The sequence below is a fragment of the Glandiceps talaboti genome, chromosome 7 (genome assembly GCF_964340395.1).
Source record: "Glandiceps talaboti chromosome 7, keGlaTala1.1, whole genome shotgun sequence".
Lineage (NCBI taxonomy): Eukaryota > Metazoa > Hemichordata > Enteropneusta > Spengelidae > Glandiceps > Glandiceps talaboti.
Window position 1 is genome coordinate 19,607,743 of NC_135555.1, and position 52,882 is coordinate 19,660,624.

The window sequence follows — 52,882 nt, forward strand, 5'->3', positions numbered from 1 at the left end:
TTACTTGTCAGGTGTGAAGTGACGAGAGAAGTCACAGTGGGCCTTACAGGTGTAAAACGGCAAGGTTGGCTAACATATTAGGAATAATATTGTGCAGGTGTTTGACCTCGGTTGCGTCGTTGTTACAATCGGACCACGCTTACCAAAGATATCAACCGATTTCTGACGCCATGTAGGGGAATTGGAGCAGATAAATTTTTTCTAACTACCTTCCGAGAACGTGATTGGATATCGATGTTTACATGGTAAATGGAGAGCCGCTATCGGCTGTAACATGTGCTGCTGTTACATAAAGGTCTGGGACAATATGCAAAATAGGTAGTTAGAAAAAATTTATCTGCTCCAATTCCCCTACATGGCGTCAGAAATCGGTTGATATATTTGGTAAGCGTGGTCCGATTGTAACAACGACGCGATTTATCGGAAGATTATTAAATTTGGGAACTAGGAAGGGATGGAAGGTAAAATCTTTGAAATGTTTGCCCAGTACAACGGCCGGTTGAATGTTCATGTTTATGTACGGTAATGGTGGCTGCCTTTCATGTGTCTTCTTTCGCAGTGAGTGAACCTGCGCGATCACAGAAACAAGTGTAATTTTACCCCTTTCATATATAGTTGGCTGACTACGTCAATATTAACGATATTATCGACATTTCATTGTATTCTGATATAAATATTCTGAGACATAACTCGGGAAACAAATGCCTGTGGAGCACCCGTACCTTGCAATGTCCATATACTATATCATGTAAACAGTTAATAGCTACATTCTGAGCGTAACTATGTCAGCACGGCGTCCCACAAGTTTCTGTTCATGAGTCCATTCTGTTACCACATATAAAAACATGGACATGAAAATCTTGTTTGTGATACATATTATCATCTGAAAATCTTCAATGGCTGCATGCTGTTCTTCAAACAGCGCCCCCAGTGGTCAAAATATACAGTATTTTGTCTTTTTTCTAAACGGTGACTAAATTTGCATTTTCTTTCAGTTTCAGAAATGGACAATGAAGAGTTGGTATTTAGTCGATATGAACGAGACTTGAATGAAGCATATCAAGTGTTACTTTACCAAATTGAGAATAATACACTCTCTGACAAAGGTATGTTGTTTTAAAACATAAAATCACTCATTCCATTGTATAATATTGACTTGATAACAAGTTTGTTATTTGCAGATTTTTAATCCAGTATTCTTGGATTTGAATTAAATATAATGAAACTGCTTTTTAGCACAGATGAACTGATTAAGTGGTAATATGGAGGAGGATTGGATATCTATTTTGGATTTTTAATTCTAAAACAATTTTATCATGGTATCCTACTTGCGAAATCAACATGAAATATTATAGACCACATTTGCAAATTATTAATAAATGTGTGATATGTTTGTTATTGAACATACAATAGCAAACCTTTTACACAATTTTGGGGCTTTTTGCTACGGTATTGAGTTCCAAACACTTGTGCAACAGCTCTAAAAATATGAAATTTTATCAAAAATTTATATCTCGAAAACTACTTTGTGATTGGGGCTAACGTTTTATGAGGATGTTTCAAGAGGAGTTATTCTGCTGACATTGTTCAAGATATAGTCACAAATGGCCATAGCAACCATGACTACACCCTTAGCAACAACTATATGTCTACACATTTTGCAAAAATAGCAATATAGTTAGGTTTGCAAGTGACTACACATTCAAAAATATGTATGCTATATGCCTAGTGACAAGATCACCCCTCAAGCAACTGTAAATGTGGATGTGTATTTTATGCTTAGCAACAAGGCCATGCACATAGCAACAGTAAAATAATGGTGCATATTGTGAAGATAACAGATTAATGCAAAAATGAATAAACATTCAAAAGTAGACACACACACACACACACACACACACACATATATATATCTATCTATATATATATATATATATATATATATATATATATATATATATATATGTTGAGGGTAGAAGAAAATCAAGTCGGGTTTTTCGTCTCTACAAGCCTGTTTCGTGAGTAAATCACTCGTCAGGAGATGTCTCCTGACGAGTGATTTACTCACGAAACAGGCTTGTAGAGACGAAAAACCCGACTTGATTTTCTTCTACCCTCAACATATACTCCGCTCTGCGTGCAGACGTATCGAGCACTGTACTACGGACAAATCTTACCACTGACTTCCTATATATATATATATATATATATATATATATATATATATATATATATATATATATATATATATATATATATATATATATATATATATATATATATATATATATATATATACCTACTGTCCTAGCAACAAGACCACACACATAGCAACTGATGGTGTATATGGCAAAACTACCAACAGGACGAGTTAGGCAAGTTGATAAATATTTAATGAAATGACATGTAGTCATCCAGCAACTAAAAAACTGTTCATGCATATCAACACTAAAGTGATGGTGCATAGTGCTCAGATAGCAACAAGGATGAATTGGAATGTGATTATCACAAACTGGACAGTTGTGCTACAGAGCCATTGATACTATTTTTCAGTGAAGGTTTATGTAGAGATCTTTACTTCAATACACAAATGGTTCACAACATTCGGGGTAAATTAAAAAACTGGTTGTTAAGTAGCCAAGAAAAGATAATTGTTTCTGCTCAGTGTGTGCATCATTTAAATACCCTTGTGTCAGTCTTTATTTTTCATGTTTGGCCAGCCCATACAGCCTGCAGATCCATGAGGAAACCCGAAAATAACCCTGCCCAATTCAGTGAAGGCAACTGCAGAGCAAATCATGAACAAGCAAATGACACCTACCCCACACACACTCATGCTAACGTACTAAATAAAAAGACCTAGTAACTTAACTGACATAAATAGTAGACTGAGTGACATGTTTGTTAAAAAAAAATTTTAAAAATCATGTTGTCGTACCATTTTAGACAAACTGTCCTGACCAGCAACAATCCTCTCTCTTTTTTTGCCAAAGCATGCATAATTCTTATGTTTTTACCACATCATTTAGTTTCTGCTATCCATGTGATGTCATGTGTGTGTCTACCAGGGTATTGTTCATATCTGTTATGAGGTTGTCTGAATCATGGTTGTTTGTTACACTTTTGCATTCATATATATCACATTTATGGATGAAATTGGCTAGTGACATATACTATGTTCAGACTACAAACATGAGTTTCACTCTGAGGCGTCACAAAGTACTAAAACTAATAATCTGGATTTGGGAGTCTAGTCACACTGGATTTTTGTACCTGACACAGATCACATACCAAAGTCATCCAATATAATATTAGCATAGCCTTCATTTAGTCCAATCATTTAGCAGCAACCCTGTACTTTAACCCTGGAACCCTCCTTATATAGGAAACTATACACTTACATAATCAAATGGAATTGTGTGTCAGACACAAAAGATAAGTCGACCCTAAACTCGTATTGTACCTGACCTACTAAATCTAACCCTATTCAGAGTGGACATTTACTGTTCTTCTTTACTTTTTTAGGTTCGGTAAGAGTAGAGTCAACTCAGAGTCAACTAAACTGGCTAAATGAGAACCCCGTAATATAGTTTTCAGATGATCACTGCCTTTTTAACAATTTTGATTTACATGTGTGATCTGTGAGTTACTTCACAAACATCTTTATTCCTTGTGTCAACAGATAAATTCATGGTAATAGATTGTCTTTGTCAACATGGACTTGTTACATTGGATGAAGTCATGGTTGAAGAAGACACTGGGGAGCATTGTATAGAGTATAGTACAAGAAGTGACTGTGATGTGTTAGTGATGAATGAGAGCCAGAATTCTCAACAAACTACAATTGCATGTGAAAATAGTGATATTATTAGCAATGAACAGTCTCCGCCAAACTCTGAGGAACATTGTGTAGGGTATGGTGATATAAGAGATGACAACGGAATGCACACAAATGAAAAGTCATTTGTACTTGAAGAGTGTAGTGATAGTTTTGTTCAAAATGGTGATCTGAAAAAGCACATGAGAATCCACACAAATGAAAGACGATTTGCATTTCAGGAGTATGATAAATGTTTTGCTCGATGTTCTGTTTTGGAAAGACACATGAGATCCCATACAAAAGAAAGACCATTTGTATGTAAGGAGTGTAGTAAAAGTGTTACTCAAAGTAGTGATTTGAAAGTACACATGCGAATCCATACAAAGGAAAGACCATTTGTTTGTAAGGAGTGTGGTCAAAGTTTTACTCATAGTGGTCATGTGAAAGTACACATGAGAATCCACACAAATGAAAGACCATTTGTATGTAAGGAATGTGGTAAAAGTTTTCACCAAGTAACTAATCTAAATGTTCACATGAGACGCCATACAAATGATAAATGATATCTGATTTTACTCAAATTTCAAATATGAAATTACACATGAGAATTCATACAAATAAAAAAAAACATTAATATGTAATACCCAATTGGCCAGAGTAGTTTATCAGACGTCATGATTGTACTGTACAGACTTGTCCATATTTTTTGTAATATATGTACCCTATGGAATGCCATGGTATCTAGGTGGAAGTAGTTTGACTAAAATGATATTTGTGGTATTTTAGACCTAACATGGTAAGGTGTCTGCTTACGGAAATGATTGTAATATGTCTGATAAATATTTTATAGTTTCAAAATCTATTTTAGAACGTTGAATAGAGATCAATGAACATAAATATACCCAATATTGAGATGGAAACTTTAAAGTTAGGTGAGTATCGGGAGTGTGACATGCACATCTAGTGTTTGGATGTTAGTTTTCTGGCCTTCAGCTAAGCCAACGACATCCAAACACAGGTATTAATTAATACATTGCCATTTTCAAACAAATTTACACCAGTGGTGGTAGTTGGGGAAATAACCGGTAACTCTAAAATGTTCAATGTTGTGGCAGTGGTGGAACAATATTTTAACAGGGGGAGGGCCATAGCTTAGAGAAAGGAACAGTGAGTGAGGATCACTTTTTAGCACAATGGCGTCGATTGAATTCCACCCCCACCCACCTGTGAAGGCTCATTAAAATCATAAGATATTGAAGTACCAACATACCTCACATTAACTATATAGTAACGGTGGGTTCATGTTTAACAGGAGAAACGGACCCGGGGTTAGTGTGATGGGTCGTTATATTACATACAAGCGTAGAAAACATCAAATACAAAATAAACAAATACAGAGGAGCCTCACACATGTGAGTGTACAATATATACCAGGTCTGTAGTAGGGATCGAAAAGTTTTTATGACGGGGGGGGGGGGGGCAAATCAGAGGGGGGTCACCTTAATTTGGGACTCAAAGAAGGGGGGTCGTCATTTTTACGAAGTGAATAAAGGGGGGAGGTCACCTTGTTTTCAACTAAACAAAATTATGAGCCACGCTCCTGTACTTAAAATGTCCATACATTTAATATCATAACTAGGCCAAAGCCCCTAAGCTTGCACAACTGGGTAGATTCATTTGTGAAGAAGTGTAGGTTGGGGGTGAGAGGAGGTCTTTTATAATGAAATCTGTTTTGTACCCCAATACAAACAATTCTATAAAAGTCTGATTGAAAAATGGTGAAAATATTGTCATGCATGGCACTAATATACATTTATTGTGCATATAAAAGAGCTATTTTTCCTCACTACATACTGGCTTTGTATTCATAGCACTACATAATACTACATACTGATTTGAAATTGATTGTGCTGTGTACAAAAATTTTACCAATTTAGTTAGAAGGGGATGGGAAAGGGGTTCTGAGGCCTTACTAAAAGAATAAGTTTTTTACGTACTGATCTCACCCCTAATGTGTTGATCTATCGTACATGTAGAAACTATTGAACTGTTACTTGGCATAACTATGGTGCAAACTACGTCTTATCAAAGATTACTTTTCTGTGTTTGTGTTTCACTTCTTCTCTGATACCTGTGACCATCACCAAGTTTAATACATGTTACCAGGCTACATGTGAAACCCCCTTTTGTCTTGCTATTGTTTTCCACCATAAACTACCAAGAAAGAAATATATTCCAAGATGAACACAATGTTAATCGGATTCTTGGAGAATATATATTATGTGAATGACTGATAAACAAAGTTATAAACACAGACTTGTTTGATGATGATCTAGTAAAGGGCTTACTGAAGCCAGGAATTCTATAGTACTGACACGGTGCAAAGTTAGGAGGAAAATTAGATATTACATCTCACCTGGTATATCTAGTATCCACATTGAGTGACTGTATACTGCGAGTAAAATTGTGTCAGCAGATCATAATATTACATTTCCTTGGTATTAGAAGGTATTTATTTTCAAGGCTATCATGTTACCAGCAATATACTGGACAACATAGCCAATAGTAAGTGAATTGAATTAGTAATCTAGTTTAGAAACTCCTGTAGTACAGAAAATATTTTTATGACATTTTTTAATTTCTGTTTTGAAACAATGGCATTTATCACATTTCATTATTCAAAACCTTTCAAAAATATTTTGGATAAAATTAGCAGTGTGGTCAATGAATGGGGGGTGGGGTGGCATTTTGAGTCAGTGCCATGATTAAACTGAACAATTATGAACAGGACAAACAAGTGCCTTGAGGAGTGCAAACGTGTACATGTATGGAAAGCCGCAGTTGTGGTAAGTCTAAAGAAAATTATATAATTATTGACTATATGATGTGAACATATCTTTATATGATGTAAACAATTCATTATATGATGCAAGTACATCATTATGTGTGACAGTTATTGACATGGATTTACAAGTATATTAACTCCATTTATAATATTGTACTTGATAATTAGCTGAATTAATCAATATTAATAGTTCAATCAGTCTAAGAGATATCCTATAACTTTTGGTTACTAAACTATAGCTTTATACATGTGAAACAATGGATTTTGGTTAGAAATTTACCAGATACACTTAAAATTACTGAAAATGTAACATGTAAAATTAACGATGCAGTGTGCAGTATTATGCTTTGAGAATAGAGTGTCTTTTGCAAGAACAAAAAGAGTGTTTCTTGTCAACAGATGCTTTATACATGTGAAACAGTGGATTTTGGTTAGAAATTTACCAGATACACTTAAAATTACTGAAAATGTAACATGTAAAATTAACGATGCAGTGTGCAGTATTATGCTTTGAGAATAGAGTGTCTTTTGCAAGAACAAAAAGAGTGTTTCTTGTCAACAGATGGGGGGGGGTCATTGTTTTTTTTTTATTTGTCAGAAGCTGAGAAGGGGATGGATTGTTTTGTGTATGAATTGCAGGGGGGGGGGGTTCAATATTTTCAAATACAACATGAACATGAACTTAAATAAACTTACATATTAACAATCATGTCATAGCCAGTATATAAAGCTGCTGTATAGCCCAGCTTGCTATGGCGTGTGTGGGTCCATGACTCACTCGACAACATAACAGTGCAACCCGGAGCACAATCTACACTATGTACACCCACACAAGTAGGGCTAGCCGTTGTAAAGCCAGGAAACACTGTTGATCTGAACATTACTTGTAAATAATAAGAACCCTAGGTTGTGACACAAGAACTATTTATTGCTATGTTTTACCATAGATGTGTCCATTTATACCTCCATAGTTTTACCACGAGGAACAGGACGAATAGTTAATTTTGTTCTAGCGATTTTCCGGATTTCTAATATTATTTTCTCTATATTTCAAATAATTTTTTGAATATGTCCACCATAACTATAGTTTCCTTTCCGACAAAGAGATAACCATAACATAATTAATTTTTGGTACATTAACTGAACAGATTTCACTATAAGACAATGAGATTAAAGATTATTTTAATATGCATATTGGGGCGGTGAGATGAATAACAAATAACATATAGTCAACGTCATTCCCACTTTAATGTTTACAACCATTGTAGTGTGTACATCAGTGAAACGGTTCCTTGCACACGTTCTCAATATTTGCATATGAACTACCCGGGGTCAGGAGTTTGAATACATAATAGACCCAGACCCTGGAGTTGGTCTGAGGTACGGCATTCACTGCAGTCAGTGTTGATTGTATCTGTCTGCACAAGCCGTGTATGCAATATGATGTGTATGCGCCATTTAGTTTCAATTGAAAACATGCAATGTGCTTTGTTAATGCCGTTTTGGTAAAGATCATTTCATAACTTGACGACGGCTATTTTTTTCAATATTATCATGGCGTTCGGAGTGTCACCCCCAGACAGGAAAACAAGTGAAAATGGGCCATCTGAGGACGCAGGAGGTGAGTGAACAGTTTGTTTTGACCAAGTTAGCGGTAAATGGCGAATTATTGATGTTTCATCCTACACCTTTCACGGGAAAAACGTATAGCACTTATAGTCTTTTAAGGTGCATTGTATTTTACAATTGAAATTTTTTAGTGAAAACACACTCTACATGCGCAGAGGTCTGTTTATTCATCTTCGCGCAAGACTTGTTGCTCTGTACCTGAGACTGTACATAACACCTGCAGCTGCAAAAAGCATCAGCAGCCACAAACACAAATGGCATCTTTTTGCAATCGGCTTCACAAGTATTAACAATTCAGCGGGCTGGAACTGTCTCGGTTGCTTTACCACTTTAGAGGGAATGTCTAAATTTATTGTATATGTTCAGGAAGGCTATCAATTTCCTCCATTTTTATACAGTCGATCGATACTACGACAATCTAAAAAGTCAATTTACCGTTGTTTACTCATGTACCTCCATGATTCACATTTATCAATGGGGATCAAAAATACAATCATTCGATCATTGAGCGCGTTTGAAAATTGATATTTTTTTATGATGTTAAGTGCGTGTACCCTGGCCTAGTCTAGTTACTGACGACCGTATTCCGATTTTACACTACACTAGTGTAAAAATCGAAACACGGTCGTCAGGAACTAGACGAACCCTAATATTTACTTACACCACATACATGTAAGCTTAGCCTTCTAGAAACGAATTTCGCTTTATGATTCTTATTCTTTACAACAATACTAAACTCATCGTTGCGTAGTAACCGCCATTATGCAAACCACATTCTATTCTATTGCGTAGCATATATCTGGAACGGTTTGCATAACACAAAGTGGTACAGGGTTTCTAATAGAATTGCCATACACTCAGATCACAGGGCAATCAGTCTTAGTTCGTTATGTTAACGAAAACAAACAATGAATAAATAAATAAATAAACAAATAAATAAATACTGACAAGCATTAACAAGAGAGTAATTAAAAATCATTATCAACTACAAGAATTACTATATGTTTTCCTATATGGGAGATGGTCATAAATGGGCGATTACGACCGTCTCCCATATTTCTCTCCAACGGGTTCTGCATCCGTAGTAAAGGAAGACGGAAGTATGTGTAATAAAATCAAACAGTTAGCAAACCCAGCACATTATGACAAAGTGGAAAGTGTACAATACTACTACTAGCAAACCTGGCTTATAGCATGGACAGGAGGAAGTTTGTTTTAAAATAATTTGTGTACTTAAGCCGTTAAATTTGCACTTTCTCTGTGATGTGTATAAATCAATGTAAACAATACTGACAATGAATGATTTGAATGTAAGTTATGATCAATATTATAGTTGCTATTATGCCTTCAGTATTTCAAAGTCAACCTTTTTTATGTCTACGTTTTGAGTAGTAATATTTCAAAGTACCTGTGTGATGAGATGTCCATTGATAAATTCACATTTTCATTTTCAAGGATGCCTTTATTTCGATATGTGTATTAAAGGGGGGGGGCGAGATCAATATTTAAATATTTAAGTACTGTAGGATTTTGTTTCCAATGTTTATTGACGACTATTATAATACGGATACTTGGCCATGACTACTAATTCAGTATATAGCGCCAATGACGTGGTAGCAGAACTGCACAGTTTATAAATTGTTGATCCACCTGCTGATCCATGCTAGGTACAGGTTTTCATTTGTTGAATGATTATCCAGTTGCCTATCAAGCCCTGTTTTTATCTTCGCAATATACGCAATCATGGGTGTGGTCATGTTGCTAGGCATACTTGCTTTCATTTTTTTTAATTAGCACAACTGAACTGATAAGGTTCGGTAGTGCGATAGGCATGGTAAAGTGTCTCTTTGTGTGTAAACAACTTAAAGTAAAAGACTGCTGCATTGATTGCTTTGATATTCGGTGGTCATGTTACTTCTGGCGTCTAGTTGAAATATTGTTAAAATGAAAATGATTGCATCAGCGATGTGGGTTTTGGGTAAAACAATGTGATTTTTGGTCAAAAAATTATATCTCAAAAAGTACTTGACCAATGAAACAAACTTGGTGAGATGTTCCTAGAATTACAGATTTTGCAAATATTTGGACACAAATGGCCCTAGCAACCATGACCACCTCCTTAGCAACAACCAAATCGCAGTATATTTCGGTCAAATATAACATTATCTGGTAGGCAAGTGAGTAAACATTCAAAAAATGTATGCAAATATCCCTAGCAACCATGACCACGCCAATAGCAACAGCCAAATGATCACATTTATTGCAAACATAATATCAGGAATTCATACACAAGTGAACAAAAACATACAAAAATGTATGCAAATATATCTAGCAACATGACTAAGCCCAAAGCAACAGCCAAATGATTACATATATTGCGAAGATAACGGGGATTAATAGACAATTGAATAAACATTCACAAAATGTAGGTAAATATGTCTAGCAACAAGACCACACCATAGCAACAGCCAAATAATCACGTATATTGCAAAGATAACAACATGAATTGAAAGACAAATGAATAATATGCAAATGTGCCTAGCAACAGACCATGCCCATTGCAACAGCCAAATGGTCACATTTATTGCAAAGATAATATCAGGAATTCATAAACAAGTGAACAAAACATTCAAAAATGTGTGCAAATATATCTAGCAACATGACCACGCCCATAGCAACAGCCAAATGACTGCGTATATCGCAAAGATAGCAACATGGTTGGATAGGCAACTGGATAGTCATTCAGCAAATGAACACCTATTGTTAGCATGGACTAGTATATGGATAAACATTTGTAAAAAACTGTACAGTTGTGCTACAACGCCATTGGCTGTATTTTTTACTTTAAGTTGTTTACACACGCGCGCGCACACACACACACACACTCTTGCCATGCCTATAGCACTACTGAACCTATCAGTTGTGCTAAAAACTTGTGTTGCTTCTGAGTAACGTTACTCAAAATTATCATAGTCTCATTTCTAAACACAGTGTGCTCATTATCACTCGGTTTCCTATCAAATTCTTTTCTGTTGGGGTAGCCATGTCAACTTTCTCATACTTTTACTAATTATTGCATGCATCATCAAATTTTGCTTTTAATTTTAAATTTCATAGCAAATGTTTATGATATAATCCGTAACAAATTAGGACACCATTTGTCTTCATTACATTTTGCGTCTATCTATGTGATCTTTTAATGGGTCTGATGACCTTGATGCCAACCAAATCATAATCTAATGTATACTCGTACGATGAATCCACCTTAGTGTATACATTGTCAAATATACTTTTTTGAAGGCAGATTTTTTTCACCCTTGTAAAATTGTATGAACGTTCAAAAGCTACCTTACATTATCCAACATTATATTATAGCATTACCAATTTCAGTGAATTTTGTGACGTCATCGCTGTACATTATTACTGATAATGTACTCCGTTATTGGGCATCGCGGCCCCGAAACGAGCATAACAATACAAGCTTATTTGTTCTGTTTCTTCACACGACTAGGTATTTTTTCGAAATGTATGTTGTTACTTATGATTGTCATTTCCACTGTTTAAAAATACAACGCATTCATGAAACAAATTTGTGTTAACAGCAGTTCATTGAAGTGTATATGTGTGTGTACGTGTACGTACGTGTGTCGCTATGATTAGTATTCAGTTTCCGGGCCGAACATGGCAGACGATGTTCAGCGCTGTGTATATTATACGTTGTTTTGCATTTCTCGGTCTACAAATTCACTGGAATTGGCAAAACTATAAAATAATAACAATAATGTACGCCCTCCCAGTCCATAATGGACTCAAGCAAACCTTGCACTCCATAATGGGCTCGGCTTTCGCCTCGCCCATTATGTCGTTCAAAGTTTGCTTTCGACCATTATGGGCTGGGAGGGCGTACATTATTGTTTAATTATATGGCACGTAGACTTTTTTATCATCACTGTATGTACCAAATATTATCGAATATGAAGCATGCATTTTTAAGATATCGGATAATACTGGAAATCATTAATTATGCATGTGACTCGTTACAACTAGTAGCTACATCAATATGCTTTATGAGGACGTTACACTAGTATCATGAATGTACGTACAACTTGCATATATGGACACTGAAGCTTGCAATCTTCATATATTACTGAATATCATTAATTATGCAAATGACTCATTAAAAATGAAAGCTATATATCAACAAGCTTGATAAAAAATATGTGCTAGTATAAATTCTTTTTCTTATACTTTTTAAACAGATCTTTCTTCTTTTTGTCCCTTGAACAGATACATTAAGATCGTACGATGTAGTGCCAACCAGGTACATATCTGCTATCAGAGAACTTAACCCTAAGTCAATTCGTAGGTTTGGACGGCATCTCCTGAACAGTGAGAGTGATTTACAGGATATTGAGTATGAATGGTCTAACAATTTTCAGGAGTTTAAGTATCAGATAGTACGTCGATGGATTGATATAAATGGAGATAATGCATCGGATTACTGGTATGCAAATACATTGGGACATGTTGGCTTACATAGGGCGGCCGAAAAGTTTTTCGAAGGTATGAACTTTTTCTGTAGATATCCGTGTTAACCTTTACTCAAACCACAGACAAGTCTTACTTGTCTGTGCTCGAGCTTGAACCCTAACGGAGTTTACTTCTATTACAGATAGTTAATGAGTAGTTAGGTGTCATCGTGTTAATCTTTGAAATACGAGTAGAATGATTTGCAAGCGCTCCTTGGATTAACTATTGACATTAAGTATAATAATGTTCGTAGGCGAGGCATACACCATTCTTACTTCGTCAGATGTCAGGCAAAGTGAGAAAGGTCGGAAAAGGTCAAAGTGGAATAAAATTTAAAAAAGTATAACGGTGTAAACAAGAGAGGAAATTGATAGGAGAAATTACCATCGATACAAGAATAATTATAGTGTAAGATAACTAATGGAGGTCTGCTGAAATCATTCTGGGCTTGTTCTGCGTGAGTGAGTGAGTGAGTGAGTGAGTGAGTGAGTGAGTGAGTGAGTGAGTGAGTGAGTGAGTGAGTGAGTGAGCGAGCGAGCGAGTGGGTGGGTGGGTGGGTTGTTGGGTGGGTGGGTGGGAGGTGGGTGAGTGAGTGAGTGAGTGAGGCATTTAATGATTACTACCCTGATATCCCACCAGAGATAGTCACCCTGGATAGGATACCTGTAGACATATGTACGTGTGAGTATATTGGTTGAAGCATACACCACAAATTAATATCGCCGAAAGACTGCGTATGTTCTTCGAGAAAAAATTAGATAGATAAGAAACAGGCTTCTTCAATTCAAGGGTAGCATGAGCGATAAGAAGGAAGTGAATAAGGAGGTTAGACTGGCAATTATTAACAGCATGTCTTTGTTGATCAATTACAAAATTCTAACCAATAACAAAGTCCCTCATAAAAACCTGGGCATGCAATGTGATGAAAGCATTTGATTCTGTTAACCATCTGCTTCTCATACACAAGTTAAAATCCTATGGTATTAGTGGATGCCTTCTCGAATGGTTTCGTTCTTATTTAAATAATCGACAACAGCGTGTTGTCATTGGAGGTACCTCGTCTACATGGCAAAATGTTATATCAGGTGTACCTTAGGGTTCCATCTTGGGTCCGCTCCTTTTTAGTATGTATGTTAACGATTTTCCTGATGTTCTTAAGTCGTCTGAGTGTTTGCTGTATGCAGACGACTCCAAGTTTTTTAAGACAACGGCATCAAAATCGACCGTGTAAACCAAGTCAAAGATCTTGGCGTTGTCCTTTCAACTTATTTAAGCTGGGAGTTGCACATTCAGGACATCGTCAAAAAGGCTTACAGGCTAGTTGGTTTGATAAAGCGTATATACCTGCAAGCATTTCATCACATTGCATGCCCAGGCTTTAACACATACAAATTGAACTTGAGCCCGCTTGCATGGTTCCCCTTGGTGACATGTGTGTACACATACAGTGTGTACTAGTCGGTAGTAGTGTGGTGCTGTTTGTATTTGTAATGACTGGTATGTGGGAAGACTGTTTCTTATCTATTTACTTCTTGGGAAATATAAAATGTGTATGATACACACAATCTTTCAGCGATCCTTCGATATTTCTGCAGTATTTCAGAAGAGCAACAGGACAAGAGCATTAGCGAATGACAAATTATGTGGCCTATATGAGTTAAATGTGTTTGCATTACAATTTCCTTAATACTCTCCTTAATTTTATTCTAGAGAGTGATGTATTTAAACCTTCAAAAGAAACTGAGCTTTCAAAGGCTGGGAAGACAGTGGTTACAGAGTCAGGTGAAGCAGGTATTGGTACTGTACACTCGTTTGGTATCCAACACCACCAAAGAAGTCGATTACACAGTACAGTCACGCAGACATCACGTGATGAACAAGCCGTACATGGTTCCATGGCAACTCAACAGATATCTCTCCGTAACAGGCATATCGTCTCAACTGATGAAATGAAACACACAGACGACAGACAACAACCTAATCCAATACTATTCTTTGTCGCTATACTAGTATTCGTGATCGTAACTTGTATTCCGGTCATCAGCGGCGCAAACAACACGGTTTGTTGTTTAGTATCAGTAACCACTGGAGCAGTGTTGGCAATCTTTGTGTGGGTGAAGTTTCGAATTCCAGCCAATCCTTTTCAAGGTAATATTTTGGGATTTTTGTTAAAAATTAGTATTTGGTATCATATGTATCTGGCAGTAGTAAACGTATTGAATACCACTAGTGTAAATTGAAAGTAGTTAATAATTAGTTCTATACAATTCGATTGCAATATTAATATTATACAGAAATGTATACACTAACTTTGTAACACTTGTCGTAATAGTTAGACACCGGTGTCCATACTTCATTCGAGGAAAATACGAGTGACCTGAGGGGCCTTGTCACTACTAGTTTGAAACTGAGTAGTGTCAAAAACTTGGTATTTATATTTCCTAGCTTTAGCTAATGAAGAATATATTCAGAATAATTGTATCTTTACAATCAGTATTTATGAAAAAAACAACGTTTTTTTAACGGTGATAGTTTGAGTACCGCACAACCGAACCAATGATAACGACACACGTTGTTGTCACATTCTTTGATCTGTCGCATTCAACTTGACTGGTGTGAGGTATAATAAGACTTTATTCCCCAATATTTTTGGAAAATACGAAAAATAGTTTATGAATATTTTTCAGCTGAATGAAGAACAACGGCGGGAATAATAAAGGGCTGGCTTACCTCTTCAAGCATAATTTATGAAAAATCGGAAAATACAATCTAATATGAAACGTTTCGACTTATATTTTGAGCACCGCGGCACCAGTGACGTAGACACATGTTGTCGTGACGTAGAACGACCGGTGTTTATACTATACTTTCTGTCCAAAGACAGTAATTTGCAATTGGTTTGTATATGGACTAATATTAGTGGAATGTTAGCTTTTAGGTATAGACTGACTCTAACTCGTCGCAAATGATGTTCGAAAAATTTGAGAAGTGAAACAGTCGTGGTTATTTATATTTGTTATATTTTAGGATTAACTGTGGCATTGCGTCAACCAAACAATTTGTTCTCTGGTGAGGATCATGAAAGATGTTTGGATACGGTATACAAGAAATACCAAACCTGTGCTAGTAGAAAAGACAAGTTCAGAGGAGTTCTTATTCAGGTAAGTAAATGACAAATCACATTAATATTTTAACATCATGGTGCGAGTAATGTGATATGGTTCGAATGAAAATGTATGTGTGTTATGTGGAAAAGTAGACGAACATAGTCATTATAATGAACACCACTTTATCAAACCAAAAAGGAGCCGTGTTGTTGCTCGGAAATGCAAGTCGGCGCTAACAATGGAAACAAATGAAGGGCTACAAATATATCGAGTACAATTTCTTTCTTTATAACAAGATTACTAAAATCACAAAAGAGCGTCAAAGGATACGTAAACCCTGTAGTCATAAAACAAATGTACATCGAACTACCGATGGTGTAATAACATTTTACTCGCATAGTTTCAACACAAATCAAACTACCTTGAGTGTAGACCACTATAAGAACACTAGATACCAAGAACAATCATAGACTAACTATACGTGATGTTTGCCTTTTTGTATTTGTTATCAGATTCTACATGGACTTGGTGGGTGTGGGAAAACAGAAATCACAACCAATTATGTATACAGGCATTGGAGAGAGTATACCGATGGCGTATTTCTTATCAGCGGCCACTCTAATATGATGATCGACTTTGGACTAAAAAAGATGTTAGAGGTACGCATGTATAGAAAGTTATTTTCAGTCCGTTGATGTTTCCAATGCATTTTCCCTCGCTAAAGATAGTATGACAAGCACTCATACAATACCTTGAGTACACAACGTTGACACTCACGCACCTCAAGACTTAAGCTGTCAGATATAGAGAGGGTTACCATTCTGATAGAATGACATTGTGTTTCTCGAAATAAACTTACGTCATTACGTATTCATCGCCTTTATGCCTGTACAGAACGCCAACACTAAGAATATACCAAAGAATATACCACAAAATAAACACATGTAAACGTCACAACTTACATGACATCACCTTCGTTATCATTATTAGTTTCTATAAGAATTCGCATGACTACAGATTTTGATAATAATTTATAACCTAATTAAAAATATTACAATTTATGACCTAATCAAAATAATATGCTAATCATATGACACATTAACGCTACTCTAGCTGTCACTGGGGTGGTTTTTTTAGATACTAATTTACGACCTATCACATTAAAGCTACACTGGCTGTAACTGGGGTATTATTTTAGATACTAATTTACGACCTATCACATTAAAGCTACACTGGCTGTAACTGGGGTATTATTTTAGATACTAATTTACGACCTATCACATTAAAGCTACACTGGCTGTAACTGGGGTATTATTTTAGATACCAATTTACGACCTAGCACATTAAAGCTACACTGGCTGTAACTGGGGTATTATTTTAGATACTAATTTACGACCTGTCACATTAAAGCTACACTGGCTGTAACTGGGGTATTATTTTAGATACTAATTTACGACCTATCACATTAAAGCTACACTGGCTGTAACTGGGGTATTATGTTAGATACTAATTTAGGACCTATCACATTAAAGCTACACTGGCTGTAACTGGGGTATTATTTTAGATACTAATTTACGACCTATCACATTAAAGGTACACTGGCTGTAACTGGGGTATTATTTTAGATACCAATTTAGGACCTATCACATTAAAGCTACACTGGCTGTAACTGGGGTATTATTTTAGATACTAATTTAGGACCTATCACATTAAAGCTACACTGGCTGTAACTGGGGTATTATTTTAGATACCAATTTAGGACCTATCACATTAAAGCTACACTGACTGTAACTGGGGTATTATTTTAGATACTAATTTACGACCTAGCACATTAAAGCTACACTGGCTGTAACTGGGGTATTATGTTAGATACTAATATACGACCTATCACATTAAAGCTATACTGGCTGTAACTGGGGTATTATTTTAGATACTAATTTACGACCTATCACATTAAAGCTACATTGGCTGTAACTGGGGTATTATTTTAGATACTAATTTACGACCTGTCACATTAAAGCTACACTGGCTGTAACTTGGGCATTATTTTAGATACTAATTTATGACCTATCACATTAAAGCTACACTGGCTGTAACTGGGGTATTATTTTAGATACTAATTTTGACCTATCACATTAAAGCTATACTGGCCTGTTTCTTTTTAGAGTCTTTCTCAGAGACGATGTTTCGACAAATCAAGCAAAATATTCACTGCTTTGGCTGCTGCTTACAGTCATAGTTGCAGACGAGCCAGATCAGATGTGTTTACAATTTGTTGTTCTTTGAAAATGTTGTAAATGTGCATAGATGATGTCATCATGAAGTACTAATCATTGAACCAGTCCCAAGGGACTAGTTCTATGACTTAGTGCCTGCTACGTCATTTATCGTGGAACAACGTGAGAATGGTCCACAACAGGTGATGTTGCATTGACCAATCACGGCCGAGAGTTGAGTACGCAGTGTGTTATAACTGCAACTAGTGCCACTTTAAATTTGAAATAACGCAAGTGTTAAACAATATGTTAAACAATATTACTAGCTATCCATTAATGGTTCTGACCGAGATTACTATTACCAAGTGTTGGCATTATTGTCAATACACTTTTCTAGCTTAGCTTTATTTACTGTTTGCATTATGAATATTCCTTAGATGTAAAAAAAACATCGATGGTTAAAAGCTATGTATCATGTTCTCCTTCTTTGCATAGCAGCGGGTTAACGAACATATTCAACATGATGAAGAAACACCCAGTAATATAAGAAGATTGGCTTGGACATGGCTTCAACGGCATAAGAATTGGCTTGTAGTGATCGATGATGCGGATGAGTTGGATTTGATAAAGGCAGCGTTTCCAAACAAACCACCACTACAACACGGCCATATCCTCATAACATCACGATTGAGTGAAGGATGGAAAACATGGTATCAAAACAGTGACGTAATTGAGGTCAAACACATGTCACGTCGTGACGCTGCATTATATCTTCTCCGGGAGAAAATGATGGCACAGGGTAACGAACCCACAATAAAGAATGCCATTGAAGAACTGGAACACCTCAAAGAGGTTGATCCTGAAGAATACGAGGCCTTAATGTGGCTTGGGGATGTTGGGGCGTTACAAGGACTTCCCCTGGCGCTGCAACAGGCAAGTCGATTCATAGGAAATGAGATAACATTCACACACTATCGCGATCTCTATGAAACAAACCGACTTGAGATATTCAAATATGCCGCTGAATCTGACCCTTTGACTGGTTGGCTGAAGGCGAACAGACTTTATGCTAGTTATGCACCGAGACTTCGAGATGTGGTAGATAATAACACTCTTCGCCTGAAAACAATATCTACAGAAGAACTTCAAGAGAAACCCATCATGATGACTAACGAGGACGTGACATTGTTCCACAAAGCCCAGAGGGACACTGATGCAGATTATTTTGCCTTGATTGTTGACCCCAGTAAAGAAAGTTTCCTGACGACATGGAAAATGAACTTCGACCGCATTTGTGAAGACAGGATAATGAAGGAATTCTTGTTAATATGTGCATGTCTATCATCGCGTATACAAATCTCGTTACTGGCCGAAGGTGCAAGGCACATGTACGGGACCCAATTGCAAGGATTCTTGTGTGAAAAGAAGTTTGACAATGATGACCCAAAAAGTGTTGTTTACACGTCTGGGAAGGTTCTTCATCTGTTTAAGATCCTAAAACAGGTCTCGTTTGCTACCAATGTTGTTGGTGAATCAGAGGAGCACGAAGACCACAACCTTGGCAGATTTGGTGTTTTCTCTCTCCATCATCTCGTACAGCAAGTAATCTTTCTGAAACTTGTCCATTTGAGAGACAAAATCATGAGTGTAAATAGCACGATGAAAATGCTTGCGGCAATGTTTCCAAAAGTTCAACAGGTTGCATCTGACAACTTTGAAGTATTATTTAGTGAACCGATTCAAGATGGACATTCCATCATAGCCTTTCACACGTTAGCGCTGGCCAGACAGATCGAGTCATTGGAGAAAAGTGAAATAGCCGACTTGAGCAGTACACATGCGTTGTTTTCATCTGTTGGTGTTTATCTGCGACGCTTGGGACGAAACAGAGATGCTCGGCGACTATACAAACTCATGGCAAGGCTAAGTAGCTGGAGGAAACCAATTTTAGAGCGTGAATTATCAGAAGGTGGGTGTGTTTGTGTGTGTCTGTGGGTGTGTATGTCTGTCTGTCTGTCTGTCTGTCTGTCTCTGTCTATCTATCTATCTGTATGGAGGGAGGGGAAGGGAGGGATTGTTTATGTATGTGTACATTTATTCACGTTAGAGTTTTAAATATGATGTTTATAATGGTGCGTGTCTAACCTATAAACAACCTCCATAGAATGAACATTATAAGAATAAAAACGTGTATGTGTTTGTGTTTAAGTATTTTGGGTCTGATACGACTATTGGTCAGGTAATATTTGAAACAAACCTTTCTCCCAAATGTGAGGGGCCTGCAATGCAGACAGAGAGGGACCAGTGCAGGTTTGTTGCATAAAATGTGACCCTCCGTTTCTGTCATGCTGAAAGGTATCCCGCTCTAAATTCCCTTTCTATAAAATATGACCCTCCCCAGTTCGAATATTTTAATAACAAACATGGGGTAAAATGTTGTTAGACATAAAAAAGGACACAAGTCAACCAATGGTAAGCAGTTGATCCCACTGCTGCCACCACATTCCTTGTTTCCCCCACCACCACTACTACCATCACAGTGAATTTGTGGGACTCTGCATTAAAACTTGTCTTTGGGTGAGCACTAAAAGGGCAGAACACAGGAAGACTAGATACGCACACCCCTGGTCGAAATTTAACTGGGGTTAAATTCTCTACTCCACAACTTTTAGACGGTGACATTATCCCACAAACACAACTGTTCCCGATTTACTCCTGTGAGATCCTAACACCACAACTGAAAATTGATTCACTGCATGGTTGTCAGCAGCAATTTGATTGATATGTTCTGATATCAAGGTACCTAATCATCACATTATCTCTAACCGATGTGGTAGCATATGGGATGTATAACCGGTGGCAGCAGTGGGATGCCAAAATCACAAAATAATGCAAAGTTAGGCAATACAATAAGTCAAAGCAAAATGTGACCCTTCCCTAATCCAATTTTCTAAATATGACCCCACAAGAACCAAATTGTAAGAGTTACTCCTCCTAACTCCTCTTCCCCCCCTTAATTACTGAAGGCGCCTTAGTGAGAACATATTCGATTTTTTCAATCAAATACAGTTTTCTTTCTGCTACTTTTTCAGAATTGCGGTGTTTAGGGAAAGTGAACTTTGAACTTGGACGTCTTCAGTCGGCAGAGGAAAACTTTAAACAGTGTTTGGAGCTCTACAGGAAACTGTACAACGGGAATCATATTAAAGTAGCATTTGGTGAGTTACAGCGTGTATCCATGACTGTAACCTTATTGTATACAAGGGATAGAATCCGGAGGATCTATGGAATAGGTGGACGTCTGTGTGTCAGTCCGTTCTTCATGCCCGACGTGTTAAAACCCCCAGATTTCTGCCTAACCAGTCAAAAAGACTCCATACGGCATACCATAGTGTGCATCAGTTAACTATGTATGAGCCAAATTTCAAACATTGTAAAATTTAAACCCCAAACACAAACAAACAGACTGTGTGTGATTGCCGTTGAGAACAGACATAGGTGATGGGATAAGCTAAGGATATAGGCTATACAGAATGAAATGTTATAATATTAATACGTATGGATGTGCTTTTCTGTAAATTGCAGCCATGCAGGGAATTGCAAGAGTTCAACAGAACAATAAAGCATACATGGAAAATAAAGAGAAACAAAGAGAAATAGAAAAGTTGTTGAAAGATACACTTCAGAGGAAACGGGAATACTACAAGGCTGACGGTAACTGTGATCACTATAGTGTGGCCCATGGTAAGTACATTTATGGGACTGGTCAGTGTGATCACTATAGTGTGGCCCAGAGTAAGTACATATATGGGACTGGTTAGTGTGATCACTGTGTGTTGTCCATGGTAAGTACATGTATGGGACTGGTTAGTGTGATCGCTATAGTGTAGGCCATGGTAAGTACATGTATATACGGGACGACTAGTTAGTGTAGGCCATGGTGAGTACATGTATGGGACTGTTTAGCGGGGTCACTATATAGTGTGGCCCATGATAAGTATGTGTATGGGACTGGTAAGTGTAATCACTGTAGTGGAATTAGTACATGTATATGACTGGTTAGCGTGATCACTACAGTGTGGCCCATGGTAAGTACATGTAAGGGACTGGTTAGTGTGATCACTATAGTGTATCCCATGGTAAGTACATATATGGGACTGGTTAGTGTGATCACTACAGTGTGGCACATGGTAAGTACATATATGGGACTGGTTAGTGTGATCACTATAGTGTGGCACATGGTAAGTACATATATGGGACTGGTTAGTGTGATCACTACAGTGTGGCCCATGGTAAGTAAATGTGTGGGACTGGTTAGTGTGATCACTACAGTGTGGCCCATGGTAAGTACATATATGGGACTGGTTAGTGTGATCACTATATAGTGTAGCCAATGGTAAGTGCATATATGGGACTGGTTAGTGTGATCACTACAGTGTGGCCCATGGTAAGTACATGTGCGGGACTGGTAAGTGTGATCAGTACAGTGTGGCCCATGGTAAGTACATGTGTGGGACTGGTTAGTGTGATCACTACAGTGTGGCACATGGTAAGTACATATATGGGACTGGTTAGTGTGATCACTACAGTGTGGCACATGGTAAGTATATATATGGGACTCGTTAGTGTGATCACTACAGTGTGGCACATGGTAAGTACATATATGGGACTCGTTAGTGTGATCACTACAGTGTGGCACATGGTAAGTACATATATGGGACTCGTTAGTGTGATCACTACAGTGTGGCACATGGTAAGTACATATATGGGACTGGTTAGTGTGATCACTACAGTGTGGCACATGGTAAGTACATATATGGGACTCGTAAGTGTGATCACTACAGTGTGGCACATGGTAAGTACATATGTGGGACTCGTTAGTGTGATCACTACAGTGTGGCACATGGTAATAAGTACATATATGGGACTCGTTAGTGTGATCACTACAGTGTGGCACATGGTAAGTACATATATGGGACTGGTTAGTGTGATCACTACAGTGTGGCCCATGGTAACTACATATATGGGACTGGTTAGTATGTTCACTACAGTGTGGCCCATGGTAATAAGTACATATATGGGACTGGTTAGTGTGATCACTATAGTGTAGCCCATGGTAGGTACATATATGGGACTGGTTAGTGTGATCATGACAGTGTGGCCCATGGTAAGTACATATATGGGGCTGGTTAGTGTGATCACTACAGTGTGACCCATGGTAAGTACATATATGGGACTGGTTAGTGCGATCACTATAGTGTAGCCCATGGTAAGTACATGTATGGGACTGGTTAGTGTGATCACTATAGCGTAGGCCATGGTAAGTACATGTATATATGGGACGACTAGTTAGTGTAGGCCATGGTGAGTACATGTATGGGACTGTTTAGCGGGGTCACTATATAGTGTGGCCCATGATAAGTACATATATGGGACTGGTTAGTGTGATCACTGTAGTGTAGGCCATAGTACATGTATGGGGTTATTTAGTGTGTGATGACTATAGTGTAAGCCATGGTAAGTATTATTATTATTATTATTATTATTATTATTATTATTATTTATTATTATTATTATTATTATTATTATTATTATTATTATTATTATTATTATTATTATTATTATTATTATTATTATTATTATTATTATTTATTATTATTATTATTATTTAATTCTTAAAGAACGCACTACACATACGTCTCAGTGCATTGTACACAACAAAGTAAAAAAACACACAAAAAAACAACATAATTAATGTTCATGAAACAAAGGGAATTAAAATGCAGTCAATACTGATAAAAAAGAGATCGAGGTAAGAACATATCAAAAATAGTCTAAGAGCAAAAAAAAAAAAGTACATGTATGGGACTGGATGGTGATCACTATAGTGTAGGCCATGGTAAATACATGTATGGGACAACTAGTTAGTGTATGCCATGGTGAGTACATGTATGGGACTGTTTAGTGTGATCACTACAGTGTGTCCCATGGTAAGTACATATATGGGACTCGTAAGTGTGATCACTAAAGTGTGGCCCATGGTAAGTACTTATATGGGACTGGTTAGTGTGATCACTGCAGTGTGGCCCATGGTAAGTACTTATATGGGACTGGTTGGTGCGATCACTACAGTGTGGCCCATGGTAAGTACATATATGGGACTGGTTAGTGTGATCACTACAGTGTGGCCCATGGTAAGTACTTATATGGGACTGGTTAGTGTGATCACTACAGTGTGGCCCATGGTAAGTACTTATATGGGACTGGTTAGTGTGATCACTACAGTGCCCATGGTAAGTACTTATATGGGACTGGTTAGTGTGATCACTACAGTGTAGCCCATGGTAAGTACTTATATGGGACTGGTTAGTGTGATCACTACAGTGTGGCCCATGATAAGTACATGTGTGGGACGGGTTAGTGTGATCATTACAGTGCCCATGGTAAGTATATATATGGGACTGGTTACTGTGATCACTGTAGTGTAGGCCATGGTAAGTACATGTATGGGGTTATTTAGTGTGATGACTATAGTATAGCCCATGGTAGGTACATATGTGGGACTGGTTAGTGTGATCACTACAGTGTGGCACATGGTAATAAGTACATATATGGGACTCGTTAGTGTGATCACTACAGTGTGGCACATGGTAAGTACATATATGGGACTGGTTAGTGTGATCACTACAGTGTGGCACATGGTAAGTACATGTGTGGGACTGGTTAGTGTGATCACTACAGTGTGGCCCATGGTAAGTACATGTGTGGGACTGGTTAATGTGATCACTATATAGTGTAGCCCATGGTAAGAGCATATATGGGACTGGTTAGTGTGATCACTACAGTGTGGCCCATGGTAAGTACATGTGTGGGACTGGTTAGTGTGATCAGTACAGTGTGGCCCATGGTAAGTACATGTGTGGGACTGGTTAGTGTGATCACTACAGTGTGGCCCATGGTAAGTACATATATGGGACTGGTTAGTGTGTTCACTACAGTGTGGCCAATGGTAAGTACTTATATGGGACTGGTTAGTGTGATCACTACAGTGTGGCCCATGGTAATAAGTACATATATGGGACTGGTTAGTGTGATCACTACAGTGTGGCCCATGGTAAGTACTTATATGGGACTGGTTAGTGTGATCGCTACAGTGTGGCCCATGGTAAGTACATGTATGGGACTGGTTAGTGTGATCATGACAGTGTGGCCCATGGTAAGTACATATATGGGGCTGGTTAGTGTGATCACTACAGTGTGGCCCATGGTAAGTACATATATGGGACTGGTTAGTGCGATCACAATAGTGTAGCCCATGGTAAGTACATGTATGGGACTGGTTAGTGTGAACACTATACTGTAGGCCATGGTAAGTACATGTATATACGGGACGACTAGTTAGTGTAGGCCATGGTGAGTACATGTATGGGACTGTTTAGCGGGGTCACTATATAGTGTGGCCCATGATAAGTACATATATGGGACTGGTTAGTGTGATCACTGTAGTGTAGGCCATAGTACATGTATGGGGTTATTTAGTGTGATGACTATAGTGTACGCCATGGTAAGTACATGTATGGGACTGGATGGTGATCACTATAGTGTAGGCCATGGTAAGTACATGTATGGGACAACTAGTTAGTGTATGCCATGGTGAGTACATGTATGGGACTGTTTAGTGTGATCACTACAGTGTGGCCCATGGTAAGTACTTATATGGGACTGGTTGGTGCGATCACTACAGTGTGGCCCATGGTAAGTACATATATGGGACTGGTTAGTGTGATCACTACAGTGTGGCCCATGGTAAGTACTTATATGGGACTGGTTAGTGTGATCACTACAGTGTGGCCCATGATAAGTACATGTGTGGGACGGGTTAGTGTGATCATTACAGTGCCCATGGTAAGTACATATATGGGACTGGTTACTGTGATCACTGTAGTGTAGGCCATGGTAAGTACATGTATGGGGTTATTTAGTGTGATGACTATAGTATAGCCCATGGTAGGTACATGTAAGGGACTGGTTAGTGTGATCACCGTTGTGTAGGCCATGGTAAGTACATGTATGGGGTTATTTAGTGTGATGACTATAGTGTAGGCCATGGTAAGTACATGTACGGGACTGGATGGTGATCACTATAGTGTAGGCCATGGTAAGTACATGTATGGGACAACTAGTTAGTGTATGCCATGGTGAGTACATGTATGGGACTGTTTAGTGTGATCACTACAGTGTGGCCCATGGTTAGTACTTATAATTGGACTGGTTAGTGTGATCACTACAGTGTGGTCCATGGAATGTACATGTATGGGACTGGTTAGTGACGTTTTGTTAAACATTTTATTATTTGTTATGTTAAACACATATGCATTTATTATGTTATGTATATTGCAATTGGTAATTAATATATATATAATTTTCTGCGATTATTAAACGTTGCTTTATCAGTGGTGGACCATTAAAATTGGTTTCACCTTCCGTTTAGGAATGTTATTATTTAGGCTTGAAATGTGTGTGTGTGTGTGTGTGTGTGTGTGTGTGTGTGTGTGTGTGTGATATCACAAAATGACATCATTTTTATTTTCATTATTTCACTTTATTTTTTTCTGGGAAAAAAGCCATAGTACACACAAAAAAAAGAGCATTTTAAAACAAGTAGAATGTCAACTTAAAAACAAATAGACAAATACACACATTAACAAATACAAACATTTAGAAATACTACAAATCTCTATACAATTTAAGAATTCCTAAACTTATAGAGGATTGTATCGGAGTTAAGCACCGCTGCAATCAAACTGTTATTACCATTTCTAATACGTTCTAAAAAATAGTACTCCTGACCAGTTTATTTTTGAATACATGGTTAGATTTTTACCAGTTGTTAATAAATTATTAGTTGTTAGATAATTTAAAGATCACCCACATTTTTCTAGTTTTAATAATATGAAAATGTCATTCTAATTTCAAATAAAATAACATTAGCCACTAAGAAACATGCCGTTACAAACTAACCTTTTGAAGGAAAAGTATTTACATCCCCAGGTGGGATAGGGTTTCTTCTATGAAGATTTTTTTGCTGTAGTAATTTTCTTCATTCCATCTCGTGTAGCCTTGCACCAGCTTGGTCGGTTTTACCAGGATATTGGGGAATATGGCAAGGCATACACATATCTAGAACAAACGTTGGCCATGAGACAGAGGTATTGGAAAAGAAAGTACAACACTAATGTTCACGTGGATATCGCAGTTGCCATGACAAATCTAGCAAGGAACTCCCTGATACAGACAGATAACAGAGACCTTGATAGAGCAGAGAAATTACTCATACAAGCCTGGAACATTAAAGAGAAGGAAATACCAAAAACAAATGATTCGTATCAACTTGGTAAGATTGTATTACTTTCATACTTTAAAAAAACGTTGACGTACTTTAAAGGGCACAAAGCTGAAGTTTGTGAGTGTAATATTTGTTACATTGTCAGAAGGTACTCATAGTTTTTTATTCACTGCTGCATACGTAATCAATACTTCCATGAATGAACTCAAACCTGGTATTAAGATACAACTTATAAACAATCCGATGCGTCATACTTATACGTATAAAATATCGTGCAAATCCCTATCCCTACCGTGCAGTCCTGTTCCAGCATTACCATGTACCAAAAGCCAATGATTCATAAAAGGCATACATCAACGTTAATATTATTTTAAAGTCGTTTAATCAAGGATGTATGTATTAAAGTATCTATACTTGAGTAAAAAATTTAAATCTTAGAGTTTGACGTATTTACTAATACATTTAGTTAGTCTAACTTAAAGTTACTGTATTTAATATGCACAAGACAGATGATAGAATCTCTTTGTTTCCAGTACCATTCCTAATTAGTAGATCTTAATAGGGAACTTGCAATCCAGACTGAGCATGCTCAGACGCAAAGGACTATGGGATTTTCTGTGGTTATCGTAATATCTAATCTGGAGCTACCGATAAAATAAACCTCCCACAATGCTCAGGGTGACTATGAATTGATCATTTATGGTTAAAAACAATGTAACATTATTGTTTACAATACTATTTGATTAGCATATATTATCACATTTCCCATGATGCAACATTATGGCGGGTTTGCAAGTTCCCTATTGCAAGCCCTGTGTTAATGAATCATATATATATAATATATATATATATATATATATATATATATAATATATATATATATATATATATATATATATATATATATATATATATATATATATATATATATATATATATATATATATATATATATATATTGGTGGTTCTGGAACTCTTTCTCGGTTGTAACTCGGAGTTTCACGCATAGTGCGATCATCAGACAACATGCTCTTATTGAGTACTCGATTATAAGTTAATATTCAACTTTTTTTCTTTTTATTAGTGGAAATACGTCATGTTCCTTTAGCTAGCAATGTCTCAGGGTGTTCTTCTCAATCCTTTTACATTTCCAAGTCTTGCTTCATTTTTTTCGTTAGTGTTTTAGAAGTAGTGCGTCAGATATATAATTTTATATAAATTAACTGATACAAATACGTACATAATAATGTTATCTATTACAGGTTTGTATTACTTGGCTACTTTGTATAGAGAGAAGAAGATGAAAGATGAATCACAGAAATACGCCATGATGATTGTATTCAGAGAGCATCAAGAACGATTTGAAGCAATGAAGGGTGAGATGGATTACACAAGGGGTGAGTTTAAAACCTGGGATTATCGTGATTACTGTCATCCGTCTTGTGCTTATTGTACTGGAAATCACAGTTTGGACGTCCTGGAATTGTCGCATAAAATACAGTCAAATGTATAAAGATAAGTTTGAAAACTTGGTACTACAATCCACCTACAGTTAGATAAATTGCATTTTTTGTCATTCATTGAGCTATAAGTGAAAAACTTAATAGTTTAGTGAAAAGCAAGTCACTAGGTTGAATTGGGTGAATGGAAAACACTCTATTCAACGTTTTGGTCTTTCACAGAATTGAAGATCTTCTAATCGTCAATCTGAAATAAAATTACAGAGGAGTTTAAAGTATGTAAAATAAGACAAGTTTAGAAGTGCAAGTGTCTGTCCTCTTGCAGGTCTCTTCGAGGTCATTATAATATTGTTGTGTTTTGCTATGTTTGCCTTTACTTCGAAATAATAAACTTTTCTACGTTTTTCATTCTCAGTTTTCTGGTTGTGAATCACATGACAGCACCATGGAAAATGATCTGGTTGTGAATTTCCAGCACACCGTATCAGGTTGTGAATCACTGCACCACAGAAAACTATCTGGTTGTGAATCACATGACAGCACCACAGAAAATGATCTGGTTGTGAATCACAGCACCACAGAAAATGATCTGTTGTGAATTTCCAGCACACCGTATCAGGTTGTGAATTACAGCACCACAGAAAACTATCTGGTTGTGAATCACAGGACAGCACCACAGAAAAGGATCTGGTTGTGAATCACAGCACCACAGAAAATGATCTGTTGTGAATTTCCAGTACCACGTATCCGCGGTTGTGAATGACACTCGAATTTGTAACTAAAATACTGAATAGGCAGACTACATAAACCAACCTGTGTACATACTTCAATTTTATGAAGATATGGGAGTGAATACTTACGGGGGTTAACGTTGAGAATGCAGCTTTCACTATTTGCAATCAATTTTACTAGACGAGTTCAAGTTGTTGATGTTTTATGTTTGGTTTCGACACACAAGAAATGTTGTATTTAGGTAGGGTTTTTTGGATTGTTTGGTTCAATCTCTAACCAACCAATCATTGACTTTCTTATAGACTCACCACATGGGGCTCAGGCTTGCTTTGGTTGGTTATTTTCACTAAAAACGCCCAAAACAAACGAAACAACATATGAACACTGACAAACATGAACGACAGGGTTAACGCAACAATGTTTTTATACACCAAGAATTACAGTATGTTTCCCTTTACATGAAATAGTCACTATTGTAGAGGTATGTCCACAGTGAGCCTTTTACATGTCTTGTAGGAAAACATATTGTAATTCTTGGTTGCATAGACCATAGACAGTGGTCACACTGATTTGTAATTGCCCTGTCGTTCATGTTTGTCCGTGTTTATATGTTGTTGTTGTTGCTGCTGCTGCTGTTTGTTTGTTTTTGTTTGTTTGTTTGTTCGGCTGTTTGTTTGTTTGTTCGGCTGTTTTTTGTCAGTTTGTTTTGTGTGTTTTTGTAAACATAACTAACTGGGCCCCTGTAGACCTAAAGTGACTGCAGTTGGTTAGTTCACAATTTCTCTCCTAGAGTAATTGTGGCTTATTCACAGTCCCCACGATAGAGTGACGTTAAGTTCACAGTTCCTCTGAAAGAGTGATTTTTGTGCATGAATTTACAAAAAATAATTAAAAGAAATGATTTTTTTTTAAATCGACATACCATTTCAATGGTTACAATATGAGTTTATTACGTTTCCTCACGTAATATATTCTGCACACACGTATTTAAAATGTACTGACAGTATTCTGCTTACCATTAAGCTTACAATTGACACAACTATAAACGAACCGATGAGTTAGCAAGACATAATTTTCATTCATGTAAGAAAATGTCACGAAAATCCTTATTACACAATGAATTGTTCTAACAACGTTATTGTAATGGCAAAGAAGGCATGCACCGGCATTAATACTGGGATAGTTTAATCCACTTTTTTGCAAAACTGAACTGATATGCTAGTACCTTACAATACCTGCCATTACTATCCTATACGAGTACATGCCTACATTCCATTGACTTGTATCACGTCATGTTATTAATTTGATGTCCATAAACATTAGGACATGGGGAAAAGATTGATATTGCACGAAAAGACAAACAGTATAGTTAAAATATACAAAAAACTTTGATCACAAAATAACAAATTTTCAACCCGAATATACGGTCATGATTTCGACAAGGAACGTTATAGATATATACACGTCTGTCTGTCTGTCTGTCCGTCTGTCTGTCTGTCTGATTCATTTCACTGTGTGCTCAAGTACTAGTATACAGAGGGGTAGGACACAGCATCGAATAAACCAATCAATACACTTAAAATCGACCATATGATCCATAAATTTTCTTTCGATTCTCGTTATCACCTGCTGCCCTCTTGTGGTGAGATACTAGGTGTGTGTTCCGCATGTTGCAGGTTATCGTGGCGTTTACGGCACATTACAACATATTGCCGAAACGGCACATTATTTGGGATGAAGCTCCGAAACGTTATGTCTTTTGCAAGGAATAAATAAAAACACAAATGGTAATATCTTGTTTTGAGGGAACAATCAGTTTTTACGGCCGGGGTCACCATTTTTACTAAGTGAATAAGGGGGGGGGGGGGGGGGGGGTCACCTTACTTTCCAAAATTATACGAAATCATTCGCCACGCTGCTGTACTTAAATTTTCATACATTTATTAAACTAAATTAATTGTCTGTCTGCATCTCTCTCTCTCTCTCTCTCTCTCTCTCTCTCTCTCTCTCTCTCTCTTCTCTCTCTCTCTCTCTCTCTCTCTCTCTCTCTCTCTCTCTCTCTCTCTCTCTCTCTCTCTCTCTCTCTGAAGTGGAAGGGGTACTGTATAATTACACATTTAAATATGTGCAGCAGGGGGGCCCTACGAAAATTATTAGCTTCATTTCGGGGGGGGGGTATAATGTTTGAGAACGCGAAGGGGGGAGCTGCGAAAAAAGTTTTTACCAAAATAACCTCCCCATGTCCGCCCCTTGCCGTAAATTCTGACCCAGCCTTAGATTTCGCCCAAGATTTAAACTTATCACTACACTACTACCAATATTATTGATCAGTAAATAATCGACACATTTTCTTTTTATAAGTAAGTAGCATGAATATACGTTTGGGTACTTGATTTTTTAAAAAAATCCCAGTTTCAGCTTTTGCAGGTTTAATCTGCAGGGTGCATGTTCGAGTTTCGCTGATGCCGTTTACCGGTTTTGGTATATTTTTAGTAGTTACAGTAGTTTTACCATACGATTCTTCGGCAAGACTTGAACCATGAATGTGTCCCCGGAAATCAACCCAAGTGTATAATCGGGAATCTTGTAGCATAGATGACGTGACATGAACGTTTTAATCCATTGCAGAGAAGCTGCAATGGATCGTATGCTTCCCATCGTTATGCCTCTATAGGTCCATACCAGGTGTAATAATATTGTAAAACGCTTTGGGTAGTGTTAGAAAGCGCTATAATATACATTAATGCATTATCAACACCAGTCTCAGTCAATAGTGTCAATAGCATTTTGGACATGAATGGAAGATATATATAAGATATGATTTAAAATTGTCTCTGCATTGTTAGGATAACGGTTCAAGGGATTTTAATAAGCTCCTAAAATTGGTTAACTTTCCATGATGCCTCGCCCCAGTTTACAACAGGTCTCATCTCGTAAGCCTTACCATAATATTTTTAAAGCGGTAGAACTGACATTTTCGATGTATATTTCCTAATAAGCATACACTTCAGTGCAACTAAGATTACGCGTACGCTTGCCTCATTTGCGTTCCCCCTTAAGCTATAACACCCTTTGCGAAACATGTTTTACAAAGAAAGGTTGCACGGCTTTCATTGTTTTCCCACCATTTTACACCGTTTTCGCAAAGCTGCAAATGAATTTTACCAAGCCACATATTTTGCCAATTTCAAGAGATGCGCTAAAGTTACTTACTTTTGGGTCGACCACACGATTTCAATCTGTTTCTGCTTGTGGATAATATCGACCACTAATTGACATGTACAGTGCCTAATTACTAGCATTTTAACAATTTTCAGTGAATATATTGTAGTCTGATCGAAAAAGGATATTCCTTTTACAACTAGTTTAATATTTAACATGGTGACATATTCAAAATTGAGCTTTCACGATCGCTCAAGATTTAAACTTGCCACAACACTACCTACAGATAATATTGACGAGATACAATGTCTTTTTTATATAAATAATTGACCATTTTTTAATGAATGTATTTAGATGTTATTCTGAGGTCACGAGTATTTTTCGGCTGAATGAAGAAAAACATTGGGGAATAATATACAATTATCGCCAGTAATATCAAAGAAGTGTTGGGACAAGTAATAGCATTTTTGAACGTTTTGATTCATATTTCAAGCACAGCAGAACCAGTGATGTAGGCACGCATTGTGGTGACATAGAGGCACGTTGTCGTGACGTCGAACGATCACAATATATATGTACTCCACCGTATATATTTTGGGTTGAACCTGGTTCATGCATGGTATAATATATATGGTATGTAAACTTCGCTGTGGTAGATCGTGCGTACATTTCTGACAAACGGGCCACCACTATCACCTGATCTGAACATGCAACCTTCCGCTAATGACCTCTCATGTTTGAACATGTCTGTTGTCTGTGGTTATAGCAGCACCAGCGATGGTATTTTTTTCGCACATTATATTGCAAGTGTTCAGCTATTTGGAGTCGCACCTATAAAAAGCAAATCGTTTGAAATAGGTCTAATGAACAAATACAATTTTAAACAAAAAAGAGTTGAAACTCATGAGATGCACGTAATCTCGCGAGGTAATAAACGTATTTTTATCTATTGCCCGAACCAAATGTTAAACCGTGTGATGTCTTTAGTGGCACTTTTATTATGGAGTCTGAAAACAATATCAACTTCAGCAAGTTAAGTTTGAAAGGGGCGTACACAGGATCGGACTGGGACAAGGTATTTTATACTGAGGCCTAAAAGGTAATTCTTTGGTTCCGATTACCCGACCCCACCTAGCTTTTCACTGCCGACCCTAAACATTGTTTTACGTATTCAAGCAAAAATAAATAAAATCGCAAAACTTGTCTCACGAGAAATAGTAGTGCGGAAACTGACATCAAAATAAAACTTCTTCCAAGAATCTGTAATGACTGTACATTTGATAGGAAGAAGTAAACAACACAGAGACCACTTGGAAAACAATGGAAATATGAACTAGACACTCGCACAGAAACAAAATATATTACAAAATAAAACATCTATGTGCCCACCTATTCTAAAATTGAGTGTAATCGGAAGCACACAATTTTTTGTTTAATTTGTTTGTAGAACTGAAGTGCGCATGTGCTCATGTGCGATGACGCTTGACTTGTGTTCGACCTTGGCGTGGCGTCCCCATTGCAGGGACAGTCACAGATGTGTGAGCGACTCTCTCCCTTATCTCGGGCCCCGTTCAATCACTCTCTAGACTACATCAAGTAAGTAAATCTATAGGTAGGTACTAAACCATCACGTAGAGTAATTGGACAGTGAATATACGGACAAAATTGGTGAAAATGAATGCTCATGACCAATCCGATAAAGAGCACCTTGGAATGTCTATTGTCGTATTGCCATTGTCCTTGTCAGGTACGTCATACATCCTAGCCCTGCTTGCAGACGGTGCACGGGTCTAGGTTACTGACATGACCCGCAACACCTCAAAAAGGAAGGGACGACTTACTCCGTATGCAAGCAGGGCTTTATATATATAATATACACCCATGATCATACTAACTAGATTACTACATGTTATGACGCTCCGTTTACCAACATTCTAAGCGTAATTATAATTTATATCTCAGCACGTCTCTGTTCACAGTTCATGACTCCATTCTGTTACCACATATAAAGACACGGATTTGAAAATCTTGTTTGTGATACACATGCTATTATATATCATCCCACGTGTATCACGTACAATGTATGTAGTCCTGAAAATCTTCCATGGTTGCATGTAGCTCTAGGTGTATATACACGTGTCGAGAGGAAGACGTGTCTAACCTCGTAGCATATATACACCAGTACCCAGAGCAAGGTTGCATATTGCTATTCAAACAGCGTCTCTAGTGGTCAAAATATATAATCTTTTGTCTTTGTACTTAACAGTCACTATTATAATTCCTTTCAGATTCAGAAATGGACAATGAAGATTTGGTATTTAGTCGATATGAACGTAAATTGAATGAAGCATATCAAGTGTTACTTTACCGACTTGAGAATAATACACTCTCTGACAAAGGTATGTTTGTTTTAAAAACATAACATCACTCATTCCATTGTAGAATATTGACTTGATGACAAGTTTGTTGTTTGCTGAGATTTCTAAGCCAGTATTTTGGATTTGAATTAAATGTACTGAAACTGCTTTTTAACGCAGATGAAAAGTTAAAAGTTTAGTATTGCTAAAGGCATGGTGAAATATATTCGTGTATGCATGTAAACGACGTAATGCCAAAACCCACCAGACCAATTGCCTTGCTATTTGGTGAGGAAATTACAAAGGGTGTTGAGATAGAAAATTGTTCAAATGAAATCAGGGTTCACACACTCCTGGAAAATCGTTGTATTTCAAGTCCACCGTGGAAAAATACTCCCTATCACCCCTCCCACCCCACCCCCCATTCATATGATTCAGAACACTCAAACTATTTTCAAAGTCTTTTCCAACACTAGTGAATCAAAATTCTCGCAAACCCACAAGACATTGTTCCATGATATACTTCACCCACAGAACGTGCGTATATACATGGGCACCGCCATGTTATTATTGTTATTTAAACTTTATTTATGGACACATAGACCAGAGAAGAACAAAAACAAGACAGCTTAATTTTTACATGACAGACAAATGCAAACAGACAAATATTACAAACGTATCATTTTAAAAGAAAAAAAATCAACGCAAAATCTTCAGCTAGGGGGCCTGAAACCCACCCAACCATACATAACATGTAACGACACGATGAATCAGAACATTTTGACTGTCAAAAAGACGTAACATAAACCTACATTCCACCTTTCTTCTCAAAACAGAAAGAGCATTAACTGAATTGAAAACAAACATCCTAGATACTCTTGGCAGAAATCGGTAGCCCTATCAGCCTCCGGAACCAGGACGCATTGTTGTGGCAGACAATTATACATATTTTGCATACTACTTACATTGGTCACTAACACATCACAGTATCACAGAGATTAAGAGAAATATAATATAAACAAGGAAAATGATATTTTCAATATCTAAAGTTTGTGGATAATGACTTTTCCATTTGGATGATTTAAAATGAACAATATTAATGTAATGGCAGTGATGTTTATAGCACAACTGACCCGATAAGGTTTAGTAGTGCTATAGGCATGGCAAAGTCTCTCTCTCTCTCTCCTCTCTCTCTCTCTCTCTCTCTCTCTCTCTCTCTCTCTCTCTCTCTCTCTCTCTCTCTCTCTCTCTCTCTCTCTCTCTCTCTCTCTCTCTCTCTCTCTCTCTCTCTCTCTCTCTCTCTCTCTCTCTCTCTCTCTCTCTCTCTCTCTCTCTCTCTCTCTCTCTCTCTCTCCCTCTCTCTCTCTCTCTCTCTCTCTCTGTGCGTGTGTGTGTAAACAATTTAAAGTAAAAAACTATTGAACATATTGCTTTGATATTTGGTGGTCATGTTATTTCTCGTGTCTAGTTGGGAAATTGTTCAAATGAAAATGATTGCATTAGAGGTGTGGGTTTGGGTAAAGAATGTGTCTTTTTAGTCAAAAGCCTATAATTCCAAAACTACTCAGCAGATTGGGCTGAAATTTAACAGGGATGCATCTGTGGGTGTATAGATGACGACATATTAAGCATATAATGATCTCATTAGTAAAATGCAAATTAGGTGTAATAATGTGAATTTTGGTCAAAAACTAACATCTCAAAAAGTACTTGGTTAATGAGACTGAAACTTGGTGAGATGTTTCTAGAAGTGTTATTCTGCAGATTTTCTTCAACATATTTTGACACACTTGGCCCTAGCAACCATGACCACGCCCTTAGCAACAACCAAATGTCGGTATATTTGGTCAAATAACGAATTATCTGGTAGGGAAGTGAGTAAACATTCAAAAATGTAGTCAAATATCCCTTGCAACCATGACCACGCCCATAGCAACAGCCAAACGATGGTGTATTTCAAAAAGATAGCAATAGGAATTAATAGACAATTGAATAAACATTCAAAAAATGTATGTAAATTTGCCTAGCAACAAGACCACGCCCATAGCAACATCCAAACGATCACATATATTGCGAAGATAACCTGGTATATGGCAGAAGTAACAATAGGCCTTGTTAGGCAAGTTGATAAATATTCAATTAAATGACATGCAGTCAACCAACAACTATAAAACTGTTCATGCATATCAACACTAAAGTGATGGTGCATAGCGTTTAGGTAGCAACAAGAATGAATTGGAAATAGAATGTGAATTATCATTGTTAAATACAATTGTCACAAATTTACAATTGTGCTACAATGCCATTGATACTATATTCTGGTGAAGGATTATGTAGAAATCTTTGCTTCAATACAAGAATGATTCAGAGACCATGGGTAAATTACAAAACTGATTGAAAACATGCATAATTCTTGTTTTTTGGTCGGTTTGTCGTTTAAACCACTCACAAGGATTCTTCTCGATGGATAGCAGGAATGTGGTGCACTGTAGTGTTGTTTAGTCAATATCCCTGGGTAAGCCTTACACAGCACAATGCAACACTATTTAGTTTCTGCTATCCATGCGATGTGATGTGTTTGCCTAGGTATTGTTTACATCTCATTCTGTTATGAGTTGGTCTGAATTATGGCTCTTTATTACATATTTGTATTCATATAATCACATTTATGGATGAGATTAGTTAGTGACATACGTGTATAATCTTCATATAATCACTGCCAACCATTCATGATATTCAGAAAATTATAATTTACATTTGTGATCAGTCACTTCAGTTTATTTTTTTTGTCAGCAGATAAATTCATGGTAATAGATTGTCTTTGTCAACATGGACTTGTTACATTGGATGAAGTCATGGTTGGAGAAGACTCTGAGGAGCATTGTATAGAGTATAGTACAAGAAGTGACTTTGATGTGGAAGTGACCAATGAGAACCAGGATTCGTCACAAACTCCAATTACATTTGAAAATAGTGATACTATTAGCAATGAACAGATTTTGCCAGACTCTGATGACCATTGTGTAGAGTATAGTACAAGAAGTGACTGTGATATGTTAGTGACAAATGAGAACCAGAATTCTCCACAAACTACAATATGTGAAAATATTGATAGTATTAGCAATGAACAGACTCTACCAGACTCTGAGGAGCATTGTATAGATTATAATGCTATAAGAGATGGCAATGGAATGCACACAAATGAAAGCTCATTTGTGTGTACCGATTGTGGTAAAGGATTTTGTCGTAAATATAATCTGAAAGTACACATGAGAATCCATACAAAGGAAACGCCATTTGTATGTACGGAATGTGGTCGTAGGTGTACTTACAGTAGTGATCTTAAAAGACACATGAGAATCCATACAAATGAAAGACCATTTGTATGTAAGGAGTGTGGTAAAAGTTTTAATCAAAGTGGTACTTTGAAAGTACACATGAGAATCCATACAAATGAAAGACCATTTGTATGTAAGGAGTGTGGTAAAAGTTTTAATCAAAGTGGTACTTTGAAAGATCACATGAGAATCCACAAAAATGAAAGGCCATTTGTATGTAAGGAGTGTGGTAAAAGTTTTATTCAAAGTAGTGTTTTGAAAGGGCACATGAGAATCCACACAAAAGAAAGGCCATTTGTTTGTAAGGAGTGTGGTAAAAGTTTTATTCAAAGTGGTATTCTGAATAGGCACATGAGAATCCACACAAATGAAAGACCATTTGTATGTAAGGAGCAAAGGTTTTATTCACATTGGTGTTTTGAAAAGACACATGAGAATCCACACAAATGAAAGGCCATTCTCATGTAAGGAGTGTCGTAGAAGTTTTATTCAAAGTGGTGTTCTGAATAGGCGCGTGAGAATCCACAAAAATGAAAGGCCATTTGTATCTAAGGAGTAAATGTAAAGCTTTTATTCACAGTGGTGTTTTGAAAGGACACATGAGAATCCACACAAATGAAAGACCATGTGTATGTAAGGAGTGTGGTAAATGTTTTCACCAAGCAAGTAATCTAAATATTCACATGAGATGCCATACAGATGATAAATCATATTTGTGTCATGAATGTTGTTTGTATAAATTACAATTTATACAAATGAAAGACTATTTGTATATAAGGAGTGTGGTAAACGTTTCACTCGCACTAAAGCATTGAACTGAAAGTACAAAAGTACATAATAATCCACAATGAAAAACCATATGTAAGTATTAAAGGAATGTAGTAAATGTTTTCACCATCCAAATAATATAAATGTACACATGATATGCCATACAGATGATAAACCATATTTGTGTCATCAATGTTGGAAACGATTTAATTTACATATAGTGGAACAGATGTAATGGCTTTTGAAATCAAATTATTCAAATTTACAGGGATACACATACATCCGACATATTTAGACATACGTACATTTACCCATGCATACAGAACAAATGTATGGATTGCCTATTGGTATCATTTGAACATAATGAATTTTAGCTCTATATCTGTGATTTTTGAAGTCCCAGTGAAAGTTAGTTGTCGAAAAAGTTCAAATATCCGCTACCTATTCTCAATACAGGAAAGCTTGACTCGACTTTGAACACTTTCGCGATCCCCTACATACCCGCGATATGTATATCAGAAAGTAAAGATACTTTATGGTAAGCATGATACCGCTCTCTACTTTGATTCTCGTTTACGGCAATATACCCTTTATGTAACACTCAGTTCAAGAATTTCGCGATGTACGCCACAATGAGGTGAATTTCCATGGCTGTCTAGTTCGTTTGGTTTCTCAAAATGAAAAATTCAGATCTGGACAGAAACTTATCGATATATATATATTTCGAATACTTTTAGACCAAAGCTAATCAAAGTCGGAAAATTGGGGAAAAATTGACCCAATTAAACCACTTAGTACACTGCCCAACAACACAGTAACAACATTTACTTTTTTCATTTGCATTGCTGTGATAATATGTTATTTTTAAAGAATAAATGCACAAGTTCTGGCAGCAAACTCGCCCTTAGTATCAAAAGATTTATATTAAAACAAGGAGAGAAGATTTTCAATAGTTATCGAAGAAAAGATTGTATGGATTTATCTTGGCGAATTCTCCAGCAAGAATATTTAGCGAAAGCTGGTGACTTCAGTTGAAACTGACCTGGTTTGACCAACGATCTCCCCATGCATGCTTTCAGAAACAGAAACACACACGAGTATCGAACAAAGTAAAAAGAAGATTTTATATTTTGAAATATGAAGATATCGTATGATTGCCTGCAGATGCGATCTTATGGCCAAATACAAAATAAAATGTGAAGCTTTTATAGAACGTTGTAGCATAGCTCTCACCGTAGTAGGAGTTTTAATAAAGGCCAACAAAAGAGAAGGAATTATTAGTGGTCACAGCACATCACTGAAGTGTCTCCACTTTGATCTTTTTTCCTTGTGTTTTTCCAGCCAATGCAGTCTGCAGATCCATGGGAAAACACAAAATAACTCTACTGTATACTTCAATTGCTACTTCAGTAAAGACAACTACAGAACTAATCATGAATAATTAAAAACAAATTAAATTCGTATCGAATTTAGACAACATTTCCTGACCAGAAACAATACTTTTCTTCTTTGTGGCCACCACCGCGTCTAATTACCGAGATATGCCAATGACTTATTAAAACTGACAGCTACAAATACCGAAAACCACTAATTACACAAATTGCTCATTAGTATTCATGGAATATTTACCAAAACCTAATCTGTTCTTGCCATTACCCTAAGGAATAAATTTCGTTTGATTTAAGCCAACTGTTTCGGAGAAAACGATGACACAGACAGACAGACACACACATACACATACACATACACATACACATACACATACACATACACACAGACTTTCACCCACTAATACATCGCTTCCTTACAGAAGAAAAAATGGATTCTATGGAATGATATCTAGGTGGAAAACAACTTTTAGGAAATTTGCAGACAAACTGACAATGTTATTTTGTGAATTCCAAAGACAGAATTAGAAGGCTCCACACAAGGGAAATCAATTTCTATATAAGGAGTGTTGCTAAAGTTAAGTTTCACTTTGAAATTTCAATACAGGGGTTCCTAGCAAACAGAAAGTTAGTAAAGATTAATGTATGGCATAGAATCAAAATAATGTTTGTGATGATGGAAAATAAGTTGTGGTGTTTATTTGAGATAAAATGAGTAAATGTTCATGTATGTATGTATGTATGTACATGTATGTATGTATGTATGTATGTATGTATGTATGTATGTATGTATGTATGAATGGATGGATGGATGGATGGATGTAGGTAGGTAGGTATATATGTATGTATGTATGTATGTATGTATGTATGTATGCATGTATATATGTATGTATGTATGTATGTATGTATGTATGCATGTATATATGTATGTATGTATGTATGTATGTATGTATGTATGTACGTATGTATGTATGTATGTATGTATGTATGTATGTACATGTATGTATGTATGTATACATGCACGCACGCACGCATGTATGTATGTATGTATGTATGTATTGTAAGTAGGGAGGTAGGTATAAAGTACGTAGTAAAACATTCAATACCACAACTTTCCTCTCACTACACTGCCAACATTTTACCCAATGAGATATTAAAGGAGCCATCAGTAATCACAGGGGGAGGGCTGGGGAATTGGGGGGGGGTCACTTTTTACAAATCATTTAGAAAATGAGCTTAGGGGAGGGTCACATTTTATTTTGCCTAACTGTATCGTCTATTTTGGCATCTATGCATAGTTGTATGCAAACCACATGCAACATAGCCGGTAGGTGCACACTTAGTGACCCCTCAAAAATAGATATTATTTTGCGTTAATGTCGATGCTGTACTTTGTATTGTTATTAGCTATGGATATGTGGTGCTCAAAACTTGTTTCACTTATATTATAGTATCCTTGCAACCATGGTAATGAACAAGCCAAAGTTGCCTTGAATTATGGCCCTATGCATACAAGTACACTGTATGCAAACTCTATGCAATATAGCCGGTAGGTGCACACAGTGACCCCTCAAAACTTAATCTTGTTTTGATTGTTGACACTGTACTTTGCAATGATATTAGCTATATATATGAGGTGCTCAAACATGTTTCACTTTTATTATAGCATCCATGTAACCATGGCAATGAACAGCCCAATGTTGCCTTACATTGTGGCTTATGGTTAGGGTTAGGACTAAAGGTATAATATCAGACCATACCATCAAATCGCTGCTGACAACGTACCATGTGGCATATAGTGAACAGTGTCCTCACATAAATATACTGTGGTGGTAGTTGTGGTTGGGGAAATAATCAATGTCTTTAACACTTCCAATGTGGTGACATCAGTTGGATTAATTCCTTTAAACTATTGGTTCTGAGACAAGTTTCCATTTCCTTGTCCATGTCTGACAGCATTTAAACCATGTTTTTGAAAATAAATTAACAGGAGAGTGTCATATTTTAGAGAAAGGGGAATTGAGGAAGGTCCCTTTTCAGCACGAAGGAATTTGGGAAGGGTCACATTTTATGCAACAGCCCAGACCTGATTTCCCCCAGTCCTCCCCGTTGTAGACACACACATTTGGTTGGCTATCAATTATACACAGGGAACATTGCACACCCCTAGGCCCTGTAACATTCACAGACCTAGGACAGGGTTGTGCACATAGCTGTACCAGCTCAGTGGAGCGGAGTGTACTGTGCCAGTACAATATCCCTGTAACAGCTCTGGCCAACACACTATGTGTAACATACCTATCTAGATTTGACAGATGTGCAAACATTAATGTATTACATGGATGTGAAAAATAGTAACGCAGCATAGCTTTTTACAACATTCATGTACTAGTCTTTTTTCCACAGATATGTACCACCTATTAGTCGTGGTCATAGTCGTGGCACAAAGGCGGTATTCCATATCCATGCAACAGGCATATATTTCACAACCATGTACCAGGGCTGTGGACAAATATGCCTTGTAACGGGGCTGTGAGACACTTAGCTGGCACATAGCTGTGCTCTTCTTCCTAGCACTAGGATGTGGCCAAATCCTAGCACTAGCTCAGTACACTGAGCTGCACAACCCTGTCCTAGGTATGTGAATGTTACAGGGATGTGCAAGGTTCCCTGTGTACAAATTTATTATTTTATTATTAGTTTTTTGTTATATTATTTAGTTAATCTATTTACTTATTTACTTATATATTCATGGTTACCATATCTACATGTTTCTTCCTAAACCTGCACTAGCTGTAACAGGCTAGGGGTACTGTTTTTTTTGACAGGACAATCGACAATATATACCCTGAAAATACCAATAATTAGAAATAATATGTGTCAAGTAGAGGTTTATTTCATACATGTTAACATTACGTAGTTTTCTATTATTAGTTCATGACATCATAGTACCTTTCTGACTGGATAAAAGTAAAAGATGACGTCATCGGGCTGTTTATGATAATTAACTTAAAATGAGGTTGCCATTAGCGCAGTGACAAGGCAGCGAGGTTATTTTTATACCCAATTGATCACAATATCTCCCACAAAGCCTACTATTTATCTGGCATCTCAATTTTAGAAGTGAATTAATATATTTTTAGGCAGAGGGCGAAATGTGTCGAAATAATAAATATTGACATATTGACATGTGACAATATCATAACTTTGCAGTAAGACGGACAAATAGTATGGTATTGGAACTGATACTGCTTGCCCTCTTACAGGTTACTAATATCGCAATGTGAAGAAGTGTAATTTCTTCTTAGGGCTATTCAAGCCAAGATTATCAACACTTGCAACATCTGCCACAGTGGTTTTAGTGTGCATAGTATAGTTACGAGTGACTGGCTTCAAATCTAGATTTGCTACTGAACATTTTTTAATACAATAACCTGTTCTTACTTGTAATATCATACACCTTGAACAGTATTGAACCAGCTGTGGGTGAACGTATTTTTGTAGCTTTATACACGATAAATCAAATCAAATTGAATTTATGTCCACACCAAAACATCAGCGCTCTCAATCACGATTTAAACCTGTTACAGCAAAACGTATGGATAAGATCGACAGCGTGCACTGATTAACATGTACAATGTCTATTGGTATTTTAACACTTTTCAGTAAGTAGATTGTTGGTGTTTGGTCGAAAAACGACATAGTAGAGTTGCAAAACTAGTGCAGTTTCAGGGAGGGAGGGGGCGAAATATTTTCCTCATGATTTTCACCAAATCTAACCTCAGGACCGGTCGTTTACCCAGTAAATTTTAAAATATCTCGCGGCTCCACCACGAGTACTTCTACAGCCAATATTAAGTATTGAAATGGGTGACAGCCATGCGAATGCATTTGTGTACGTGTACCTTCCCCTATCTGTCTGTCTGTCTGTCTGGCTGTCTGGCTGTCTCTGTTCTGTCTCTGTGTCTATGTTTGTTTTTGTTTCTCTCTCTCTCTCTCTCTCTCTCTCTCTCTCTCTCTCTCTCTCTCTCTCTCTCTCTCTCTCTCTCTCTCTCTCTCTCTCTCTCTCTCTCTCTCTCTCTCTCTCTCTCTCTCTCTCTCTCTCTCTCTCCAGTCGCGATGAATGTAAAAAGATACAACACTAATGATGCAGCTTTTGTTGCACTGATGATGTTACTACCTCCATCATGCTGAACACTGGTTTATGTAGCGTTGGTCGACAACCCCAATGGTGGAAGTCCCAGACGAAGCTGGCACGCATGCTTGTTAGATATTTCACGGAAAATGGGGCGTTTGTCGTCGGCCATCTAGGTCCATGTAATCTTTAAAAAGGGGTAATGATTACCTTCACCATCTTTGGACATTCTGTTTACTGGTGCGGGCTCTACCCTTATTTGTTTACTCAGTATGATACCAGAACTACTTTTCGTTTACTTCACGAACTTTATTCTCCGCTAAAACCATAAAGGTAAACTGTAGAGAACATACATACAAGAAACGTGCATTTACTATGGGTTAACACATGTAATCTACTTACTACAAATAACGTACAGTTGGTAAAGTTCGTTTTATCAAAACTTATCGTGGTAATCAGTAACCTCAGTGATAATGCTCAATGATCGCCAGTATCACAGCGTTCAGCGAGCATGTAAATGATTGATCGATTTATTGATTATTTTTTGGTGCAATATAACTTTATTTTGTGTGTGATATTGATCAACTGACTCATTAAGTTTTTGTGTGGTGATATAAAACTTTTTTTTGTTCTTTCCCTGGCTAATTTTCTCTTTCAGCTGCATGTAATTCTCTCTTTATTGACTCAATAAAGACACCTAGTTTTTAGTTTTAATGAGTAACTTGCACAATTAATGATTTTCAGTAATTAAGTCACAGACTATCTTATGAAGTTCGTTTTTTCATCTGGACACCCAGGCCTAGGGAGAATAGTTGAGAAATATAAACGGACTTTGATAGATACTTGACGTACACCTTCGCCAACACCTTCGCCCCCTCTTAGGGGGCTGTACGTGTCATTTGAAAAGCTCAACGCACAAGGAATTTAATTCTTTCATTTGAGTTCGAAATGAAATGAATGACCTGGTCCTATTAGAGTAGTATAGACATTAGGGCTACGGGACCAGTGAAACGACATACTCCCTTTTTAACCATTTTTACCTTAAAAACGGTCTAATTTATATTAAATTTTGAGTAAACACAAATTACGAGACCAGTGAAACGACATACCCCTTATTTAACCATTTTAATGTTAAAAACCTATATTAAATTTGAGTAAACAAGACTGGTGTAAACGACCTTCAGTACAAAGATTAATGGTTAACAACTTATTTATACTACTACCCACTGTATAAATAGACGCATCCTCCAGAGGGTACAAAGATCAATACATACAATCGCCCCACCATTTTAATGTTAAAAAAATGGTCTAACCTATATTAAATTTGAGTAAACAAGACAAATGTAATGACTTATTTATACTACTACCCATTGTTTAAATAGACGCACCAGCAGGTCAAAAGGTCAATGCACTTATAATAGGTATATGATTCATTGTGTATGACTCATCGTCCTCACCTTTACACACCCAGCTCAGCCATGTTGGATTTACACTCAATCGCCGGCAGGATTCCTATGGATAATAGTGTGAGAGACTTATTAAGAAACAAGTATTAGGGTCAGTGGGTACTTCCATTACTATTTAGAATGAGAGTTTATCCACTATTATAGGATACCCGTCTCAGCACAAATGAGTCTCTAGCAAGGGACAATACAAGTAACATCACGTCAAAAAGGTTACACAAACAAGTGTCTCAAGACAACAAGAGATACAATACAAGTAACCTAAAGTCAGAAAGTTATAAAGCAAGTCTCAAAGCAAATGGGTCAAGGCAAGACTGAGACAGGAGTGGAAAGAAAAGGAAGGATCCATAGGACAGGCAGTGATTTTGCTATTTTTTACAATGATTGTTTTATTTTTACAAATGTTTGGTGCCAACGTAAACACCACCAACTAAATCTTATCTCCGGATATTTTGCATTCCATTATCTCTTTAACATCATTTTTACTCGGTGTGTAATAGAGAACAAGCATGCCAATATTTTCTCGAAATGTCTTGGTGTTACTCATAAATTGTTGCGTAAGTACCCATATGCTAATATTATCATGACGAGCTGAAAATGCCAATTTTGTTAAAATATTGACACGAGATTTGACATCTTTTATGAAAGCGCAGTCATCTAGTATGATTAGACTTTTTGTATTTTTATAACACTCATACGCAAGTTCAATACTTTCATTTATTTTTTCTATGTTGGGAATCATTATAATAAAATCCGAGTCTTTGTAAATAATTTTTTTATCGTAAGCTTTATTGTTGATGAACGTCGGACAGATTATGATTATGTAATCAAAGACATACTTGTAATGCGTTTGTAACAGTTGCATAACAAACTCTGTTTTACCTGAACATGTCGGAGCACTAATAAGCATATTGAAAGGGGGTTCAAGTCAGATCATATTATATTAATATAAAATAGATTCTAATTTAGATCCTTCAATATTGAGCTTGGCATCACTTATGATGAAAATATTTGCAGTTATTCTTTCTTGCGAGTCTGTAGCCTCTCGTTTAATTTCCATCTTTTGTATTCATGACTCTCAGACCACTACCATGATACCTATTATCCTTAAAACTTCTTAAATCAATAAACAAACAGTATTTATCTAACAGAAAGGTGGCCTCGGTTACTTTCTCTAGTTTATCAATTGCTTTACCAGCATAGCAGCAGAACTGAGATGCCATGAAATAATGTCTGGTTTCTTCCCAAAATTTTCTAGGGGATAATCCCTGTGCATAAACTTTATTTGCAATGCCTTCTATCATTATTGCAACAGAATTAATACTAGGATTAAAAGAATAGTTCGGAGTCTAAATCCTTTTGTTGCTGTGGTTTGCTGAATAATACGAAAATTCCTTTCAAGCTTCTATGTGGTATATTAATGTTTTCATTAATAATAGTATCTGTACCAGAGAAGTTAATTGTTCTGAAATGTTGGATATGTTCGTAAAGAAAACTTTTACCACTGTTGTAATAACCTTTAATTTCCATAGCTAACTTTAGATCTCTTATCGTCTCATATTCAAGTTGAATACTGGTTAAAGTATAATACCACCAGGATTTGATTAACAGGAGCAAGAGTAAGCTCCCATTCGATATGACTACCTAAGCTCGAAGGATATACGGCTCCATGACCATTTGTTATAGGATGTAATTTTGCAAGATCGATTGCATATTTTTTACCATATGCCTTATGAAGTGCAGCCTCTCCTAAGTAATCCCCGCCACCGACTCCATCAATATTATCGCTTCTCAATTTTCTAAGATTTTCTGACTGAATTCCATACAGTGTTTTATTTGTTCTATCCGAATACAGATCTTTATACGTTTGTATTAAGTTGTAGCCTGTTAAATCCATTAAAATTTCCCCCTCGAATTTTAAAACTAGTCGACTGATGACGTTGGCAGACAGGTTTTTGAACAACAAAGTTTTTATTATGACCTTCTAGTTTAAGATCAAAGACGAGATTGAATTTATCTGTTAGAACAACATTGTCCTCTAATTTTGGACACCTGATATATAAAACTTCACCAGGTTTTCCATGATTTGGATTATACATTACAACATTGTGTGTTCGCTCTCCTTTACTACCAAGAGCATTTAGTTTTGAGTAAACACCTTGAAGTTCTTTATTGTAAGGCATTTTCTCGTACTATACCATAATAATATACTATAATAATAAATATATATATATATATTTTTTATTTCCGTTTAAAATTCCATTCATAAAGGTACACTGCTATTGCAGTTGCCAACAACCAGACATGCTCACCTATAAATCCTACCACTTGCCCCGCTATTTTTTTAAAAACGATACAATAGAACCTATAATACCCGGCAGTGCCATCGCTGCTTTATTACCAAGCCATTTCAGTCCATCCGCAACACGTTTAATAACTGCTTTGACTGGACCACCACTACTGCTACCACAACTACCACTAGTACTAGTACTACTAGATTTGGTGGGTACTCCTATTGCAACAGCTATGGTAGTTATGACTAAACTGAGATCCGTTGCCAATGAAACGATAGTAACTCTGTTACGTTTGAAAAGAATTGTTAGCTTATCTTTAATACTAAGTTCTGGGTCTTTGAGTACTTCTTTCAAAGCAGATGTCTCGGCTAACTTATTGCGCAAAGTATTATATTCTTTATTATATTTTAGGATATGAATCTGAATTCTGCCTAATTCCTTTTTTTTCATCTTGCGATAATTCTTCGATTTTTAGTCTGTTTTCCAATTCTCTTTTTCTATCATACAAATCTTCTAAACTCTTGTTTGCTGTATCAAGTTCTTTACGTATGAATGTGTATTCAGGATTGAGTTCATTCCATTCTTCAATTTTGTTTTCAACCTTATCGATTTCATCTTTGTTACCTACAGTGTCTTTTCTGAGGTTGGCCTGATAGTCTCTTAAAATCTTTGATCCAAACATAATGCCTTTTATCACCATGAGTTATTCATAGTAAGTTAAGGTGATCTTCACAAGTTTGTTTACTAACATAAATTGGATATCCCTTTTTATTTTTATAACCAATTACAAAAATAGATATATTATTTTGGTTTTCAATTTTAGGTATTTGTTTTATAGTAACTGGGAATGTTATTCCTTTATAATCTACATTGTTAATATGTTGACTGTATCTAGATGGTCTATTTTTATGAATTCCGACTGGAAACTTATATGCTAAGTGGCACCATCTAAAACATTCATCTTCATTATTTTGTATATTAATGAGACCTTTCCTTGCATTTTGTAATTCTTTTGGTAATTTGATATATGAGTTACCTTGTAAAGGATCGTATCTTACAATATTTACATAAAAATTAAGAAGTTATTTTATTTGCCATCCACATAACCATTTAGCGATATGTTCAATAATTCTTTCAAAACTTGCACTCACTTGTTCTTCAATTTGGTCATTATTTATAATTTGCAATGGACTACTATTACAATAACCATCACTTGTTGTCTATTCCATATCGTTACCACTTTTAACAAATTTTATCTTCAAGGTTAATATCGCTTTTATTCCACCTGTATTTTGTAAATTTTGTTCTAAGATTTTCTTTATTATCAATTTATTTTCAGTTAATTGTGTATGAGGTTCATTCTCAGTTATATCAATTTCATATGATTTCATGTATCCTTTAAAAGCGCTCTCGAGTTCATGATATTTGGGTGGGATAATAACACCACCTACGTGTCGGTAACCTCTGTTAATAAGAGTTTGAAATGTATCATTACCTATTTTAATCATATGTTTGGTGATAGGATTAATAATATATTCTTCTGTTAATGGTTGAGGAAGATTATCAGGTACCGGCCAATCCAAAATATTCTTAGGCATAGGTTGTAGATCACCATTCTGTATAAGCTTATTGTATACACACCCACCAACTTTTATCATTCGGTTCGTGTGAGTGAGTTCTGAATCTTATCCGTATTACATAAATAAGATATATATTTTTATTCATATTTTTATAATAATTATTTATTCAATTGGTTTTTTGTAATTTACAACTTTTCTTTATATGTGTAATAATAATAATGATAATGTTGGTTTCTTATATAGCGCTTTCCCACTCCGTGCTCAAAGCGCTTTACAATTATTACCCCTGGCTCGGATCAGAATGGCACAGCGGCCCTTTAGTCTTCCTCAACTCCCCAGGGAGCATACAATCCATTGCAGCCATTTAAGCGCATAGGATTAAAGCCCAGTTATACAGCTGGGTTGACTGAGGCACAGTCGTGGTTCAAATCTTGCCCAAGGACTTTAGCCACTCAGAAACAAACAGCAGGCAGCGACGGGGCTCGAACCTTCAACCTGTAGATTCCAAGCCGGTCACGCTAGCCATTCACCCATCATGACAACGAAAAATAACTACCTAAATCTGAACCACATTCACAGAAATATCTTTTGGATTCTTTAACGCAAGGTGTACCTCTGTTAAGATGTATCTTTAAATGACACTCATATTTATATGCAAACCCACATTTATCACACGTAAACTAGGTAAAAACACGATCACATGTTGGACATGCATCAGGATATTCACATTTGCGTTTTATATTTGTATGTTTAATAAAATTATGTCTATGTTTAAAACGTTTGTTGCATTTTTCACATTTGAATTCAGGCACTGACTTACCGCAAGTATCACAGTTATTTCTCATAGTATATATTTATAATGATATATTTTAAAATGTTTATTTAAATGATCACCCTACAGGTCATAGGTGTAGAACTATGTCATACACAGCTGGGCCGATTGTATGTATTGATCTTTGTTCTGTAGGTCGTAACACTTGTCTTGTTTACTCAAATTTAATATAGGTCAGACCATTTTATAACATTAAAATGGTTAAATAAGGGGTATGTCGTTTCACTGGTATCGTAATTTGTGTTTACTCAAAATTTAATATAGATTAGACCATTTTTTAACGTTAAAATGGTTAAAAAAGGGAGTATGTCGTTTCACTGGTCTCGTAGCCTAATTTCTATACTACATATTAGTACCCTAGTTATTAGTCTTGCTGCTAGACGTTCAGACTTTATTTTGATACTATAAGCGAACGAAGTTCGCAGTGCGGGCTTGCCCGAACTGTCCAGCAAATGTCATTTTCAGACCGAACATTCCATTGAGATTAGTGGGTTGGGCCAAGTACGCATATATATACTTTAATGTATTCAATCTCTGCATGCAGGTGTTGACAAACACATTTACGTCATAGTATGTCTTATCAGTTTATGGTAATTGTGTTTGATGAGTGTGTAGACGTTGTCATTCACACATTTTAGATAACGCATTGGTGGTTATTTTTACAATCCCCTCCTTAAGATGAATATGCATGTAAAATTAGCTATTGTCCTCTGTTTGTGCTTGTCGCTAATACGGTTCTCTGATTGGCAGTTATTTATATCCTGATGACATTTGCTAGACCTTGGATGTTCCATCCTCGATAGCGATGTTCGGTCGTGTGTCGTATTCTATCGGAAGAACATCCGAGGTCTAGCAGATAGACTAGCTAGTTATGTACCATTACATCATTATCGATAAATACAAACTCAACTTGCAACGAAACTCATTCAAATTTTAAAACATGTTATAATCTCTGCAAAATATGCTTTCAATGGGAATTTGTCATCGAGCATTTATGATATTTTTCTGACGCATGCGATTTCTCCTGTAAATACAGGTAAATCACTGTAGCAATAACATCACGTGACCATAGTGGTGGTTTGTTAGTTTTGAAACTTGTTTTCTATTGGGACGATATTTACTATTGTGATCGTTGGTTTGCTTGTTTGTGTGAGGGTATGTGTTAGCTTGTGTGTATCCATGTGTGTGTTTGTTAGCGTGGACGTTTACCTTCTTGTTCACTGCATATGTGAGTGTTAGATTGTAAGGCTTTTCTACTGATCGATTGGTTAGTTGGTTGGTTGGCCGGTTGGCTGTAATGGTTGGTTAGATGCTTGGTTGTACAGTAGCGCTCTTGTTGTCAGCGATGGACCCCAATGGTGGTGTTTATTTTGTTGTGTTTTATAGTTTGTCGACGTCTTATATCAGCATTCCAATCCACTTTCGAAACTGCAAATGGTGCAAAATGTACTCATTTGAACCTAACGTGTTGAATGTTATTTACATTCCCACGGTAGTCTTGTGTCAAAACAACACGTGATATGGCATGCGTAGCAATGTTGATAACACAAACACTCATTACAACTACGATCATTTGAATACACTTATACAGACTAACTTATATGTTCAGTGCGTAGGGTGGAGAAGAGATAGAAATATCCCAACATGTAGGATCAACAACCCTACTGTAGCGTGTTGGTTACTGCTGAGTATGACGGGTTTTTCTTTTTTTCTTTTTTTTCTTTTTTTACAGTTTTTAGTGTTAATGAGCAACTTTCAAAATTAATAATTTTCAGTAATTAAGTCACAGACCATCTTATGAAGTTCATCTGGACACCCAGGCCTAAGGGGAATGATTGACAAATATATACGGACTTTGCATGATCGATACTTGACGTACA

General features: G+C 36.6%; 1 protein-coding gene across 1 annotated transcript; it reads left to right on the forward strand.

Annotated features, from left to right (window-relative positions):
- The first annotated feature begins 8,219 nt into the window (after positions 1–8,219).
- LOC144438063 (uncharacterized) lies at positions 8,220–46,614 on the forward strand. Its single transcript, XM_078127095.1, has 13 exons — positions 8,220–8,286; positions 12,582–12,857; positions 14,535–14,972; positions 15,852–15,985; positions 16,444–16,590; positions 18,643–20,116; positions 21,240–21,365; positions 21,733–21,891; positions 27,266–27,541; positions 28,756–28,890; positions 35,136–35,246; positions 38,001–38,503; positions 46,444–46,614. The coding sequence occupies exons 1-13, from the start codon at positions 8,220–8,222 to the stop codon at positions 46,612–46,614; spliced, it is 4,017 nt and encodes a 1,338-aa protein (XP_077983221.1).
- Positions 46,615–52,882: the final 6,268 nt, after the last annotated feature.

What these genes read in the sequence shown, in the direction of transcription:
- LOC144438063 (XM_078127095.1), top strand. Translation starts at nt 8,220, where the DNA reads ATGGCGTTCGGAGTGTCACCCCCAGACAGGAAAACAAGTGAAAATGGG. An exon ending in GGCCGAAAAGTTTTTCGAAG is followed by an intron (nt 12,858 to 14,534) that starts GTATGAACTTTT and finishes ATTTTATTCTAG; the next exon opens with AGAGTGATGTATTTAAACCT. An exon ending in AGAGCGTGAATTATCAGAAG is followed by an intron (nt 20,117 to 21,239) that starts GTGGGTGTGTTT and finishes CTACTTTTTCAG; the next exon opens with AATTGCGGTGTTTAGGGAAA.